This window comes from Balaenoptera physalus, assembly GCF_965194825.1.
Source record: "Balaenoptera physalus genome assembly, chromosome: 4".
Lineage (NCBI taxonomy): Eukaryota > Metazoa > Chordata > Mammalia > Artiodactyla > Balaenopteridae > Balaenoptera > Balaenoptera physalus.
The window spans coordinates 132,302,839-132,374,927 of record NC_138891.1 but is presented as its reverse complement, the minus strand read 5'-3'; the positions used below and the strand labels follow the sequence as shown (position 1 = coordinate 132,374,927).

The following is a 72,089-nucleotide window of genomic DNA, read 5'->3' as shown; positions in this document are numbered from 1 at the left end:
AGAATGGGTTTCTGGTTCAGGAAATGTGGCAAAGTAAATGACCTAAAATTCTGCACACTCAGAAATGTGGAGTAACATCTAACACACATTATTCTAAATGTATAGCTGAGAAAAGAAAAGAAAATCCCAGGTGTTGGAAAGTAAGCCAGAAATAAACATGAGAGCAGAAAGCATGTGAGTTGATGGCTGGCTGAGCTGGGATGTCAGTCTTGATGTGAGGGCTTGGATTTTAGCATCTACGAAGTGGAAGAGGATAAATCTTGTCCTTGTGAGAGGTGGGTCTCAGAACTTACACATTTGCCTTAAATTGGACGCTTGAAGAGTAGCACCCATCTGTAGATTATAAAATAACTGCTCACTGGAATAGGGAGAACACAAAGCATTTTTCCTTTTCTTGCTGGGCTCTTGGTGAGAAATTGAAACTGTAGGTGTCAGCCTCACATAATTTTGTGGTTTGAAGTTTACAACTGGTATAGTCTGAGACTACAATTCTTTCACTATGAAAGTAAAACAAAACAGAGTTTAGTGGACATCAAAGCAGTCTCTTCCACACTATCCATTTATATTTTAATAATTTCAGAGTGTGAATGGCCCTTTCAGGTATGCTACAAAGCCCTTAGGCCATAACAAGAACTGGTTAAATTTAGTTTCATAAATATGTAAGAGATTATTGCCTGGCAAAGCCACAATGAGCAAAGTCAAAGGATATGATATTATCCAATGCATTGGGAAGTGTTCCCTCCTTTTTTATTATTTGTAAGAATTTGTGAAGGATTGGTGTTAATTCTTAAACATTTGGTAGCATTCACTAGTGAGGCCATCTGAGGCTGGGCTTTCCTGGGAATTATTTTTATTACTAATTAAATTACTTTTTATGTGCTTATTCAGATTTTCTATTTATTTTTGAGTCAGTTTTGATATTTTGTGTCTGTCTAGGCACTTGTCTATTTCATCTAGGTCATCTAATTAGTTGGCAAATAATTGTGATTAGCATCTTATAGATACAGACCGTTGTAAAGTGTTGCTTAAGGTGCAGTACTAAAACTAGAGAAAAATAGTTATGGATTAGGGAAAAATAAAAGAGAACTCACCAGGATTAATTTTCCCAAAAGAGATAGAGGGAAAAGTGGAACTGTAATATTTCAGAGCATTTTGGGATTGACTTGGGGCTCACACTCAGCTGTCATGCACTGCTATAGGCATAAGAATTATTCACAGTCTGTATCTACTGGAATTGAGTTAACTTCTATTCTGATTGGTTGGTGCCTGAGACGTACCAATTTTAAATATTTAGGATATAACTCTTGGGTAAATAATAGAAGTAAATCTAGGATAGTTAGAATAACAAGAGTGTTTGTGTAATAGAATTCTTATTTCTAAAATATGTGATGTGAAGGACTAGACCTTATAAATTTTGTACAGGACAAAATGAGATAATGCAACAAAACATTTGACCATTGATAATTGTAAGTGGGAAAAACCGTAGCTAGAAACCGAGGCAATAAGAGACATTTAGAATATGTAGGCTCGTGAAAGGGGAAAATAAACAGTGACTAGAAAGTTGAAACTTCTAGAACATCAAAGAAATAAATGTCAGAAGATAAATTAGTGCAGAGTAGATGTAATAGAGGTATAGCAGCGTTCCTTCGTATTGTATATGTTGATGAACTTCCCCAAGTAGGCTTGCCCTTGTGTGGGACACTTAGAATCATAGACAGTAAGAGCTGGAGGGGACACTTGAGGTCATACAGTCCCTCCATCTCAGATGAACAATATGTGGTTGTGGTTATAAATGCCTGCCTGTGACTTCCAAACTTTTCCATGCTGTGTGAAGCAACGTGCTTCTGGTTCTTACCTGTGGTTGAAGATACCACTAGCTTTTTTTAACTTTATTTTCAATATTTCTTATGTCTTTCTAAGGGAAAAGCCATCTTTGCTGTGATTGCTATATCTAAGTACTCTATGGAATATTTAGGATTAAGATAGTGATTGTTTTATTAGAATAAATTTAAGAAAGCTTGGGAAATGATTTCAAAGCAAATCACTTTGTGTTTGGTTCACTTCCCAGGACAGCATTATTTATCCTGCATCTTGAAAAACTGAAGTATTACACATAACTGAATTTTCTCAAGAATCAAACTTGATTTCTTTAATTATCACATCTTTTAATTTTAACCATGTTGAGCAGTGTCTTTGAATGTATTGAACTTCTCAGCTTTGTTGAGGAGAACATATAGAACATGGTTTCAACTTTTTTCAGAATGCTTTTATGATTATCTTTTAAAAATTTCTTTGTTAACACCACTTAAAGACTGTAGAATATTCAATTGCATGGAAATTTATAATTTACCTAATATTTTTCCACTGTTTGATGATAAGTCTATTTCAACATTTTTTCTTTTTATGAATGCTATACGATGAGCACCTTTTCACAGGCTATTATAAAGCACATAAATTATTTGGTATTATATAAAGTCTAGTGCCTCAGGGCCACCAAAGAATATTGGGTTACTTGGCATTAGACTAAAAGGTACAGTGAGTTATGCTTTTGATTCTCATCATCTTTTGTTTTAATTTTTTCCGGTCTCCCGTGATATCGGATTGTTCATTGCTCCAAGTATGCCTGCTTCATTCAGCTTTTACCCCCTCAACCTATTTTTTCATGCTTCTAATCAGCTATAAAATGGGAAACCAGGTGACCAAATGTGGTATCCTTATATATGAAGAAAAGTATGTACAGAGTATGTACCATATGGGAGAAAAGTACCCAAGTTTTATTAAATAGAATTATTCACCCAGATCAAATAATTTTTTTTAAACTAAACCTCAGGTTTCTTGGATGAAGTTGTTACTCTACTAAATTAAAGAAAATACTAACTATAATTAATTAAAAAATTAGTTAATTAAAATTAAAATTAACTAAAATTAGTTAATTAAAAAAAATCTAACTATAATAAGAGAGGGTTTCAGTTGAGGCATATCCCAGGTAACAAAAAAGTCTGTTGAGATTTGTGAGTGAGGGAAAAATATTGGCCTGGCCAAAAAGTTCGTTCGGATTTTTCAGTGAGATGTTACGAAAAACCCAAACGATCTTTTTGGCCAACCCAATACCTTATTTTTATGACTGGGTGAAGTGGTATGAGTTCAAGAAAGTTTAGGAAAAAGGGAAGCATTAGAATTTATGGATTTGAGGAAATGAAATGATCTGCTTGGTTGCACTCGGGCAGAGCTCACTCCCTAGGCATATAAACTGCCACCAGATTTAACGTGTTGTCGAACAGTCATTTCATCCAGGGTTCCATGACATTTGTTCCATGACACAGAGGCCCCTACCTGATCTATCTGGAATGTAATATATTATCAGCCATGGCTGCTAATGCTAACTGCTGTATATCAAAGCTAATGAGCTAATTTCCATCTCCTAGGTGACTAACCCAGCAGTTCACAAGGGAAAGTACAAACATACAAAGCATTTAACGTGACTTGGAACTTGCTTGCAAAAGCCCTAGGGTGGTATTTTTGAAGTAGATTTGGCTTAATACAGGGCACAGAATTGCCAAACGTAAATTTGAAGATAGGATGCCAGGGGGTTCTCAAATGGCTAATGGTACACAGAAAGCTTTTCCAGGAGAAACAAGAAATTGCCTTTTAGAGGAGGGGTGGAAGGCAAGCTGGATGCCAGAGGGTTTATATGAAGACTGCCTCCTGTCTTCAACAGGCCCTGTGTTTGCCAACCAGTGTCTTTACCAGTAGATGACCCTAAGTTCATTTGGGCAGGAATATGAGATACATGATGACATCACTGAGTGGAAATGATATGAGAACTGTTACATAATGTGAGAAGACAGACTTGGGAATGTTTGACTACATGTCCAACACACGCACACACACACACTCACACACACCAAACCAGGAGATCTGAGTTTTAGGCCTGACTATAGCAATTATTGATTCTTTGCTTTTAAGTCATTTAACTTTTCTGCTTCTCATCTATGATGTAAATTGAAATGCATTATCTCTAAGAGTTAATCCACAATTGATTAGAAGCTGTATATTGGCTAGTGTGTAGGTGAAGTCTCTATAGCAAACAGATTTTATTGGACTTGCTTTAAAATTTATGGAAAATCTTTGACTTCTCCAGACTATTACTTGACAAAATTTCATAGTAGATGACTCACTAGGGTGATAGATTGCCAGTCCAACAAAATCCAGTAATCAAATATTCATTATTGACCTTATAGTCATCCTTTTCTTTTTTTGCTCTTGTATAAAATAATCATATGCACAGATTCACTTATCTTAGTACCTACACATTTAAATTCCATATTGATGTTAAGGTCTGTTTACATTTACATTATTTTGAATTCTACCATTCATGTTACTTTAAAAATATTTGCTTTTAAACTTAAAGGAAATTCCTTTGGGCCAATGATTCACATTCATTAATTTAGGGAAAAATGCAACCGAGTGGTAACAACAACAAAAAGAAAACTTACCCAAGAGTAAAACACAAGGATAGGAACCTCAGCTGAGATAAACTGCATCCTGTTAACTAAATCTAATCTGAGGCAAAACGATCTTGCAGTGCATACTCAACCTTGGAAAAGTTGGACAATTAAGAAATTAATGGGATGTTTGCAGAAATCATAACTGAATTTACATTACAAATTCGTAAAACATATTTGAGCAAAATTGTTTCATTGTCTTTTCCTCTGAAAACTTCCTTCCATCCATCACAGGTAGCTTAATAGACACTAGTGTTCACACGATACGTTGAGACAAACAGGAAATTGCACTGAAGGTACTGCTAAAGCTCATGCGGTCAAGTTCCTCTCATGTAAACCAGAGGTTCCCAAACCTGGCTGCATGGCAGAACCCTGGGAGAGCATTCAAAAACACGGATTCCTGGACCTTAGTCCCATCTACCGAGTTTGAATCTTGGGTAGTTGGATCTAGAAATCTGTGTTTTTTTAAGAAGCTAGAGAGCTAGCCTAACCCCTGTCTACATGTCTATATTCAGGGACCACCAACCTAAAACCTTCTGGAAAGATGAGTATTTCTTTGAAAAAATCTGTAGGAAACTGCTATAGATTTCTCAGATACCGTTGGAGGCATGGTTTCAAGCTTAAAACTCCTGCAGTTTGGAAATTCTCTTTCAGATGTAACCCAAATCCTTCCTGTTCAGATTAAATCTATTTTGTTTCAGGGACTGAAGAACAACTGATGACATCAGGCATCATTTGCACATCGGAGCCTGGCGAGCTGCATAATTTCTTTTGTTTAGATAACTAGTTTTATTTCCTTTACTGCACTTTTTGCCTCTCATCTCTATTTTCTAACTTTTGAATTCTTTAATATTCTCTTTTAAGCCTTCTCATTCTTCTCCAGCTTGAGAGAAACATGAGGAGTCAAACAAGCAAGAGACAAAGATTCAGAAAATCTTCCAAGTGTGAATTGCTAGCTATCTGATCTTAGTCAAGTCATTCATTCATTCTTTTAAGAAATATATACTGGCTAGCTATTGGTGGAAGAACAAGAGAGCAAGTGGAAATATACACTGCCATTTAACATCTGGAACTCATAGAGCATCATTTCTGTCTTAGCCAAAGAAAGTTACAAAGTTGACCTAAAGCCAGGGGTTGGGAAATAAAGTGGGTTGGGGGATGGGGTAAATACCTCTGAACAATAATTTATCACAAACATCTACGATCTTTTAGGCTCATCCTTTTATCTACTTGAGCCCATATTTTCTCTTTTGTAAAACTGAGATGATAATACTCGCTTTGGGGATTTTATAGGTTTGTTACAAGGCTTGAAGGTGATGATGTTAAGGGTCTTCATGGGCTTTCAGTGTGGAATCTTTGGGCTTTCCTATCCTGGTTTCTAGTGGAGACTATTGAGGAGAGTAGAGGGAAGCTGGGAGTCACCCCAGGATAGGGAGGAGAATGAGGTGAGATATTTTCATTCACATAGTGAAGACACATTAACCCACATTGCTCCATCTTCTTCCTCAAGAAAAAGACCTGGAATAATGGACCCACAGGTGTTAACTGCACCCCTACAGAATGTAAGGCTTTGAAGTAGTCGCCTTTTGTTCAAGAAAGTTGCTAAGTTTTTTGAGGACCGGAGGTTGCATAAGATCAGGGTATAGCATGCAGGTAGAATGGGTGTTCTGAGAAGCCCATCATCAACGTGAACCATGTTGTCTTGAGGGGCTACACAGATGGAATAGGATTTAAACCAAACCTTAAAAGTTGGGTATGATTGGGATAGGTGGTCAAAGAAAGGGAAAGGCATTATTGTTGCATATGTGAGTAAAAGTCTAGAAGAAGTAATGATCATCAAAGCACTTGAGGAGGCTGATTGTGCAGGGAAGTGGAGATTCCTTCATTCATTCATTCAACAATGATGCTTTGTATATCTATTGTTGGACTCATGACTAGAGCTGCTGGATCCTTCGTTGGTAATGGTTGTGATGGAGTCCCTGACCTCACGGAGCTTTCAGACAGACACGAGTCAGAGAGTTATTAACGAAACACACACACATGCAAATTTAAGGTGGCAGGAGGGCATGTGATGATAGCGATTGACCAGTCATGGAGGTTCTCCAGGAAATTGCTGGTGGAGCTGATGAATTCGGGTTAAGCAAGCCTCACTTAATCAAAAGATTGGCTGGATGGAATGGGGAGAGTCTTTCAGGTGGAAGGTGGTGTGTATGAGGAGCCTTAGGAAATGTCTGAACCTGAGAGGGTGAGGGGGAGCCGAAAAGCATGAGGCCAGGCAGGTGAGTGGGGGAGAATTTGCAGAACATACATGGCTACTGTAAGGCCTGTAGTGTGAATTCCAGTGGGCTAAGTTTCCCATACTGCGTTCTGAGGGTGCCCCGCGGTGCCAAGGTAAGCTGATGGGGGCATCATGCAATGTTTTAAATTTAGGGAAATAGCACCATCTGTTGGACACCATGGGAACTGCTACTACTATTAAGTTATTTGTACCTAATTACTTAGTAAATGGGACACCTAGGTATTCTTTTTTTTAAAAATTGGGGTCTAGTTGCTTTACAATGTTGTGTTAGTTTCTGCTGTACGACGAAGTGGATCAGCTATATGTATACATATATCCCCTCCCTCTTGGATCTCCCGCCGCCCCCATCCCCCCCATCTAGATCATCACAGAGCACTGAACTGAGCTCCCTGCGCTATACAGCAGGTTCCCACTGGGGCACTGGGAAGAAATTACTGAGACGCACAGTCACTGTGAGCTGAGAAATTTGGGAACCTCTGTCCTAAGAGTAATGCGAAGTCACAGGTATATCCTAAAGAGAGTGATGATCAGATTTGCATACGGAAAAGATGACTGAACAACAAGGTGGGGAGTAAATTAGTAGGAGGACGTCAGCAAAGTAGGTGTGGAGGCACACGAGACAAAGAGAAATGAGGAAGGATGGGTCTAGCCTAGGAAGCCCTGAAAGCCAGGTAGAGGGTAACCACTGCTCCTCTTCTTATGGTCCAGCATGAGCCCCAATTATTATCAGACCGGCACAGAACTTGTGTTTCCACCAATTAGACTAATCCTTATTTTTTTTTTAATGGAAAACTTTTTCATGGGCATTTTTTTCTTAGATATAATGTGAAGTTAGATCTCACTTGCCTGAAATACACTTGCTGGAAGTACTGACTGAGCCGTTGCAAGTTTCTGTACCATGCACACTCCTCTTTCACCCAGGAAGGAGTATGATGTAAGGGGTCCAGAACCAGGTAATCTGAACTGAAATCTCAGCTCTGCTACTTACATGCTCTGTCACCCTGGAAATGTTATGATCCTCTTCTGGTCTCAGTTTCCTTATCATGTGCTTCATAGGGCTGTTGGCAAAGATTAAATGACAGATGCATGAGGAGCTGAGTGCAGAGTGTGACATACTGTTAAGGTGTCGTGAACATTAGCTACTCTCACTGCTGTGATTATGCTCGCCTCCTTTGTCTCATGTTCCATAAAAATTCCAGATGCAGATAATGCCATATAGAACCTTACCCATAAGTGTGAAGTCAGAGTTGGGATGCATGGGATGCTACAGGTTTTGATAACGATGGTCTGGGATGCTTTCCTTCTGGGCCAGATCCCGGATGGGAAGATGCTTCCACAGGTTTGTGGCGCTCACAAACTGCACTGTGGCAGGGGCGGCATCAAGATTCCAGGTTCATTGCAAGTGGGCTGCAGGTGTTTTCATTTGGACAGGCAGTGCGCTCAGCTTTATAAGTATGATTCCATGAAAAAGGATGGGTTGTTGGTTATTTGAGATGAACGTATTTTTTTTGGCTTTTGATCTGTGAGATTACAAAGGATGCTGTAATATGTTCATGTGGTTAAATTAAATAATTATAATGGCTGGAAGAAACTAGTCACCTCATATTCCCTATAAGCATGATTGGAGGTTGGTTGATTTTCATTTTACCTGAGCATTTTAATCTCTATCAATCCTCCCCCGAGTCTCCTTAAAATAAAGGAAAAATAAAGTTCCTGATAGGAAAAGGATCATAAATACACTAAGAATAAATCCTTATGATCTTTCTTAATAGATACATAAGGGATGTGAGAGAAGACAGAGTCTCAATATATTCCATTCACAGCTGCTGGGTTGAAGACTTGCTTTTCATTATTGTTCTTTGTTCATGACCTTGTGACCAAGATTAAATAGGTTAGAAATCTGCAAATGCCAAGGGTGATATCTGAGAGGGTTCTGCCAATGAAGTATGGTAACACTTCTCTTCACGCTGGTGCAGCCCTTCTTGGCCTTTGCTCGCTGCTTTGCTGATGTATGTTTTTCTTGTGAAAAAAACAAACAAGCTTGACTCTTAAAATAATAAATATGAATATGCAATCACTGATAGCTCAGTTATGAAAGAGAAATTATTTGAAAAAAATCCCAGAAGAACAAATAGACTTGGATATATTCTAATCACATATGGAACAAAGAGAACTGCATTTTAAGAGTAATGATTCTTAACCCTGAGTGCACATTAGAATCACGCAGGAACTAGGAGTGCATACAAAATGCCAGTCCTGGGGCCACATCCTGGTGCAATAAGATTAGATTATCTGGGGTCAGGGGGTGGGGATGGAGGAAGAGGAGGAAGAACAGGGCCTTCAGCCTTTCATTAAAAGCTCCCTCGGTCTTTCTAATGTAACAAGTGTTGAGTACCCCTTCTATATAGGAATCTTTATGGACGTAATGAAGACATGGTAATAGAGTGCTGAGAACCCTGAAATCTCCAAAATATAGGAGGAGCCAGTGCTGGGCATCCTTATTCAGCTGATTATTAGCTGAATTACTTTTAAAAAATTGCCCAACATCTGTTAGCGTCAACGTCCTCATCCATAAAAATGATAATAATTGGCATAATAATGCCTATGCCAACAGGGTTTTGGAGACTTCTATGAGATGTGGTCGGGGAAGGTCTCTGTTCTCACCCTCATTCTCATGACAAAGAAGGACTCTGGCATTTTCAGTACTTTGTTACACACCCAAAAGCAAATCTAACTTCACACAGTGTTAGCAAGGAGGAAAGAATTTGCTGAAAACATCACAGGGGTTAAGAAAATGTGCTTCATTGTACCTCGCACAGCAAAGCTTAATACTAACTCCTGTATGACCTCTCTGACCTCTTCCAGATCCCACAGCTGCCTCATCTCCTTGAATATCGCCCCTCCAGGAGATTCCAGTCTTTTGCAGAGCCCCCTGGATACCTGCTCCCCTCTCCCACACTCCATGTGCATCGTTATATGGTTTGCTAGCTTGGAATAAAATAAAATGTGGGGTACAACCTGAGAAAGTGAAATGCCTGCACGTTTCCTCCTTCTATTCCTTAGGAATTTGGGGGGGAAAGAGGTATGGAGAACATATTTTTCCTGTAGGGCGTGGTTTCTCAGTAGTGGCACCGGTGACGTTTTGGACTGGACGTATTCTTTGTTTTGTGGAGGCTGTCCTGTGTATCTGTGTTAGTTTTCTATTGCTGCATAACAAGTTAGCATAAACCTAGTGGCTTAAAACCACATGCATTTCTTACCTCACAGTTTCCGTGGGTCAGAAGATTGCATGAAGCATAGCTGGGTTCTCTGCTCAGGGTCTCACAGGCTGAAATCAAGGTGTTGTTTTTGCTTGCTGCTCATCTGAGGCTTGGGGTCCTCTTCCTTACTGTTGTAGGACAGGCCTCTCCGTTTTCTTCCTGGCCCTGAATGGGGGTTGCTCTCAGCTCCTAGAGGCCCCTCCCATAGGCAGTTCTTAACATGGCTGTTTGCTTCTTCAAGGCCAATAGAAACGTGTCTGCTGGGGCTCCTTGTCTCTTTTAAGGCTCACCTAATTAGGTGAGTCCCACACAGGATATTCTCCCTTTTGCTTAATTAAAAGTCAAGTGATTAGGGGTCTTAGTCACAGCTGCAAAATTCCTTTTGCTACATAAAGTAGTATAATTGCAGGATCAATATCCCATCATATTCACAGATTGTCTCCATACTTAAGGGGAGGGGATTATGCAGGGCAGATGGGAACCTTGGGTGCTGCCTGCCGCAATATTACGGAATGTTTAGTAGCGTCCCCAGCCTCTACCCTGTAGGTATCAGTAGCAACGATTACCACTCCCCAAGTTGTGATGCCAAAAATGTTTTCAGGGACTTCCCTGGCGGTCCAGTGGTTAAGACTCTGCTCTCCCAATGCAGGGGGCATGGGTTCGATCCCTGGTCAGGGAACTAAGATCCTACATGCTGTGCGGTGTGGCCAAAGAAAAAAATGTTTCTGGACATTGCCAAATGTCCCCTAGGAAACAAAATCACCCTGGGTTTGGAACCACTGATGTAGGGTCTTTGGCCAGTTAGATAAGTGAAGAACTCTAAAAACTCTAGAATGAGATTATTTCAAAGTTTTCTCCTTCACCAACCCTGGAATAGACCAGCAAAGTGAATTTTATAGCTCAGAACAAGATGCAGATAGAATTTCACTTTCTTGAAGCATTCATGGCATGAACAAGACACAGAATCTCTTGTATGTCAGCCAGGTGGGGTGGAGTGATGTCACACTACAAGCAAGGCCAGACACTATATGGAGGGCACGGCAGACACTCCAGGATCTCAGGAAGTCAGTACCACAAGGCACTGGACACAGCAAGAGGAATAAGATCTTGGGTCTCACCAGACACCAAATCCAGCCACAGATGCCAGGAAGAGGAGCATAACCAGTGGACAAGGGACATTGGCCCAGAGACCATAGGAGCCAAAAGACTCCTTCAGCCCATTGTCAGAACATCACACGAGCCACCCACCTTCAGGAGAGGAATGCCGAGAAACTAGGCACCACAGCTAAAGAGGTTGAGCAATCCAGATGATGCTATTTAAACCAAAGCTTTGATAGGGATTTGACCTTGAATGGACTAAACTGAAAAGAGAACATTTCAACCAGGAAAGATCAAAATGCAGATTGGCTGTTCTGATTTGTGCACATCAACACCATTTAGCAGTAAGGGATATAGAACTATTAGTAAAGAAATAGTTAATGCATTTTCTCTGAAGTTTTACATTCAATGTGAGTAAATTGTGACCCTGCAACAGTGTGATAAGCATTGTTAGAATAAAAATTCTGTAAATAATAATTCTGTAAATATTACAGAAGAAAACTTTTGCAAATGAGTCACAGAGAGGTAACACACTGAGATTTGATACAATTGCTTATATTAATCAGGAATGCTTTTGGCTACAAATAACAGAAAACATACTAACAATGACTTAAACTAGTGGTTTCCAACTTTCCTTGCATCAGAATCACCTGGAGGACTTGTTAAACGGAGCTTGCTGGGCTCTATCCTAGGAATCTCTCATTCCGTAGGTCTGGGGTGGTGCCCAAGGATTTGCATTTCTAATAAGTTCCCAGGTGATGCTGATGCTGACCCAGGTGCCTGACTTTCAGAACTACTGGCTTAAATCACAAGACATTCATTGTCTAATTAACAAGAAGTCTGGAGACAAGTGATTCTCAGGGTTGTTTTATCTGCTCAGCAACACATCAGGGACCCAGCTTCTTTCTAGCTTTGAATCCATCAGGCTTAACCTGGTAGCTTTTTATTTCGAACATATCCTGTGATGGTTACAACACAGCTGCTGCTGTGCCGGTCATCACGTCCCCACACAGCCTTCAAAGGTAGGAAGTGGGGAAGGGAAAGGAGAAAAGCCCATAAATATTTTTCAGACTAGTTCCCTGGGTACAGGTGTAACTTGAGATGACTGATGAGACCATTTGGGGACTGGCAAATTATCACACACTGGATACGTTTTCCTTGGCAGTGTTGGGGAGGAAGAAAACTTTACCCTTCTAGGCTCTTCTGGCTGGTCGAAGAATTGAATTGACATGAGACAGATGACTAGGAGAAAATCAAATTTCATTTCATATGTACTAGAATCCCACATACATGAGAGGTTCATAGATCCCCCATATATGAAAAGTTCATAGACAGAAAGGTTAAACGAGGTATATATGCCATCCTGAGCTAAGGAACGGAATGGGGTCTGGGGAGCCCAAGGACAGGAGGTTCATTCACAGGATGATAAAAGAAGAGAAGATGTTTGGTAATTGCATATTTGCCACATCATATAGATGGGACCACTTAGATAAAACTTATCTCTGGTAATAATACTCTTGCTGGGGAAAATCCCCAATTTAAATTCTTCTGGTTTAGGGGAAGGTAGTAGTTTCTCCTGAGCCCACAGGGTCTCCCTTGCCTTTAACTTGAAATAATCCACATGCCAAAGTGACACATCTTGGGGAGGTCAGTTCTGAACCCCTACGGCCAAAAGAGTAACACTGGTTATTCCTGCTATTGTCTTGGATTTATAAACTATTGATATCCTTGAAGTAGGTTCCTTCTCCTATTGAGCTGGCCCTGTCAATGGCTTCCCATAAGTTGGAGTCTCTGGATATTTTGCATCTAGCTTTGAGAACATCCTTGAAATGCTGTTTCCCTCCCTATCTTGAACAGACGTTGATTGAATTGGGAAAAGGAAACCTCTTTGAGAAAACTTCTTGATAAACATGCTAAATTTTATCATGCACCACATCTTCATATCTCATTTTCTAAAACATCTTTATTGGAGTATAATTGTTTTACAATGGTGTGTTACTTTCTGCTGTATAACAAAGTAAATCAGCTATACATATACATATATCCCCATATCTCTTCCCTCTTGAATCTCCCTCCCACCCTCCCTATCCCACCCCTCTAGGTGGACACAAAGCACCGAGCTGATCTCCCTGTGCTATGCATCTGCTTCCCACTAGCTATCTATTTTACATTTGGTAGTGTATATATGTCATTGCCACTCTCTCACTTCGTGCCAGCTTACCCTTCCCCCTCCCTGTGTCCTCAAGTCCATTCTCTATGTCTGCATCTTTATTCCTGTCCTGCCCCTAGGTTCTTCAGAACCATTTTTTTTTTTTTTTTTAGATTCCATATATATGTGTTAGCATACGGTATTTGTTTTTCTCTTTCTGACTTACTTCACTCTGTATGACAGTCTCTGGGTCCATCCACCTCACTACAAATAACTCAATTTCATTTCTTTTTATGGCTGAGTAATATTCCATTGTATATATGTGCCACATCTTCTTCATCCATTCATCTGTCGATGGACACTTAGGTTGCTTCCATGTCCTGGCTATTGTAAATAGAGCTGCAATGAACATTGTGGTACATGACTCTTTTTGAGTTATAGTTTTCTCAGGGTATATGCCCAGTAGTGGGATTGCTGGATCATATTGTAGTTCTATTTTTAGTTTTTTAAGGAAATTCCATACTGTTCTCCATAGAAGCTGTATCAATTTACATTCCCACCAACAGTGCAAGAGGGTTCCTTTTCTCCACACCCTCTCCAGTATTTATTGTTTGTAGATTTTTTGATGATGGCCATTCTGACAGGTGTGAGGTGATACCTCATTGTAGTTTTGATTTGTATTTCTCTAATGATTAGTCATATTGGGCATCCTTTCATGTGTTTGTTGGCAATCTGTATATCTTCTTTGGAGAAATGTCTATTTAGGTCTTGTGCCCATTTTTGGATTGGGTTGTGTCTTTGATATTGAGTTGAATGAGCTGTTTGTATATTTTGCAGATTAATCCTTTGTCCGTTGCTTTGTTTGTAAATATTTTGTGCCATTTTGAGGGTTGTCTTTTTGTCTTATTTATGGTTTCCTTTGCTGTGCAAAAGCTTTTAAGTTTCATTAGGTCCCATTTGTTTATTTGTGTTCTTATTTCCATTTCTCTGGGAGCTGGGTCAAAAAGGATCTTGCTGTGATGTATGTCATAGAGTGTTCTGCCTATGTTTTCCTCTAAGAGTTTGGTGGTGTCTGGCCTTACATTTAGGTCTTTAATCCATTTTGAGTTTACTTTTGTGTATGGTGTTAGGGAGTGTTCTAATTTCATTCTTTTACATGTAACTGTCCAGTTTTCCCAGCACTACTGATTGAAGAGGCTGTCTTTTCTCCACTGTATATTCTTGTCTCCTTTGTCAAAGATAAGGTGACCATATGTGCGTGGGTTTATCTCTGGGCTTTCTATCTTGTTCCATTGATCTATATTTCTGTTTTTGTGCCAGTACCATACTGTCTTGATTACTGTAGCTTTGTAGTATAGTCTGAAGCTGGGGTGCCTGATTCCTCCAGCTCCATTTTTCTTTCTCAAGATTGCTTTGGCTGTTCAGGGTCTTCTGTGTTTCCACACAAATTGTGAAATTTTTTGTTCTAGTTCTGTGAAAACTGCCATTGGTAGTTGGCTGGGACTGCATTGAATGTGTAGATTGCTTTGGGTAGTACAGTCATTTTCACAATGTTGATTCTTCCAGTCCAAGAACATGGTATATCTCTCCATCTCTTTAATTTCTTTCATCAGTGTCTTATAGTTTTCTGCATACAGGTCTTTTGTCTCCATAGGTAGGTTTATTCCTAGGTATTTTATTCTTTTTGTTGCAATGGTAAATGGGAGTGTTTCCTTAATTTTGCTTTCAGATTTTTCATCATTAGTGTATAGGAATGCAAGAGATTTCTGTGCATTAATTTTGTATCCTGCTACTTTACCAAATTCATTGATTAGCTCTAGTAGTTTTCTGGTAGCATCTTTAGGATTCTTTATGTATAGTATCATGTTATCTGCAAACAGTGACAGCTTTACTTCATCTTTTCTGATTTGGATTCCTTTTATTTCTCTTTCTTCTCTGATATTTGTGGCTAAAACTTCCAAAACCTTGTTGAATAATAGTGGTAAGAGTGGGCAACCTTGTCTTGTTCCTGATCTTAGAGGAAATGGTTTCAGTTTTTCACCATTGAGAATGATGTTGGCTGTGGGTTTGTCATATATGGCCTTTATTATGTTGAGGTAGGTTCCCTCTATGCCTACTTTCTGGAGAGTTTTTATCGTAAATGGGTGTTGAATTTCGTCAAAAGCTTTTTCGGCATCTATTGAGATTATCATATGGTTTTTATCCTTCAATTTGTTAATGTGGTGTATCACATTGATTGATTTGCGTATATTGAATAATCCTTGCATTCCTGGGATAAACCCCACTTGATCATGGTGTATGATCCTTTTAATGTGTTGTTGGATTCTGTTTGCTAGTATTTTGCTGAGGATTTTTACATCTATGTTCATCAGTGATATTGGCCTGTAGTTTTCTTTTTTTGTGACATCTTTGTCTGGTTTTGATATCACAGTGATAGTGGCCTCGTAGAATAAGTTTGGGAGTGTTCCTCCCACTGCTATATTTTGGAAAAGTTTGAGAAGGATAAATGTTATCTCTTCTCTAAATGTTTTATAGAATTCGCCTGTGAAGCCATCTGGTCCTGGGCTTTTGTTTGTTGGAAGATTTTTAATCAGTCTCAGTTTCAGTGCTTGTGATTCATCTGTTTATATTTGCTATTTCTTCCTGGTTCAGTCTCGGCAGGTTGTGCTTTTCTAAGAATTTGTCCATTTCTTCCAGGTTGTCCATTTTATTGGCATATAGTTGCTTGTAGTAATCTCTCATGATCCAACTGCAGTGTCAGTTGTTACTTCTTTTTCATTTCTAATTCTATTGATTTGACTCTTCTCCCTTTTTTTCTTGATGAGTCTGGCTAATGGTTTATCAATTTTGTTTATCTTCTCAAAGAACCAGCTTTTAGTTTTATTGATCTTTGCTATGTTTTCTTTGTTTCTATTTCATTTATTTCTGCTCTGATATTTATGATTTCTTTCCTTCTGCTAACTTTGGGAATTTTTTGTTCTTTTTTCTCTAATTGCTTTCAGTGTAAGGTTAGGTTGTTTATTTGAGATTTTTCTTGTTTCTTGAGGTAGGATTGTATTGCTATAAACTTCCCTCTTAGAACTGTTTTTGCAGCATCCCATAGGGTTTGGGCTGTCGTGTTTTCATTGTCATTTGTTTCTAAGTATTTTTTGATTTCCTCTTTGATTTCTTCTTTGATTTCTTCAGTGATCTCTTGGTTATTTTGTAGTGTATTGTTTAGTCTCCATGTGTTTGTATTTTTTACAGTTTTTTTCCTGTAATTGATATCTACTCTCATAGCGTTGTGGTCGGAAAAGATACTTGATACAATTTCAGTTTTCTTAAATTTATCAAGGCTTGATTTGTGACCCAAGATATGATCTATCCTGGAGAATGTCCCAGGAGCACTTGAGAAGAAAGTGTATTCTGTTGCTTTTGGATGGAATGTCCTATGAATATCAATTAAGTCCATCTTGTTTAATGTATCATTTAAAGCTTGTGTTTCCTTATTTATTTTCATTTTGGATGATCTGTCCATTGGTGAAAGTGGGGTGTTAAAGTCCCCTACTATGGTTGTGTTACTGTCGATTTCCCCTTTTATGGATGTTAGCATGTGCCTTATGTATTGAGTTGCTCCTATGTTGGGTGCATAAATATTTACAGTTGTATCTTCTTGGATTGATCTCTTGATCATTATGTAGTGTCCTTTTTCTCTTGTAATAGTTTTTATTTTAAAGTCTATTTTGTCTGATATGAGAATTGCTACTTCAGCTTTCTTTTGATTTCCATTTGCATGGAATATCTTTTTCCATCCCCTCACTTTTAGTCTGTATGTGTCCCTAGGTCTGAAGTGGGTCTCTTGTAGACAGCATATATACAGGTCTTGTTTTTGTATCCATTCAGCCAATCTATGTCATTTGGTGGGAGCATTTAATCCATTTACGTTTAAGGTAGTTATCGATATGTATGTTCCTATTACCATTTTCTTAATTGTTTTGGGTTTGTTTTTGTAGGTCTTTTCCTTCTCTCGTGTTTCCTGCCTAGAGAAGTTCCTTTAGCATTTGTTGTAAAGCTGGTTTGGTGGTGCTGAATTCTCTTTGCTTTTGCTTGTCTGTAAAAGTTTTAATTTCTCCGTTGAATCTGAATTAGATCCTTGCTGGTTAGAGTAATCTTGGTTGTAGGTTTTTCCATTTCATCACTTTAAATATGTCCTGCCACTCCCTTCTGGCTTGCAGAGTTTCTTCTGAAAGCTCAGCTGTTAACCTTATGGGGATTCTCTTGTATGTTATTTGTTGCTTTTCCCTTGCTGCTTTTAATATTTTTTCTTTGTATTTAATTTTTGATAGTTTGTTTAATATGTGCCTTGGCATGTTTCTCCTTGGTTTTATCGTGTATGGGACTCTCTGTGCTTCCTGGACTTGATTGACTATTTCCTTTCCCATATTAGGGAAGTTTTCAACTATATAATCTCTTCAAATATTTTCTCAGTCCCTTTTGTTTTCTCTTCTTCTCCTGGGACCCCTATAATTCGAATGTTGGTGTGTTTCGTGTTGTCCCAGAGGTCTCTGAGACTATCCTCAATTCTTTTCATTCTTTTTTCTTTACTCTGCTCTGCAGTAGTTATTTCCACTATTTTATGTTCCAGGTCACTTATCTGTTCTTCTGCCTCATTTATTCTGCTATTGATTCCTTCTAGAGAATTTTTAATTTCATTTATTGTGGTGTTCATCATTGTTTGTTTGCTCTTTAGTTCTTCTAGGTCCTTGTTAAACGTTTCTTGTATCTTCTCCATTCTATTTCCAAGATTTTGGATCATCTTTACTATCATTATTCTGAATTCTTTTTCTGGTACACTGCTTATTGCCTCTTCATATGTTTGGTCTGGTGGGTTTTTACCTTGCTCCTTCACCTGCTGTGTGTTTCTCTGTCTTCTCATTTTGTTTAACTTACTGTGTTTGGGGTCTCCTTTTCACAGGCTGCAGGTTCATAGTTCCCATTGTTTTTGGTGTCTGCCCCCAGTGGGTAAGGTTGGCTCAGTGGGTTGTGTAAGCTTCCTGGTGGAGGGGACTGGTGCCTGTGTTCTGGTGGATGAGGCTGGATCTTGTCTTTCTGGTGGGTAGGGCCACGTCTGTGGTGTGTTTTGGGGTATCTGTGAACTTACTATGATTTTAGGCAGCCTCTTTGCTAATGGTTGGGGTTGTGTTCCTGTCTTGCTAGTTGTTTGGCATAGGGTGTCCAGCAGGGTAGCTTGCCAGTCATTGAGTGGAGCTGGGTCTTAGCGTTGAGATGGAGATCTCTGGGAGAGCTTTTGCCGTTTGTTACTATGTGGGACTGGGAAGTCTCTGGTGGACCAATGTCCTGAACTCAGCCCTCCCACCTCAGAGGCTCAGGCCTGACACCCGGCTGGAGCACCAAGACCCTGTCAGCCACATGGCTGAGAAGAAAAGGGAGAAAAAAATAATAAATAAAATAAAAAGTAAAAAAATTATTAAAAATAATAAAAGAATAAAAAAAAAAGAAAGGAAGAAGAGAGCAAACAAACCAAAAAAACAAATCCACCAATGATAACAAGAACTAAAAACTATACTAAAAAAAAAAGAAAAAAAAGCAGACAGAGAGAACTCTAAGACAAATGGTAAAAGCAAAGCTATACAGACAAAATCACAGAAAGAAGCATACAAATACACACTCACAAAAAGAGAAAAAGGATGAAAAATATATATATAAAAGAAAACAAAGGAAGTGAGCAACCAAATCAATAAACAAATCTACCAATGATAGTAAGTTCTAAATAGTAATCTAAGGTAAACATAAAACCAGAAACAAATTAGTTGCAGAAAGCAAACCCTAAGTCTACAGTTGCTCCCAAAGTCCACCGCTTCAATTTTGGGATGATTCATTGTCTATTCAGGTATGCCAGATATGCAGAGTACATCAAGTTGATTGTGGAGATTTAATCTGCTGGTCCTGAGGCTGCTGGGAGAAATTTCCCTTTCTCTTCTTTGTTTGCACAGCTCCTGGGGTTCAGCTTTGGTTCAGTCTTTCCTCTGCATGTAGGTCGCCCTCTGGCATCTCTTCACCACCCAGGCAGGAGGGGGTTAAAGTAGCAGCTGATTAGGGGCCTCTGGGTCACTCAGGCCTGTGGGAGGGAGGGGTACAAAATGTGGAGTGAGCCTGCAGCCGCAGAGGCCAGCATGACATTGCACCAGCCTGAGGTGTGCTGTGTGTTCTCCTGGGGTAGTTGTCCCTGGATCACGGGACCCTGGCAGTGGTGGGCTGCACAGACTCCCAGGAGGGAGGTGTGGATAGTGACCTGTGTTGGCACACAGGCTTCTTGGTGGCTGCAGCAGCAGCCTTAACATTTCATGCCTGTCTCTGGTGTCCACCCTGATAGCTGCAGCTCGTGCCTTTCTCTGGAGCTCATTTACATAGTGCTCTGAATTCCCTCTCCTCTCGCACCCCAAAACAATGGTCTCTTGCCTCAGGCAGGTCCAGTCTTTTTCCCGGACTCCCTCCTGGCTAGCTGTGGCACACTAGCCCCTTCAGGCTGTGTTCACACAGCCAACCCCAGTCTTCTCTCTGGGATCTGACCTCCGAAGCCTGAGCCTCAGCTCCCAGCTCCTACCCGCCCCAGAGGGTGAGCAGACAAGTCTCTCAAGCTGGTGAGTGCTGGTCAGCACTGAGCCTCTGTACGGGAATCTCTCTGCTTTGCCCTCTGCACCCCTGTTGCTGTGTTCTCCTCCGTGGCTCTGAAGCTTCCCCCCTGCCCACACCCCGTCTCCACCAGTGAAGGGGCTCCCTAGTGTGTGGAAACTTTTCCTCATTCACAGCTCCTTCCCAGAAGTGCAGGTCCCATCCCTATTCTTTTGTCTCTGTTTTTTCTTTTTTCTTTTGCCCTACCCAGGTACGTGGGGAGTTTCTTGCCTTTTGGGAGGTGTGAGGTCTTCTGCCAGCGTTCAGTAGGTGTTCTGTAGGAGTTGTTCCACATGTAGATGTATTTCTGATGTATTTGTGGGGAGGAAGATGATCTCCATGTCTTACTTCTCCACCATCTTGAAGGTCCCCCATATCTCATGTTTTTAAATCAGAAAGATTCTTTGACTTGTTTTTGGCTTTGCTTCTGATTTTCCTTATCAAAACACTGTAAACATTTTTCTTTTAATCTGATCAAAACAGACTAAGTCTGAAATCATAAGTGATTCTTGTTTTTATATTTTTGGAATTCCATAGAAAATGCTTTCATTTGAGTAAACTGTGTTGTAGGCAGAACACTATGGTCTGAGGAGGTAAGTATGATTGGGAAGGAAGGAAATATTAAGCCTCTAGACTCTATCATTTTATTAAAAGACAAACTGAACTGTTCCTTTAAGATTCTGATTATTTCACAGGCTTCTGTTCAAACATTTCAAGGGGGAAATGTGGTTTGGGGTTGGGTGTTTTGCTTCCTAGTTTGGGTTACTGCCAGCTGGAGAAAATGCTGCTCTGGCAGTTTGCAGCCAAACTGGAAGCACAGGATCTGTGGAATCTCCTGGAAAGTGTTCTCTTGAAATTCCCAGTAGTCAGTGTGCATTGAATCTGAAGGAGGCACAGGTACATCTGGCTGGAACTGGTGTGTGTTTCATTGCTGGCAGTGTCCCATTAGCCCAGAGACAAGTACTGTGAGCTCCTTGGTGGTTCATGTGGGACTCCTGAGTGGTGGGCACTGGCATTGTCTGTGGGCTTCCGAGGCAGGGACTGTACTTAGTCCCATGGAGATTTCTGTTCTCTCAGGAACCTTGATGGCAACTTTTCTCTATAGGACCCATAGCATCTCCTATATGAGGGCAGAGGAGGCTGGTTCTGAAGGTAGATTGGGAACTTGGCTTCTTATTTCTTGTTGAAGTTTTTCTCATACTGATTCTTCTTCTCAGCCACTGAGTTGCAGACTCAAAGCCAAATTGTGTTTTTCCTTTTGATGAAATTTTGTTTCGTTAGCTCCTGTGTACTTTGAAAGAGTGGCTAAAGACATTAGCTATAGATGGAAACTACAGGGAAGGGAACAAAAAGCCCCAATCTTATAGATTGGTGGAGAAACTGAGCATGGGAAACTCATGAAAAGAAGTAGAAATGGAACTGGGGAGAGTTGTCCAAGGGAATTCAGGAGAAATGGGCCTAAAGCAGTATCCCCTTCAAGTTCTATTTTGTGAAATCAGAATCACAGGGGTGCTTGTTTTAAACAAAACAATAAAACAAAATAACAAAACAAAACAAAACCACAAAAATAAACTTTGGCCCCGTCTCAGATTTACTGGATCAAAATGTGGAGGGGTAGATTTGGGTGGTGTTATGGACTGAATTGTGTCCTCCCCAAATTTATATGTTGAAGCTCTGACCCCCAGGACCTTAGAATAATCTGACCATATTTGGACATAGGGTCTTCCAACAAGTCACTAAATTAAAATGAAGCCTTAAGGTTGGATCTAATCCAATCTGACTGGTATCCTTATAAGAGGAGGGAATTTGGACCCAATCCGATGACACCGTGATCTTGGACTTTCAGGCTTCACAACTGTGAAAAAGTACATTTCTATTGCTCAAGCCACCCAGTCTGTGATACTTTGTTATGGGAGCCCTAGCAAACTAACATAAGTGGAATAAGCATTTTTAAGATGTTCCGCAAGTGATTTTAATGCACAATAAAATGAAAGAATCACTGTTTTAGGGTTTGGAAAAATGAATCTGAGTTGAACCCCATTTGTTTTTTAAATTTGCTTGAGCAGCAGATTAAAATGATCATCAGGAGGAATAAAAAGGTGAAGAGGAGTGAGGAAATTCAAGTCCACTAATCCCTATTGAATAAGTACAAAATACAGGGCCAGGTGAGTTTTGTTTGGTCTTCAGGACCAAGAAGATCATGGAATCAGATGCCAGGTCCTGGCACAACATCAAGGGGCTCAGCTTCCAGGGACATGGTGTCTCTGCCACCCTCCTCGACTCAGCTAGGTGTACTCAATGCTGCCTTCTTTATCCTCAAAAATAAACAATTGGTGGTGTCCTTAGAAGTAAATGACTAGTTCACATCACAAGCACCAAGTCTGGACAAGGATGAGACAAGCAGGTCACTAGGGCACGAAACTTAAGGAGGCAAGGTTGTGTAAGTGCTGACTCTACCTGTGGATGAACCAGACAGCTAGGGTCCCTGGGCATAGAATTTAAGAAGGCACTCACTTAAATTTTTTGTTTTAATTTTTATATAATTTTTAAAGGTTACTTTCTATTTACAGTTATTACAAAATATTGGCTATATTCTCCGTGTTGTACAATACACCCTTGAGCCTATATTACACCCAATAGTTTGTAACTCACACTCTCCCACCTCTATGTTTCCTACCCCCCAACTCCCACTAGTAACCACTAGTTTGTTCTCTATATCTGTGAATCTGCTTCTTTTTTGTTATATTCACTAGTTTGTTGTAGTTTTTAAGATTCACATATAAGTGATTTCACAGTATTTGTCTTTCTCTGACTTACTTGACTTAGCATAATGCCCTTCAAGTCCATCCATGTTGCAAATGGCAACATTTCATTCTTTTTTATGACTGAGTAGGATTCCATTGTATGTATATACCATATCTTCTTTATCCATTCACCTGTTGGTGGACACTTAGGTTGCTTCCATATCTTGGCAGTTGTAAATAGTGCTGCTATGAACATTGGGGTGCACGTATCTTTTCAAATCCGTGTTTTTGTTTATTTCAGATATATACCCAGGAATGGAATTGCTGGGTCATATGGTAGTTCTATTTTTAGTTTTTTGAGAAACCTCCTTACTGTTTCCACAGTGGCTGCACCAATTTTCATTCCTACCAACAGTGCACAAGGGTTCCCTTTTCTCCACATTCTTTCCAACATTTGTTATTTGTAGACTTTTTGATGATAGCCATTCTGACAGGTGTGAGGTGATAACTCATTATGGTTTTGATTTGCATTTCCCTGGTGATTAGTAATATTGAGCATCTTTTCATGAAGCCTGTGAGCAGCCTTTCATGAAGGCTCTCACTTTTGGATCTTGGCAGTGCAAGGTGAGCACTAGCAAACAAACTTGCTTCCTTAAATTTCAGGCCTTAGGCACCTGCTTGTCTCATCCTGGTTCAGGCCCTGGCACTATGTGATGTGAACTAGTCCATTTCCCTCTAAGCCCATCCCCTACCACTTGTATATTTTTGCAAATGAGGAAGGCAATGTTGCATGGATCTGACTGAGTCTAGGAGGGTTGCAGGGACATCGTGTCCATGGAAGCTGAGCCCCTCAGTGTTGTGCCAGGCCTGATGTCTGCTTGATTCCTGGTTCTTCTTGGAACTGAAGGCCAAACAAAACTTTGCCTGCTTATTGACTGTGGTCAGGTTGAGTGAGGGTTTGGGGACAGGTGGGGATTTTTCCTCACCCTTTCTACATGCTTTGTCCTAACAGCACTTTTGTCATCCTGTCTGGTGCATTTAAGGGAGTGCAAACAAAAGCTGGCAATTGTTTTTGTTGAGTTTCCTGTTGGCTGAAGTTTGCTTCTCCTGCAGGGTGAGGTCTAGTCTAAGGATTATCCAGTCTTAGCACCAACCCCAAGGAGTCTTTCAAGTTGATCTCATCAGTTCTCGACATCAGATCCAACAGTAAATGATCATAGAGTGTTTAGGGACTTTGGGATAATTGAGCAGAACCCCTTATTCTGCTGATGAGAAAATTGAGACCTACAGAAGGGAACTGACTAAGCAAGATATCAGAGCAACATACTGGAAAAAGAGGAGCTAGCAACTACGTTTAGATACTTAGGCCAAGTTCTCTCTCCCACACTAGGCTGAGTCAGACCACGCAGACGGCCAGGTGGTTTCTTAAGGGATCTATTTAGCTTCCTTAAATGCTGAGGCCCATACAAAAGGACCTGCTCAATGCCTCCTTGATAGGTCCCAGATCCACACGGGAGGCACTTCTGAAATACAGTTGAGCAAGTTGATGTTCAGCTTCTCCCTCCAGCTGTCACTGAGCAGGTGATTTCTTCTCAAGAACAAGTGAATGTGATTTTTCATTAAAAAATGAAAGAATTGCCCTAGAGTATTGCCTTAGAGGACTGCAGCTAGAAACTCAGCATTGTGTTAGAGCCTGGGGTTCATACCCTGCTGTAGACAAGGAATCTATAAACCTGCTGAAATTATATGAACTGTTTTGTGTGTTTTGCATGTTGGTTAAATTTATATGTTGACTTGACCGGGCTAAAGCGTGTCCAGACAGCTGGCAAAACATTATTTCTGAGTGTGTTTGTGAGGGAGTCTCTGGAAGAGATTAGCATTTGAATCTGCAGACTGAGAGAAGGTGGGTGGGCGTCATCCAATGCATTGGGGGTCTGAATAGAGCAAAACTACAAATTGTGGGATTCTCAGCCTCCGTGATTGCATGAGCTAATCCCTCCTAATAAATTTCTTTCTCCATATCTATATATGTCCTACTGGTTTTGTTTCTCTGGAGAACCCTGACTACTACAGTTTCTTTATTTCATCATCGCCATTTCTTTTCTCTTCACCAGTATCTGGTGGGAAGTGTGCCTTCACATGACAACACAGCAAAATCATGCCACGAGTGGCAGTTAGAAGTAAATTAGGTTTACTTGTCTTGTAGATGCTACAGCGTGAGGAAGGTAAGATTTCTCCCCACGCTCCCAGTGTGGGGACTCAAGTAAGAACCCCCGGACTTGGAATGACTCTCAAGCAGCATCCTGAGCTTCAGCCGTGAAGGACTGTGGGAGGATGGTACCAGGAGCGCAGTGGAGTGGAAAAAAGAGGACAATTTGACCAGGGGACAAGGGCTTCCTGGTGCCCATCCAAGGTGACTTTGGCTCTGATAAATTTAGAGCCAACCAGTTGGGAAGAGTAAGGAAAATTCTACAGTATTCTGTGAAAACTGAGTGTGTTTGTGACCAGCTTTGAGCACGACTGAATTATTTGTGCCCAGGAGAACAGTATTTTATAGCAGTTTAGGAGTGTGGAGCAGAGAACTGGACTGATCACATCTAAATGCAGTTCTGCCACTCATTAGAGAGGTAGCTTTGAGCAACTTATCTAATATCTGTGTACCTTTGATTTCTTATCAGTTGAAGGATAACAATCGTAGCACCTACACCTCATTCAGTACTTCTGAGGCTTAAATGAATCAAAGCAGTGTCTGGCACATAGTAAGCTAACAAATACTAGCTATTAAATTGCCAGGGACAGTGACATATATGCACTGGTCCTGGAAAGAATAGTCATCAGCTCTCTAAAAATACCCAGTCTTGTCAAATACAGTAATGTCTTTAGGGTTGGCACCTCAAGATTTTCAGTTAAATTTTGTCATTTTGTGCTTCAGTAAGGAAGCGCCATTTGCTGTACTTAAAAATTCTCGTTCTGAGTAGCAAAAGCATTAGAAAAGAGGCCCATGGTATGAGTCAAATGCATTGCTTTGTTTTTATAACCTGGATTCTCCTGAAAGAAGGAAGTTGGTTGGCAAATTTAAGTGCTTATTTCTAAGATGGGTGAAGTGTTATTTCTCAATCAAACTCTGGCAGCTTGCCACAACCACATAACTGGCAGGGACAGTTGTAATTCTTGCTCTGGTTTTGGCCAGCACTGATGCCCTGTGGGCAGCCATCACTGTAGTGCTGCCTTCCTAATTCTCCAGAGAACCTCTCTGTTCCCCTTCTCCCCTCCCACCCCCAATCAACGACTGGGGATTACGTGAGTTTACCCTTTGGAAAACTTCAGAGGTCAGAAAACTTAACCTGCTCTTTCTCCCCTTTATTCAGGAATGGGGCCCAAGCTGCCAGGTTTTAGAAAGCTGGAGCATTTCAAATCAGACCACCTGCTTCTTAAATGTCAAAACCAGCAGCAGTGTTTACAATTCTATATAACAGATATTCTCTAGTAACACCAAAAGCAAATTTCAGCGCATTATGTATCCACTACCAGGTGAGAAGTTTCAAAGACTAAGAACCAGGCAAGTAAATATTTGGCTCTCTATGTACAAATAACGTAAAAGTCCTCTTTTTCTCACACTTTAAAAAAAACTGTTTCGTTAATGCTGATAAAAACATGGTATGTTTCCTTTGGTGCTTACTTTAATTTCAAGACATATACAATGAATCTAGTGTTTGTTTTTATATAATAGTCTTATTCATTTCTCCCCTTTGCTTTAGGCCTGGGGAGAGTGCAGATATTTCTGAAATTCAAGGAAATACATGTCTTTTCCAATGCTGCCTCTGGTTTATTGATAGCATTTGTGTACTGAGTAATTCTTGTGCCATCTTGTTCATCATTATTTGACCTTTGAGAACATTCAAATTTTATTTAGTGATTCTGTGCATCAGATGTGTTGTCAAGCAGGAGAACACTTAGGGCCAGAAATAGGACATATATCCAGGACATACTTCCAGTCTGCCATCTGTTTGCATGGATGTTTTTTATTCTTCCTTTCAGAAGTGAGTTTCAGTTTTCAACCACACCTATATATAGGTTGTTAGGTAGTTGGGTATGTCTCTTTAATTTTCACATCTGTTATTTTACTTGGAATTCCATTTTTTTCCCATAATGTAATTGACTTTTCACCTGAATGTCTGAGCATTTGGTCAAAGGTTGCTGTTGGGCTGCACTCCCCAGGCCTGCAAGCCCTGTGCTTGCCCAGCCTCAAGACTGAAGAAAGAACCTGGAGTCAGTGATGGAGACATCAATGGTTTAATTGATAGGAAGAGCTTACATGTCTGAAGCAATGTCATGGAAATAGTCTTTGCTCCCAGAGGAAGAGGGAGAATACCAGTTTAGGGGGAACTGATGTCAGGTTGGCTCATCAGTTGCCAGGGAAACCAGCGGAGGGGTGTGTCCCTTTGATAAACTATCAGAGTGGAGGTAGTTCTGATCTAAAGATTAGAACATCCCCTAGCTGGGGCCAAGGGCAAGTACATAGGCATTTACTGATTCGGATCTATGATTTAGAGGGAAGGTCAGTCAGGTGAGTAGGGTGTAGGTAAGGCAGGGACTTGTCGAGCAGGGGATGCACAGAGAGCGAGAAAACAGCCATCTTGGGTGGGCTGATCATAGTTTCCAACACCAGAATCTGTGGCAGAAGTAGTGATGTTTGTAAACTAGCAGTTAGGTAACATTCCAGGAAATCTGACTTCTACAAGCTTAGACAATCAGGAAGTTTACTGGGTTATGAGCAGTCCACAGGCAGGGCAGGATTTAGGTTAGAGGATCCTGTGTTCAACAGTGTCACAAACACAGGGCTCTCTGTCTGTCCTTGCTGCCATTTAAAGAATTGGCATCCTTCTAAGCTTTGCTTCCTCTCTTGCTGAGGCAATTGGGGCTAAATGCTACATCGTTCACTTCCTCAGGGGACACACGGAGAAAAATCTCTTCAGTTGGCTGAGATCAGATCAGACCAGGGACCCAAGCCTGACCACAAAATTATTGCTAAGAGAATGCTGTGTGCTGCTTGTTTGGGCTGTTTCACATTCCACAGACACTGGATTTCCATGATTGGTTTAAACCATTGTTTGAGGTTTGAGGGTGCATCAGAATCACCTGAAGGGCTTGTTCAAACAATCTGTTGGAATCCACTCCTAGAGTCTACGATTCAGTAAGACTGGGTGGGAGCCAGTTAATAATTTGCATTTCTCACCACTTTCTGGTTATGCTGATACTGCTGGCCTTGGCTCACCTTTTGAGAACAATTGGTTTAAATACTTAGAATCCATCTCTGAAGTTTATTTCAATACCTCAAACAAACTTTGCTGCAACAAAACAGTCAGGCTTGGAACGGACTTTAGACAGTCATAGTTTTCCCTCTGCCATCTTTTCAGCTATTTTTCTTCTGCCACTGATACTGAGCAGAACCCTGTGGGTCTCCTGGGCACAAAAGACTTTCTGTGTCTCCCATTTCTTTATTACAGGAAGTAGGCTTCATTCAGCCTCCAAGACCTCCCCTGAGTTCCAATGGGCAGGTTCAAACAGTTGCTAATTAGGGAAGGGAGGAGATCCAGAGACAAGGGAGGAACAGTCAAAAGAAACAATAATGTAGCCTTGGGGCAGTGTCCTGGTTCCCCATCAAGAGATATACATAACAATATCTTTGAAGCTGTTTTGCAGATACTGAAATCCCCACCAGGTGGGAGAAGTTAAGGGTATGGTGTCCGCAAGCATGTAGACCCCAGACCGGTTGGAACCAGAAGGTTGATGATGCTGATTCCTACTCCACCACCAACCAGTCAGAAGAATGTCCGTGAACTGATCGTGCCCTCTTTGACTCATTGCTATAAAACTTCTCACTACCCTCTCCAAGGGGGCACACACAGTTTTGAGGGCATTAGCCTGCTGTGGCCTCCTTTGCCTGGAAAGGCAATAAAGCTATTCTTTCCTACTTCACCCAACACTCTTGTCTCTGAGAATAATTCGGTGTCGGGGTACAGAGGCTGGATTCAGCTTAACTATCTCCTGTTCCCCAGCAACTTTTCTGTCCTCATTCCCGAACTCTGGATCCACAGCGCCCTCCTCTTGGGAGTTTCTCATTGGAATACCACTTCTTGTCATTCCCTCCCCATTCCACGCCAGCCTTTTCTGACGGTGTTCAATGCTCCAAAATGGTCCTCTTTTCTTTTATTCTCGGCCACTCTCCAACGTAAAATTTTACTCCTTCCATTGCAGATTTCAGTTATTAGGTTGTTATGTGACTAACTAATATGACTGTCCTTCCCATGATATAGTTACATTTTATAAGAAAATAATGTTAATTCAAATGACTCTCTAGTTTTTGACATGTATGAGGGAAAGCAGTCCTTCCAGATATCCTTGACCATTTCTGGGCACCCTGTTTACTCCACTTCAAATGAGGCAGAATAATGATACCTAGAATCTAGAAGGTGAAAGACTCCGCTTATAGCAATATTTTAGTGTCTAAAATCTAGATTTAATAACCCATTTTCTAGTCTTCTGGATTGTAAGCCTAAAACCACTGAGAAGGCCAGCCAGGGAGTCAAGACTTCTGCGACACATACTGCTAAATTGTGATCTAGTAATTTACTTATTTTGGCTTTTTTCTTTTTAAGAGAGAAATTCATTTTGAGAGTAAGTAAAACACATGCTATGTAATGTGATACTCTAAATCTTACTGAACCTCACCTTTATAGGAAGTAGTTTAAGTTATGATGAATTCTAACAGCCCATATGCACATACGGCCTTCAAAATAAGCATTTCTATGGACTATAGTTTAGTAAACAAACTTTTATATACTTCTTATGCTTTCTAAAGTAAAATTCATACGCTTTGCTATGCTAAACCTAGTTTGAAATAATGTTGAGAACAGATGGCAGGGTGAAAATTTTGATGAATAGCATAATTCTTTTAAATGAAAATCTCACAAGCAAATTTTCTTATCTTCTAGGAAGAAACATGCTATTTATGATGAATCAGTCAATGCTGAATTTACTGAAAATTTAATGTGTAGATCTCAACACTGTATTAGGTGCTATAGAGGAAATGAAAAAGGGTAAATACACATCTTACACTCAGTTGTTCCAAACTGGAATGAATGTTAGGATTGCATGTTGTTTCCTACTATAAATGCAATTAGCTTTCTTTTTTAAATAAGCAGTAAAAATTTTAAGCTATCTGGATTTACTTTAGATCTTCAAAAAGTGTGAGATAAGAAAACAACCTTCTTGTTCTAAATTGCTTGTCAGTTAAGCCAAAACCATTTTTTTGAGTAGTCCATCCTTTTTATCCTATTTGAACTGTCCCTTTGATCATTTCCTAAATTTTTATGTACCTGGCATCTGTTACTGGATTCTAATATGTTTTATTGTTCTGACATTATATTTTTATGCCAGACTGTTGTCAACTGAAAAAAAAAATGCACAAACTAAAAGTTGAGAGTTATGTTTTATTCAGTGGACAAAACTGAGGACTTAACCCTGGGATATCATCTCAGATAACTCTGAGAGACTGCTGTGAAGGGGTAAGGTGGGAAGCCAGGAGACATAGGAGTTTTTGCAGCAAAAGACCAGGTAGTCGGAACATCAGAAGATTACTGTTAATTAAAGAAAACCGGATATCTCAAGTAAAGGAATTTAGTGCTTTTCCATGTATGGATTTGCTCTTTTTTGTTTCTTTCTCCATGTATGGAAAGATGCAAAGTCTGGGCTCATTGAAGTCATTTATTTGATATGCACCTCAGCTATCTCGGGCCAGCATCCTGTGCTTTCTCATCCTGAGTCTCCTCAGGGTGCACCACTGGGGGTGGCTGCAGTGGCTAACTGTTAGATGGGGGGCAAATCCTACTTCAATCCTGAGTTTCCTCAGGGCTCACCACTGGGGAGGCTGCAGTGTGATGGTTTGATGGCTGCAAAATCCTTTGTTTACTGATACGGCAGGTGGCATTTTTAGTTCACACTGTTTTCACCACTCTTCTTATTTTGATTTAAGTTGAAATTTGATTAGGATTGTGTTACAGTTACAAATCAATCGGGAGGAAATTAATATTATTACTGACTTTTTCTGATCAGGTGTAAAGTGCATGGCTCTAGGGAGACCTTTATAAGTTATATAGGCTACTTATATTTCACATTAAATGTATTAATATGCTTTTATGGGTGTTTTCTAAATGCTTATTTTTGGTTTATGAGAAAACACTTGATTTTTGTATTTTTACTTGTAAACAATCATTTTACCAAAGTATTATATTTCTAATAGTTTTTCAATATAGTCTCTTTGTTTTCCAGGGAAAGAATGACCTCTTCTGAATATAGCAATAATTTTGCCTCCAAGATTACAAAAATGTTACAATTTCTCTTTTGTATTGTTGAAAACACTCAGCTGGGTTCCAGTTTCCCCCATATTGGGCAGCAACTAATTCCTTTGCAGGATAGGTGACCCTCTGCTTTCAGATTAGTCCAATTACTGGTTAAGCTTGCCACACTGATGGAAACTGAGGTTTCACATGGAATTTCTGTTCTGTGATTTTTCCATCAGCTCCTGTAGCTTTTCTGCTGCTGCCATTCTTTAAAGGCAAACAGGTTCTAAGCAGATGTTTGCCTTTGCTTCCATTTTCTACTTTCACCTGAAGATGTTGCTCTTTCAGAAAAAGCACCCCTTCCTGCTCTCCATGCCATCCTTAGACTATGTCATGATGAGGAATCAGGGTCAGAGGAAACAGCCAGGTATCATGTCTTCTGTACTGTTGCTGATTTTTCCCATAGTCTTCATTTTTTCCTTTAGTGTGAAGAACTTCCTTTGTTACTTTTTATATCCATGAATTTTTTGAGATTTTGTTGGACTGAAAGTATCTTTATTTCACCTTCATTTTTGAAACAGACACTTGCTGTTTATAGAGTTATTTCAACACTTTAAGATTATTCCATTGTTTTCTGTTTTCTATTGTTTCTGATGAGAAATGAGTGATCATTCTTACTGTGATTTCCTTGAATAGAATGAGGCTTTTGTTTTCTGGCTGCTTTTAAGATTTCATCTTTGTTTTTGGTATTCAGCAGTTTGACTATAGTGTGTCTTTGTTTGTTTGTTTTTAAAATTCACTTTGTTGTTTGTCACATTCTTGGATCTGCATGTTGGTGACTTTCATCAGTTTTGGAACATCCTTGGCTATTAGGTCTTCAAAATTTTCTTGCATCTCATTTTCTCTCTTTTCTTCTGTAAGACCAATTACGTGAATGTTAGTTCATTCAATATTTTTGTCTCAGATCTATGATTTTTTTGTTTTTATGGGCTTTTTATTCTGTTTTGTTTTCATTCTATTTCCTCTTGTGTTTCGGTTTGGAAAATTTCTATTGATTTGTTGTTAAGTTCACTGACCCTTTCTTTTGCTTTGTCCAGTTTTCTATTAAGCCCATCTAACGAAGTTCTGTTTGGTCCTTTTTTTTTTTTTTTTTTTGCTTAACGTCCCCATTGTTCCTTTAAATTATTTAATATATTTAAAATTTAATATAATTATTTAATACAATGTTTTAAAAGTTACTCCATCATCTGGGTCACCCTTGGATCTGACTCTATTGATTATTTTTTTTATTTTTAAAAATTATTAATAGGCTTTATTATTTTAGAACAGTTTTAGGTTCACAGAAAAATTGAGTTGAAAGTGCAGAGTTCCCATGCACTCCCTGTCTTCACCCTCCACACACATACAGCCTCCCCAGCTATCAACATCCCATGCCACAGTGGTACATTTGTTACAGTTAATGAACTTAAACACATTACTATCACCCAAAGTCCATAGTTTACATTAGGGTTCACTATTGGTGTTGTACATTGTATAGGTTTTGACAAATGTACAATGACATTTATCCACGGTTGTAGTATCACATACAGAATAGTTTCACTGTCCTAAAAATCCCCAGTGCTCTGCCTATTCATCCCTCCTTCTTCCCAGCCCCTGGTAACCACTGATATTTTATTGTTTTATTTGCCTTTTCTAGAATGTCATATACTTGGAATCATACAGTATGTAGCCTTTACAATTTGGCTTCTTTCATTTAGTAATATGAATTTAAGTTTCATCCAGGTATTTTCATGACTTGATAGTTCATTTCTTTTTTAGCACTGAATAGTATTCTGTTGCCTGGATGTACCACATTTTATTTATCCATTCACCCATTGAAAGACATCTTGGTTACGTCTACATTTTGGAAATTTTGAACAAAGTTACTATAAAAATCTGTGTGCAGGTTTTTGTGTGGACATAAGTTTTTAGTTCATTTGGGTAAATGCCAAGAAGCACAATTGCTGGATCGTTTAATAAGAGTATGTTTAGTTTTGTAAGAAACCACCAAACTGTCTAATAAAGTGGCTGTATGATTTTGCATTTCCACCAACCAGCAATAAATTAGGGTTCCTGTTGCTCTACATCCTTGTCAACACTTGGTGTTGTCACTATCTTTGATTTTGGGCCTTCTAATAGGTGTTTAGTGGTATCACACTGTTGTTTTAATTCACAATTCTCTAATGATGTGATATTGAACATCCTTTCATATGCTTATTTGCCATCTGTGTATCTTCTTTGGTGAGGTGTCTCCTCAGGTCTTTTGCCCATGTTTTAATTGGGTAGTTCATTTTCTTTTCATTGAGTTTTAAAAGTATTTTGTATATTTAGGATAACTGTGTTTTATCAGATGTATCTTTTGCAAATATTTTCTCCCAGTCTTTGGAATCTTTTGGGACTCTCCCACTTTTCTCATTCTCTTGATGTTGTCTTTCAGAGAACAGAAGTTTTTAATTTTAATGGAGTCCAACTTATCAATTTCATTCCTTTCATGAATTGTGCTTATGATGCTACATCTAAAAAGTCATTGTCATAGCCAAGGTCATCAAGATTTTCTCCTATGTTATCTTCTAGGAGTCTTATAGTTTTGTGTTTATATTGAGATCAGTGATCCATTTTGAGATAATTTTTGTGAAGGGTGTCAGGTATCAGGTTTATGTTTAGAATTTTTTTGCACATGGATGTCCAGTTGTTCCAGCACTGTTTGTTGAAGAGACTATTTTTGCTTCATTATACTGTCTCTGCTCTTTTGTCAAAGATCAGTTGACACCTGGGGTGGTCTTGCAGTCTGGGTAGGGGGCCAGTCCATTTCTGACTGGGAACCTCGTTTTGAGGGAGCCATCCTAGACATTGGGGCCATTGGGACCAGCCTGAAGCCTGGGGCCATGGGAGTGGGCTTAGAGGTTGGGGCCACAGGGAGGGCCTGATGCTGGAATGAGTCGAAAGCCTCACTCCACAGTAGCTGGCTTGGTCCTGGGCCCAGACTGAAGCCTGGGTTTGTGGGTGCCCACCTGAAGTGCAGGTTTGCAGGGGCTGATTGGGAGCCTGGTGCCCCAGGAGCTGCTTGGGGCCATGGGAGCCAGCTGGCACTGGGGTATATCAGGGATTGGTCTGGGTTTGAGGGAGCCTGCAGGGAGTCACCCAGGGCTGCAGGAGTAAGCCTGATGATGGGGTCAGCAGGCTCTGGGGTTTGAGGTGAAGGCTGACGTTCCTTTCACTCTCCTTCTCTCTGTTCATGTTGGGCTGTCCGGTCTTGGGGGAGGTGTAATGGGGGTCATGTGAATCTATCCCTCCTACCCTCCTCAATGAGTCCTTTCTTATTTCTGTGCTTCACTCAGGTGCTGTAATCCCTCACCTAGAATCCTTGGCTCTTGTGAAGGTATTTTCTGGCATGGGAATAGTTGTTCAATTTGATGTGTTTGGGGTGGACAAGAAATAGAAATTCTTATGCCTTCATTTTGCTGATGTTATCTCCATGGAACAGGTTTTTGAGAGAATGCTGGGAGCAGCATGAGCTGATATAGTTTCAGAGGGCTTTGTGGCAGAGGTAGGGCTTGAATTGAACCTTGAAAAACTATTAAGACTAATAAGAGTCTAAGGAAGCAGAGAAAACCTTTCAGACTTGAGATCAGCATAAAGGACAATTGGAAAGTAGGAAGGAAAATTAAATATTTTGCAGAAGTTTATTGATTGGAGCAGAGATTGCATTATGAGAAACAATGGCTAGGTAGAATAAAAACACTATAAACAGCTTTGGAAATTAGGCAGAGGTGCTTGGAGTTGGCACAGAAGATAACAGATGACACTCTTGATTCCTAATATTTGGAGTGATGTGAGAAATATTGTGTTTTAGGAAGAATACTATGAAAACATTATTCAGAATATATTTCTAATGGAGGTGGTGGTGAAGGTGTGGGATGGGAGTGGGAGATGAGTGAAAAGAAAACAAGCATAGCACCTATCTCCCCCAAACAGCTTTTTCCCAGTCAACTAATTAATATCAAATGGAGGTACTTTTATATATCTTCCAGGCAAGAAAACTTTGAATCATCTTTACTTCTCTAACATTTATTTTCTGAATTCATGAAATCAACATATAGTTGAATGTGGCTCTCTTGGTATGTATATTTCTTTCTGCTCTTTTTTTTCTTCTTCCTGGTATCCCAGACTCTTTCAAAATAGTTAGCTGGGAGGGAGGTGACAGCCATGTTTAATGAGACGTGAAGACTGGACATCTAAATGGAGATGTCCTCTATGTAGTTAAAAATATGAGACAGAAGCATAAATTATATTTTAGGACTGGAGAGGATGATGTGAAATCATCCAGCTAGCTGCAACTGTAAGAATAGATAAACTTACTGAAGGGGTATTTGTCCTGACAGACACATATAGAAAAGAATGTGTATAAACGGAAAACAAAGTCCTGGAAGATAAATGAGGAAGGAGTATAGAGTATGTGTAGAAATATAAGGGTTATATAGATAAGTTAGAAATGCACAGTTTGATGAAGGTGCAAAGAAAATCATAAGAAATTAAGCAATAGATTTGAATGCTTCAGAGGGTTAGAGGAGAGTGATGATTCAAGAAGGGATATTGAATTTTTTTTTTAAATTTTATTTATTTATTTATTTAATTTTTATTTATTTATGGCTGTGTTGGGTCTTTGTTTCTGTGTGAGGGCTTTCTCTAGTTGTGGCAAGTGGGGGCCACTCTTCATCGCGGTGCACGGGCCTCTCACTACCGCGGCCTCTCTTGTTGTGGAGCACAGGCTCCAGACACGCAGGCTCAGTAATTGTGGCTCACGGGCTCAGTTGCTCCACGGCATGTGGGATCTTCCCAGACCAGGGCTCGAACCCGTGTACCCTGCATTGGCAGGCAGATTCTCAGCCACTGCGCCACCAGGAAAGCCCGGGATATTGAATTTTAAGACAAATAAGTTATTGTTCTCCAGTAATGATGAACAGGGTAAGTTGGATTAAGCTTCCCACTAAGAACAAATAGAAAATATGAACAAAATGTTTAAAAAATGGTTTATCTGTTTAAAATCATTAGAGAAACAACTGGGTTGACTCACTCAGAAAGGTGAGCCTGGCATTTACGGCTGTTTTTTTGGCATCTGCTAAATCTGGAAAAGATCATTGAGAAGTTGAGATACTGGGCAGAAATTAAAAAAAAATCTGCAGCTAGGGACAAGAAGATTAAAGTCCAGGACTTTCTGGTGGGACAGGGTAACTTTTCTTATTTTAGGTTGAGAACCCAAATGATTAAACCCGTGGAGCTGGGGTGGATTGGAAGTCAGCCAGTCCTTGAAGGGACTGAAGTCACACTCTGAATTTTCTCAATTCCTAAAATTGAATTACAAGCAATTCCATATGGAAATAAATCACATAAAAATTTTACCACTGCAAAACACAAAGTGTAGTATGGAAAGTTAAAATTAGGAAATACAGAGTGTAAATAACACTGTGAAAAAAATGATTTGGAGCTCCTGGGGCACTGAAGAGAGATAATGGGCCAGAAGCAGTGTGTGATAGGGAGCGAATCTGAGCATTTTCTAAAGTTAGCAAAACATATTGTCACATAGTCTATCATCTTTATGGACCCCAAGCAGGAGAATAACAAACAAACCAATGTAGTCTTGTCATAATATAACATCTGAAAACCAAAAAGAAAGAAAAAATATTAAAAGCATCCAGAGGAGAAAAAGGCAAACTACTTTCAAGGGAACAACTATTAGAGTGACAAGCTGACTTTAGAAGAGAAACAATGAAAGCTAGAAGGTAATGAAATGTTATCTTTAAAGCATTCATAGTAAATAACTGCTGCAGAGAATTCTATCCTCAGTGAAAATACCTTCCAAAAATAGATAAACAGCATTTTCAGATAAGTAAAAGCTAGGAGAATTTATCACTTGTAATCTACACCAAAGACAGAAGGAACATTATTCAAGCTCAAAAGTTGAGCTACAGGAAGAAATAAAGTACAATGAAAATGAGGAACAGATGAACAGATTTAAATGAATAATGACTATGTTAAAAATAATAGTAGAGCCCCATGAGAAAATAGGACCATCTCATACAAGTGGGAGGGGAATGAGTGAAGTTAAAATCTTCCAAGTTTTCTGCACTGATCTGGAAAAGAGAAAAAGTGCCAAGTAACATTAGACCTTGAGAGCTGGAGGATGAGTATTGTCACCTTTAAGGAAGCTGCCAAAAGAATTGTAAAGGCAGATATTACTATGAAGATAACAGTGAGAAAAATAATGGAATATAAAAATACTTTATCTAAAAAATGAAGAAAAAAATGAAGAATTAATGAGACAAATAGAAGGGGCTGAGTATGATAGTAGATATAAACCCAAATATGTCACTTATTATAGGAACTGTAAATGAACTAATTCTCTATTTAGAACACAAAGTTTGTCAAATGTGTTAAAAAAGTTACTTATATGTAGCTTATAAGAGATGCATCAAAAGTATAAGATTAAAAGTGAAAAAAAGATGAGAGAAGGCATATCATGCAAACTCTAACAAAAAGAAAGCTTGCATACATACTCGATTACATACCAGGCAATACGCATTTGTGGGCAAAAACAAGATAAAGAATAAAGATGGAGTGTTCAAAACAATAAATATTCAATTCCCCAAACTGGAAAAATTCCAAATCTTAACAGAAAATTGTAAAATGCCTCTCTCAAAAAAAAATATTTGAGCAAGCAGACAAGAAAACCAGTAAAGAAATATAAGATCATGAAAAACATGAATACTACCTAATTAGAGATATAGAAACTGTAGCCAACAACTACAAAATATACATTATTTTTAAGCACACATGAAACATTTACATAAATTGTTCATATGCAAGGCCATAAAGCAAATTTCAACAAATTTCAAAAGATTAAAATTATGTGGAAAATTTCACTGAATACAGAAAAATTAAGCTATGAATCTATAACAAAATGTTAACTGGAAAATCTTAACTTTTGGAAATGAATACACTCCAATTGACCTATGGGTCAAAGAAGATTTCATAATGGAAAATAATAGATATTTTGAGGTGAATGAAGTAAAAATACTACTTATACAATATTGTGGGATTCAGCTAAAGCTGTGTCTAAAGGTTAATATAGATCCTTAAATATACATATTATATCAAAAGAAATTTAAAAGTCAACAGCATAAATATTTCCAAAACATGTATCTGACAAAGAGTGTGTATCTTACAATCCAATAGTTAGAAAGCAGTCTAATTTAAAAGTGTACAAAGATTTGAACAGAAACTTCACAAATGAAGAGAGCCAATAAGTACATGAAAAAAAGGCATAACATCCTTGGTTATCAGGGAAATACAATATGAAACACCAAATGAGATATTATCACACATTATTAGAATGACTGAAGTTAAAACAACTGATAATACCAAGGGTTGGGGAGAATGTGGGATAATGTTGTTAGTGGGAATGCAAAACTGTCACAACTACTTTGGAAAACAATATGGCAATATCTTATAAAGTGAAATATTCACTTAACATATGACCCAGAAATCCCACTACTAGTTATTTAACCAAGAGAAAGGGAACATTTGTGCACATTTTATGTCACGAATGTACAGAGCAGTACTGTTCATAGATGCTTAAAAGTGGAAAACACCCAAATGGCCATCAAGTGGTGAATGCATAAACAAACAATAAACAAATTGTGGTATTTCTGTACTATGGAATATTATTTAGAAATAAAAAGTAGTAAAATATTAATGTTAATGCATGCAACATGAATAGATCTCAAAAATATTATGTTAAGTGAAAGAAGTCAACACAACTGACTACACAATCTATTATTTCATTTACTTGAGACTCTAGGAAAGGAAAGACTATAGTGATATCAAAATTAAGATATTTCACAGAGAAACTAAAAAAGCAAGAGTGGCGGACTTCCCTGGTGGCTCAGTGTTAAGAATCCGCCTGCCAATGCAGAGGACACGGGTTCGAGCCCTGGTCCGGGAAGATCCCACATGCTGCGGAGCAACTAAGCCTGTGTGCCACAACTACTGAGCCTGTGCTCTAGAGCCCGTGAGTCACAACTACTGAGGCCACGTGCCACAAATACTGAAGACCGCACGCCTAGAGTCCGAGCTCTGCAACAAGAGAAGCCACCGCAATGAGAAGCCCGCGCACTGCAACGAAGAGCAGCCCCCGCTTGCTGCAAGTAGAGAAAGCCCATGTGCAGCAACGAAGACCCAGTGCAGCCAAAAATAAATAAACAAATAAAATTTTTTTAAAAATTAAGAAAAAAACAACAAGAAAAAAGAGTGGCAGAAGATATTTGCCTAACAAGTAACTGACAAAAAGCTTGTATTAAATTATATAAAGAACCATCAGAAATCAATAAAGAAAACACGACTTAATAGAAAAAAATCAAGAGGGTTGAACAGGCATTTTACGAAAGAAGATATCCAATGGCCAATAAAAATATACAAAAAAGTGCTTTGCTTTATTATTTATCAGGAAATTGCAAATTAAGCATACAGTGAGATATAATGTGTACACCAAAGTGGCTAAAGCTACAGTGACTGACAATACCAAATATTGGAGAGGCCCTGGAACAAAAAAGAACTTTCATCTACTGCTGGTGAAAGTAGACATTAGTACAATTGCTGATTATCTATTAGTGTTAATATATGTATACTCCATGCTCTTGAAATTTTACTTCTAGTTATCCAACAGACGTGTGTGCATGTGTGCATTAAGAGACTATAAGAATGTTTATAGCAACTTATTTACAAAACAGAAACAGGCTCACAGACATAGAAAACAAACTTATGGTTACCAAAGGGGAAAGGGGTGGGGAGGGATAAATTAGAGTTTGGGATTAACATATACACATTATTATATATAAAATAGATAAACAACAAGGTCCTACTGTATAGCACAGGGAACTACATTCAGTATCTTGTAATAAACTATAATGGAAAAGAAAAAAAAATAAGAATGCTCACAACCACAATATTTGTTATAGTTAAAATTGGAAACAACATAAACATACATCAATAGTAATATGGGTAAATAAAATTGTGGAATAGTCAGTCATACAAAGCAAACAGCTGTACAACAAAAATAAATGAACTGCTGTTGCATGCAGCGGCATGGGTGAATCTCACCATCAGAATGTTGAATGATGTAAGTCAGACACAATTCCGTAATAAGGCAGAAACATGATTCCATTGATAAAAACGTGAAAAACAGGGAAAACTAAACTCCAGTGTTAGGCATAAGGATAAAGAGCATCTTTGGGGAGAGGGGAGACTTCGTGATTGAGAAAAAGCAGGAGGGGATGCTTCTGGGTTGTTGGCAATGTTCAATTTCCGGCTCTGGAAAGTGGTACACAAGTGTTTTCTTTGTGATAACTTATTGATGCTTGTTTTTGTTTCATGCATTTTTCTGTTTGTGTGCTATACTTTATAATAAAATAAGGAAAAAGTGTAAAGCAGTCATGGTGATCTTCAAGAGAGCAATTTCAGCAGCATTACTGAGACAGGTTAATATAGAGAAGCCTTGGCAAGATGTAGAAACAACAGTTAACAAATCACTTTCACTGGTGTTTGGCAGTGGAAGCAAAGGTCAGAAAATAAAATTTTCTATTTTCATTATTCTGGTACATTTTAGCTATTAGTTGAATCTTTTTTTTGTTCAAGAATCGGAAGACATAAATCTGCCTTTTTATTTCCTGATACTTTTCCATAAAATTCTAATGGCATTGGTTCCTTATCTTTATTTGAATGCCTCTTCAAATTGCACTAATATTAGGTTTTGGAAGAAATAGACCTTCTCTTATAAAACGCTACTTTTGTAATTTTGTTCATTCCATATGACTGCTGGGACTGTAAATCGAGGGAAGGCAGGGGATGTCTCAGCTATACAAAAGAAAGATACTTGGTTGAATTTTTCCATTTTCCCTTTGAGGACTGCTGAAAAGACTTTATGCTCCTAGTGTTGCATAAGATTCTCTGTGGATGAGGAGACTTTGCCCCTATGGCCCCTGAAAGCACCTCAGCCGAACCGAATGTCTAAAACAACCCATGTGCCGATAACAAGAGAAATTGGATGAAAGGGTGCCTACTGCTGTTAGGACTCTTATCACACCATATTATGTGATCTGCTTCCCTATTTAAGTCTCAAAAAATAAAATAAAATGAGAGTTAAAATTGGTAGTGCAGCAGTTTCTTACAGAAAGAGTTCTATTCTGGCTCAGAGATACAAAAAAAAAAAAAAAAAAAAAAGTGGATTAAGAAAAAGAAGAGAAACTGCACAGATAACTAGCCAGAAAAGGCTAAGGCCAGGAATGGGGTATAATTCTGCTGCCTTAATAGAAGAACTGTTTTATTCAAAGTCCTTTTGGTTGGAAGTGACTATCATTATCATGACTTTACTTTTTGGATCATAGAGGAAAGAAATATTAAGAGATATACAAATCTAATCAATTTTCATTTTAGCTATCTCTATGAGTTGTGGTCCTACCAGCCAGAATTTCATCTGACCAAACGTCCAAATCAGATGATTAGATTAAGAATTATGCCAATGATCAAGAAAAGTTGCTTCTGAATTTATTGCAAGAACATTAATGTTAAGAATTTGTTTTATTCCATTATTTTCTACTTAAAAAACACTGAAGCCATCTCAAGCAATTTGGGGTTCCCATTTCAGCAGGTGGAAGTGGGAAATTCACTCTAACTTATAACTCAAAAATTCACTTAATATTTAATTCATATTCAACTTTCCAAAGTTTGATCTCAAACAAATCTATGCAACAACAAAGCACCTAGAGCTAAGTGTTCTGCTTCAAACGTCAAGCATCTTGAAGGTAGGGTTAGAATTTCCTTCAAAAGCACTCAGTGCAGATATAATAATGAGAATTCTTGATGCCCTTATCTTAAATGAATGGGTGATACATTTCTAATGACTAATTTGAGGAAATATATCTTTGATTTCCAATTTATTTTTGCACACTATTATTTAGAACACTGATGATTTTTGTACTGCACTTCTAAGGATTGATTTTATATTGTAATTTTAGGGAATCTCATTTCTTTACTTACATCTAGATTGTATATGTCTGCCTTAAGGCACAATCATGATTTTAACCATTCTCCAGGATGTGCTGTTTTGTTAGAGAATAATCTTGTATCGTCTTGCATTGTGAAAAATATTGCATTGCATTGCACATTAGAACAAAGATGGACTTACCATAGTTTCATGTGTTACTGAGATATGAGCCAATTTTGTTTACATATTAGTAATTAAATTTCATCTGTTTATAATCATAATTATTCAGTGACTCAATTTCAACTGTTTTGAGGTTAGTTGCCTAGATACTCTTATTTGAGTGAGTAGTTCTAGATTTGGGGGCCCTAAACGAAGGATTAGGCATGTTATAAAGTAACCAGCCTACTCAGGATTCCCTTGGTTCAAACAGTAGACAAACTGGCATTAAAGGAGTCCAGTGGAGTGAATGCATTAATGGTTGTTTTCCATTCCACATCCCTCCCTGTACCCACTCCCTTTGCTTTGCTCTGGGTTGGGTGTTTGTTCTATTCCACCCTTATGCTCTGGGCTCAGCATGTGATTTGCCTTGGACAACAGCATGTTAACAAATGTGACCCCCCCAAGCAGAGGTTAAGTGCTTGCATGTTTTTGCTTGTTCTCTTGCTCCTCTGTGATCACCCTGAGAAGATGCCTGGCTGGCCTGCTGTAATATGAGATGTATAGAGCAGAGTCGAGTTGTTCCAGACATCCCAGCTGAGGCCATCCTAGATCAGCCAACAACCATCTACTCCCAAACTTGAGAGTACACCCAGCTGAGGCCAAAATTTCTCAGCTGAACCCAACCTGAACCAACAACACAAACTCCTAAGCAAAATAAGTGCTTATTATTACTGGGTTTGAGTGGTTTGTTACATACCATTACTGTAGATAACTCAAGGTGATAAAGTTAATGTCTATATTTTTGGCTAAATTGGCAATGAAGCACTTCCCAAACTCATTCATTTTGCTTATTTGATGGTCAGAGCTGGTGAGTAGGAACCTTCAACACATTTGAAACTTGATCACTTGGAAGTACAGGAATACAAGGCAGAGGAGTTTGTTTTGCCCCTTCTCAATTGCAGCTGAGTCCTGAGTTTTGGGGGAAAGCAAGTGTAAAGTCAGGTGATGAAGGAATCATCACCAAAGCTATAGCTGGGTGGCAGCAGGTCCCTCTACTCCAATACAGGTTCCCTCATCAGCCCAGGGGCAGGTAGAAATTGAGAGTGGTTGTTGTTTCTTTGTGTTCTACATGCTCTATTTTTCATCAACTGGTCAGATACATCCTCACTTAATGGGAAGAGAAAACCACCAGGGAATATTTCTCACCCTAAGAAGCATTTGAAATGTGTAGATCATGTCTTTCTAATTGCTAAATAATTATTTCATCTTCTTCAGTGAATTATGCGGAGCCTCAGATTACATACATTTTGAGATTTCTGACTTTAAGAATGATGTATAATTCCATCCTGATGTTTTTACAGTGTAATATGGAACCCAGTGCAAATGTATTTCTGTAAGTAGATTCTTATTTAATAATAATATTACCTTTCTCATTTTTCTAGATTAGCACTGTAAAGCTCCATGTACTCATCTGAGTTAACGTTATCAGGGAGAAAGGAAAAGCAAAAAATAACCCTGAGAAAAATTGTTTGGGTGATTCTGCTCACAAATCATGTTATTTCACAAGATTCTGGGACGCGTCATTGCTCCCTGCTGCAACTGGGCCATTTTGCAGCTTGAAGTTTTGAGGTGACTCACCTGAAAATTGAGCTAAAAGCAGACTGAATGAGATAGTTCACCCAAATGACGAATATGAGATTGGAGACTCACCAAGACTGAGATTCCTAAAGGTGTTCTCTTTATCTCTCTCTCACTGCTTTTCTTTCCTCAAGGCTGACCCACTTGGAAAATTTTGGAATTTCTAGCTCATTCTAAATTTAAAAATATTTATATCATGACCTTCAGATAATAATGGCTGTGTTAATTTGTATAACACACCACTTCTATCTCAAATTGCCTTAGTGATAACTGAAAAAAAATTTAAAAATATCAGGAAGCAGACACCACCATTGCAAATTATGGAAAGGGGCCACTAAAAAGTTGGGAACATTGAATAATATCTTTTATATTTAATGCAGATTTTTCCAAAATGAAGCAAGGCAAGGCGGATACAGGGCTGACTGATACTTTCAGAAATGCTCCTCTGGTGGCTAGTCTGGAGGGTGAGCCCTGCAGCCTATGGTGAATTTTGGAGAAAGTCCAGGACATCCACTTGATGCCTGTTCAGGGATGTGGATCCGTAGCAGATGAAAGCACTGTATTAGGAGACTTTAGAGTTCACGCAAGATTCACATAAAGAAGAAAACTGCCTGTCAGGTGAGATTTCTTCCAGACACATTGAGTTTTCTATTTGATGTGGTAAGCAGCAGCCTGGGGAAGCAGATCTTCTATGAACTTGGCATTATGGGTGAACCAAAGAGAATAAAAGACCCAAAGCTGATCTTTAGTAGAGTGGACCACCAGAAAGAGTTCCTCCTCCATTTCCTCAGCCTCTGGAACAGCCAGCTACACATGTAAGTTATAGAAAGTAACCTTGCTGTTTAAAGTCTACAAAGAACATTTTAAGAGAAATGTAAAAGTCAGTGAGGGGGATCCAAAGAGCATAAGCCATCCTCATTAAATATGGATGTACCACATCAGAACAGCTCAGTGTGGTACCAAATCAAACGTTCTAAGTCCTGAAAGGAAAAGGATGGCAAAGAAGTTTCATTTCTTTTTAAAAATTTATTTATTTTATTTATTTATTTTTGGCTGCGTTGTGTCTTTGTTGCTGCGCGTGGGATTTTCTCTAGTTGCGGCGAGCGGGGGCTACTCTTTATTTCGGAGTGTGGGCTTCTCATTGCGGTGGCTTCTCTTGTTGCAGAGCACGGGCTCTAGGCGTGTGGGCTTCAGTAGTTGTGGCTCAAGGGCTCTAGAGCACAGGCTCAGTAGTTGTGGCGCACAGGTTTAGTTGTCTGCAGCATGTGGGATCTTCCTGGACCAGAGCTCAAACCCGTGTACCCTGCATTGGCAGGCAGATTCTTAACCACTGCGCCACCAGGGAAGCCCAGAAGTTTTATTTCTAAAACAAGTAATTTCCATAGGAAAGAGAACAAATTTAGAATACGCTCTTTGTGCTTTCAATAAAACTCTAGAAAATATGAAGCAGAACACGAGATAATAAAATAAGAGACAGAGGTTAAAAAGGGAGTTAGTTAGGAGACAGAGAACATAGAAACTCAACATGAGTTGGATGTGGTAGAAAAAGAAGAAAGGGAACTAAAATGTTATAACCCATTTAAAATCTGCATGAGAAGGACTAAAATTTGCATTACAAGGATTAAAATGGAAAAGCTTTTTCTATGATGCAAGGAATCATAATGTGGAAGACAAATTTGAGATGCTTTTCCAAAATTCAGGTGAAGAGGATAAAGGGGTGAAATTGATGAGAAAGAAGATATGGTCCATGTACTCTGGAGATGTAACAAAAGGACTGTGGTGTTTTGAATGATCTCATTCTCAGAGTCTTCTTCTGAAACATTGAATTCAAGAAGAAATGGGTCTCCATAGTGGTTGTATCAATTTACATTCCCACCAATAGTGCAGGAGGGTTCCCTTTTCACCACACTCTTTCCAGCATTTATTGTTTCTAGATTTTTTGATAATGGCCATTCTCACCAGTGTGAAGTGATACCTCATTGTAGTTTTGATTTGCATTTCTCTAATAATTAGTGATGTTGAGTATATTTTCACGTGCCTCTTGGCCATCTGTATGTCTTTGGTGAAATGTCTATTTAGGTCTTCCGCCCATTTTTTAATTGGATTGTTTGCCTAAATGTCCATCGACAGATGAATGCATAAAGATGTGGCACATATATATAATGGAATATTACTCAGCCATAAAAAGAAACGAAATTGAGTTATTTGTGATGAGGTAGATGGACCTAGAGTCTGTCATACAGAGTGAAGTAAGTCAGAAAGAGAAAAACAAATACCATATGCTAATGCATATATATGGAATCTAAAAAAAAAAAGGTACTGATGAACCTAGTAGCAGGGCAGGAATAAAGATGTAGACATAGAGAATGGACTTGAGGACACAGTGAGGGGGAAGGGAAAGCTGGGGCAAAGTGAGAGTAGCAGTGACATATATACACTACCAAATGTAAGATAGCTAGTGGGAAGCAGCAGCATAGCACAGGGAGATCAGCCTTGTGCTTTGCGACGACCTAGAGGGGTGGGAGGGAGGCTCAAGAGGGAGGGGATATGGGGATATATGTATGCATAAGGCTGATTCACTTTGTTGTACAACAGAAACTAACACAGTATTGTGAAGCAATAAAAAATAAAGAAAGAAAGAAAAGGAAGAAATGGGTCAAGACTTCCAGAATTTTGAGGAAAAAGATATCTGTCCTTAGAATTTTTTAACATATTGAGTTTTCATTTACAGGAAAATGCAGTTGAAGTACATTTTCAGATATAAATTGGCTAAAAAAGGTATATCACCAATAATATACTCACTTTAAGCCGTTAGAGATTTTTAAAAACATAAAAAAGGAAGGAAAACCCAGATTTAGAATGGGACTATTTTTGCAGAAAATGACTAATGGTAAATATTGAAAAAAATCTGATAGAATGGAACTTAAATGATTATTCTGTTTATAGTGTAAAATCAATTAAATAGGTCATAAATAGTTATTGAAAAGTGATAAAAATTTAAAAATATAAAAACAAGGTCATACTAACAAAAATAGAAAGTAGGAAGTGAGGGTGGGGTACAGGGAAAAATAGAAGTGTTTTAAAGTTACATGGAAGAGTATAAATGGATAAGTATTTTCTGACATAATTTTCTAAAAAAATTACAGTTATGTGTGAGATTATTTTTTTCATTGTGAGATATAACATTCTATACAGAATCCTGCACACAACAGATGTGTAGGGTTTGGCATGTAATTACAATGTGCACACCAGTGTAACTACCACTCAAGTGAAGAAAGGGCCCTATCCAAGGTCCCCAGAAACTTTCTTTGTTCATCTCTGATCATAATTCCATTCCTCCCCACTAACTTCCCCTCATCCCAACTTCCGTTGCTTTAGGATAACAATATGGTTTGCTTTTACCTGCTTTTAAATTTTATATAAATGTAATATATGAATTATTTTATGTTTTGCTTTTTTGGTTCAACAATTTGTGTCATCCATGTTGTTGATACAGCTTAGTGTGTTTGCTTTTATTATTTTATAGGATTTCATTGTCTATTCATGAAATTAACTAATGTCTTCCACTGTTGGTGAACTTTTGCGTTACTTGCAGTTCTTGGCTTTTATGAGAGGTATGTCTAAATATTTTAAAAGGAGATGACATACAGAATTGAAAATAAAATGTATGGTTGAAAAAATAAATTAAAATATAATTTACTCCTCAAAATAATAGTAAAAAGAAAACAGCAAGGAAGCGTAAAACAGGAGCTCTAAAATGGGATGATAAAAGTAAATACAAATATATGGAATAACTGCAAATATATTATCTTTTACTAAAAGGTAAATACTAGACTGGGTCAAAACAATGTCTGAGGGAGAGCCTCTTATCATGGATACTCATAATATGAAACAATTCCGAAAGGTTAAGAATAAAAGGGTAGGAAAATCTCCATAATCAAAAAACGAAACAACTGGAGTTACAGTTATAACATTAAACAATTAGGATTTACCATTGTTAAAATCAAAAACAAGTGGAGGTCAGCCTTGAAAATTCCCTGAGCAGACCAGTTTGGTCATACAAATAAAGCCTAATTTAGCTTACTTTGAAAGACTGACTTGACCTGGGTCACTTCTTGCTTATGCTTCTGGAAATCGTAAGTGACACTTGAACTGTTTTCCAAGGTTGATATGAGGTAACCATTAGCCAAATTCCTATCATTTAAGAAAATTCTAATATTATAACCAATCACTGTGAAGAATATAAGCTTACTATAGAAGGTGTTTTATAACAATATACACCTGGGCCTCACTTTATGTTTTGGTTTGAGTGCTCCTGGTTTGCAAATTATTTGGTGTGTGCACAATAAAATTTTACTAATTACTACTTTGGTGATGCACTGGTTTTACTTCTGTTATTTCTGAACTTTTGACACTGTGAAATCGTTAAATAGGACAAAGAAGGTCCATAATATTTTTTAAAAGTGTAATAAATCTTATGCTCCAAACTGAAAAAAACACCAAATTATATAAAAACACAAATTGTTAGAAATTCAAAAACAATTTATAAATACAGTAGAAATGGAAGACTTTAATATGCCTTTCTCAGTATTTCACAGCTGAAGTAGGAAATAAATAAATGTTAAAAACTGATCTGAATTATATAATAAACTAGATGATTTATTCCGTATATATTGAGCTATTTTTTCTATAACAAAGGATAAAAATAAAAAATAGTATATAGGTAAAAATTAGGTAAAGAATAACAAAATATAACTTTAAAGGAGAATGGAGAAATTATGTAGATAGCAAAAATTAATGAAGTTAGAAAACACAAAAATAAAATACTTGATGCCTAGGTAAAAAAGGGAATGGCAGATATTGAGAAAATAAAAATTATAAGCAAATATTATTTATAACTCTATCCAAAATAATTTTAAAATCTCAAAAAATGAATAGGAGGGAGTATAAATTATAAAAAGTTATTCAAGAAGAAAAAAAACTGAACATATGAACAAATAATTGAGCTAAATATTGAAAATGTTTGTCAAAAATTACTTTCTGAAAATGCTTTGGGCTCAGAATACTAAGCTAATAAACTCTCTCACTTTGTTAAGGACATGTAACAACACAGGTCCGTGTTGTGGTCTATGAATTGTGTTATGGCACACAAAGAGCTGACACTATTTTACAAACTAGTTTTACCAAAATCTGATTATGAAAGTACAAAAAAATTTGATTATGAAAGTACAAAATAGAAAGCCAAAAAACTAATCTCATTTATAAATATAATCTCAACATTCTAAAGAAATTTATAGGAAGTTACATTCCAGAAAAATTATAGAATTACATGTTTAAAATAAATTTATTACAAAACTAGTAGAAAATATGGATAAACCTTTTGGAGTGTGAAAGGTCTGTTTAAACATAATAACAAAGGAAGAAACTATAAAAAATAGTTCATAAATGTTTATCAACAATGCAATGATCTAAATGAAATATAAGAGCCAAAGAGGGAAAAAAATTGCAAAGCTCTAAGTGCTTGTATGCTTAATACATAAAGGGCTGATATAAATTAAAAAAATGAACGCCTTGATATAAAATTGGGCAGAGATGCAAGCAGACAATTCACCAAAAAGTTAATGAACATTACCAATAAACAAACAAACAAACAAACTCAGCTTCTTCAGTAATCAAAGCATTAGAAATTCAAACAACTGCTTACTGTCAAGCTATGATCACTTCATTTTGACCTTGTGGAAGTCCAAAGATATTTAGAAGATCTTGATGTATTCCTAGAGCTTATATTCTCATGCCACCGCTGACTCTGGGTCCCCAGGAATTGTTTGGGGAATTATTCAATGTGTGCTAATTTTGTCAGCCTTGAGCTGACCAAATGTAAAAGTCAGGCCCTTTCCAACACACACACACACACACACACACACACACACACACACACACACACACACCCCTCCACCCTGCCACCACACACGGTATTAAGCATTGATGGATATCAGGGGGAGGAAGTGAGTAGAGGTCTTTATAAAGCAACAGTTTGGACAATTTCAAATTGGAAAGGAGATACTTCCTGAAATTTCCTTCACGTTCTTTGGAGGAATTTTTGTTGTCTTGTTCAGTGAGATGCCTCAGCCTTGCCATACTGGATTGGCTCATTTGTTTCTCTCCCACCCGGGTTCTCCTTGGTTTTCCTCTCCTTTTTCTCTTCCCCTCCCCAGCAATTCCTCTAGTGTAGGTGGCAGAGAAGTTTAGCAGTCTGTTGCCTTGGCTTCTGGTGACAAGTGTGCTCTGAAAGTCTCAACTTCTATCCCCAAGAGCCTATCAAAGCAGTTTCCCAAACAGGACAGTTTTTTATGAAGAACTGGCTGCTGGCTGTTAGGATAATAATGGTTCTGCCACTGTAGTAAGACCAAACATGAGTCTTTAACAAAAAGTTTGTGTTGGCTGTAGGCTACTTTAGATTATTCCCTAATGGTCTCTACCAATATTTCCTAGGGACATTTGTTTATTCTCCATTGTTGTTAGAATGACTGTGGACAAGTTTGAAAATCCCCAAGGATTATTTTTTACCACTTAAGGAATCCTCCTTCAGAACTTTAGGTTCTAAAGTTTAGAAGGACTATCTTTACCCCCGTCACCGTGGTGACTAGTGATGAACCAGTGAGCTGTTCTTGGCCATAGCTATGAAGATTATCAATAGATATAATGCACTTTAATTATAGCCAGTATGGAATTTGAGGATTTGTGTTAGAATCTTGAGTCTTATTTCTGATCTAAAATATGGAACTATAAATGTTACATATACCAAGTCATATGGGCTCTATATTTCATTAATTGCATGCTATATACATATAGGTAAAAAGTTATATGTGGTTAAGAATTTACTATGATTTTAAGTAAATTGAAATTTTTATTTTGGAAAAACCAGACCCCTACAAAGCCTTGACTTAAATAAAAGAGAAAGGGGAATAGAAAACAATTATTTAGTGAGCATCAAAATGTTGCCTCACCAGACTCTATATGGTATGTCCCATTATCATTTCCATTTACAGGCAAGGAAAGAGACTTCAGGAGGTTAATGCTCAAGGTCGCACAGCTAGTTGACCCTAGTTTTCATAGTAATCTTCACAGAAAACTGAGATAATACATGTTTTTTGTTTGCTGAATCTAAATTATGCAAATTACCTGGATAATTGGGTTTTCTATAATGGAAATCCGGAAAGACTTTTGAGAAACTGGAATTTTTAGCATTTTTCCAGGAGAAGCTCCTTGGTCTTCTTGAGTCTACTGGCCTACCCTTCCTTGATTTGAAAGTTTTTTTTAAAAATCATTTCCGTGGTTGTTAAAAAAAATTCTTTTTTCACTCTTTACTTGTTGCTAACTTCTATTCCCAGTATGTCTGTTAATAGCTAAGACCTTGACATTCACCACTGGATCAGTGCAGTTACGGCACTCTCTTAACTGGAAGAGGGTGAATGTTAATCATTTGAATTATTATTATGATATTTTCAGGCCAAGAGTGCCCGGGAGGCTTTTTAATATGGAAATCCACCGAATGATAACAGGAAAAAATTTACTCCTTCCCAGTGTGGTTATAATTTAAAGGTGAAAATAAGTACAATGCAGCTAAATGGAATTATTAGTTGGTCAAACATTGTAACTTTACAAGCTATGAATAATGTCTTTCCCCAGAGTCTCCTCCTAAGATGTTTGCAGGAAATTTAAAGTACAGCATAGATACCTCACCATCACTTTGTACAATTTGGAATTTAGTTTTTCAGTTTTAATATTCTCTGGTATAAGAACAAACCTAATAGGATTAACTCTTAATTTATTGACCCCTAAGACATGAAAATCATTGCTCCAACTTTAGGAAGTATAAACTCAATATCAAATCTGAGTAGGTGGCTGAAGCCTAGGAAGATTTTTTATCTATAATTCTCTTAAGCCGGATTCCAGCAGGTAATTTGAAAGTGGCAAACTCCCTTATTACTAAATCCCAGAGCCAAGAATTTCCTTTACGTCTCTCTTTTTTTTTGCTCCTCCTTGCACTTATCTGTGAATGACATTTCCAATTCCTAGAAAAAAACACTTGAGTCAGCAATTGCCCACCTCCGTTTTGAAAATTCTCTGGAACTGCTACTTTTGGAAGCTAGGATAGTCATCTCTCCTTACTTTAAGATAATTGGGATGAAAACTGTAACACTCAATGACAGTTTGCTTTCTTGTAGAGCCTTTTATGTATGAATCACAAAGCGTTTTGCAAACCATAACTTAGTTCTTGCAGCTCCCTGGGGAGGCAGATCCCATTAACACTGTTTTACAGATGATCATGAAACAGGAGCAGGGAGTTTCAATGAGTAGCCTCTGGTCAGGCAATGAGTCAGTGGGAAAGTCGGGAGAAAAAACTGGTAGAACTTTTGACATGCACCTTGAATGTGATGCCTTAAGAAGGGTGAGGAATTATTAATAAATGAGCAAGATAAATGGAGATCCATTTGAAGAACTGTTTTGCGATGAGCAATCATTGTTCTAATGAATTATTTAAAGTATGTCTTAGCTTAAATGAATCTGAAATTGCACTGTATTTTTTCCTGGCAGCTCACCGTGGCATAAAACTTTTTGGGTCTATTGGTTTTTGAATTTAGCGTTTATGTGTGTATATAAATGGGAGGCTGTGGGACAACTACTAGGGTAATTTTTGGTGGCCCCTAATAGGTGATGTCAATAACTAAAGAGGAAGATATTTAAAATATGCAACAGTAGAAAATACAATGGGAGAAGCAAAAAATAATTTCAATTGATTTAGTGTAATATTTAGGTATGTAACAGTGAACAATTAGAAAACTGGGAGCCACTTTGCATAGAGGTCATTTAGTTAGTCCAACCTCTGCTACACTTAAAACATTCCACTTAAGAGAGAATTCTATTTGCTAAAAGTAACTGAGGAGGCAGGACTTCATTAGACAATGTTAGAAATGACCTGTAATTGAAATGTGTACGTCTATTTGCTGCTGGTGAAACGATTTAGTCATTGAGGGGGGCAGAACAGCTATCCAGGTTGGGCCTGGAGGCTGCACTTTGATTAGAGTTGCCAGAGGACCAGGGTCTCAGCTTTGCCTGCTGAGCCTTTTGGTTTTGTTAGTTTACCTGCAGTTAGCAGACTCTGGAGGACTGAGTCAAGTCAGCCAAACTTGAAAGAGACTGATGTATAAATGAAAGTGAAAATTTAATTCACATTGAAATCAGATTAGTTTATTTGTGCTGGATATTTAGTGCACTGTATTTCTAGTAGGCGAGGCCAGTTGGGAAACCAAATTAATATCAGAATTCTACTTGAAGAGTCTAGTTCGAGGGTTGGATGATCTGAATGACACGTTCATTATGTCTGAAAAAGATGCATTTGCCCAATGGACAATGAGAACATCTGCTTGGCTGATCGGATGCCCTGCAGGCCTCTACTCTTCTGCAAAGATTACATTACCCTTGACATGTTTGCATTAGTTGGACTGCAGGTTCTCTAATGATAATTATTTGCCTGGGTATTGAGATGTAGAAGACAATTTAGTCTGAAAAAAATCCATTTAGAAACCATCTTTTCAAAAGTTGATTATTTCTGAAGCCGGGCACACATTTCATTCTTTTTATCTCTTTCATTTTAGATTGATTCTTATTGATTTCTATTACCATGCCCATCTTCTGATTTATAGCCCCAGAATCTGGATGGCACTAAGTTGGGACTACTGTTATACTTAAATTACATATAACATAATTTCATCTCTCAAATTGCATATTAATCATTCCTTTTAACTCTTCCTAGTTATTTTTTAGTTTTTTCTTTTATGCCCATTTTCTATTTCTTTTTTTTTTCTTGCAACACCTTAGCTATTTTTGTACCTCTCCTAGAATAATATCTAAATCTGAAAGCTTCAGAACCAAAAGTCATTTTTTACTGTGGAGCTTACAGGAGATTTCTGGGCCAATAAAGAGAAATTGGTGGCTGTATTGGTATCAAGAGGGGAAAAAGATACTAAAGCTAAGGGAGGAAATGAAAGATGAAATTGAGTATCAGGCCCAGTTGATTTTTCTCCTGTAGGATCATTTGGTCAACCTTTAGTTCTTTTGTTACTTAGCAAAAGCAATTTCTGTCTTTCGGGTCACCTCATAGTTCAATATCAAAGATAACCATGGTCAGAAAAGCAAGGACAGAGCATTGTTCTAGGATTCCTGTAAGAAGACTGGCCCTTTACCTTGAACTGTGACCTTCCTGACCTGTGGCTAAGTTGCACGCAGGGAGAGACACATCGTCTTAAAACACAAACAATGTTTGTGTTCAGTTTTACCCTCACCCTAAATAAAGAGACATCCCGAGGAAGCCGACTGTTAGACTCTAAAGCTGAAGCAGAAAATGGAAGGCAGTCTAGCAGTTGGGAACAATTCACTCTTAGCCCTACTACTGGTATTGAATATTCTTCCAATTTTAAGTGCACCTTCATGATTTCCAAACCACAACAAATCACAAAACAATTCCATCTAAAATATAAGATTGCATAGTCTTCAAAGGGCTGGTTGAGACTGGTAGAGTTCTCATGGTTTCCAGTGATACCTGAGGCTTCCATACGTCTTACTATTTCATCTGTTATAGAACACACTTATTTTCCATAGAGTCTGGAGTTTCATAGTGTTTAATGAGAAATACAACCAGAGGAAAAGATTACTATTGAATGGCTGAAGCTACTTGAAAGTATGGAGAATTGTCTTTAGCCAGATGCATTGTCTCTGTGCATAGGCCTGCAGGTAAGTGGCTGGTACTCTGAGTCAAGAACTTGTCAAATTGGAGAGTTAGAGGGAGCTGTTGAGGTCATCGCATTGGTACCAATTCTTGTAAGAGTCACCTTCACAGGGAACTCACAGGAGATAATGAACTGTCTGTCTACTTTGAACATACCTTGAACATAATATAGAATGTGAAATTCAGATTTTTCTCTGAGGGTACCCTAAGTCCATGTCAGGGATTTCCGGTTCAGTTCTGGCATCCTGGCAATTCAGGGAATAAGGTAATTTTAGTTTCATGGCCAAAATGATATTTTCAGTCCCACACCTTCATCTAGAATTTTGCCACTCCCCCACCAAGAAGTGACGTCTACTTCACCTTCTCTCAGACGTGGGCCTTTGTGATGCTCTGAGACAGAATGTGGTCAAAGTGATGTTGCATGACTTTGGAGCCTCGGTCAGAAAAAATGAGAAAGCTTCTGCCTAGCTCTTGCTTTGCGGATTCTCACTCTTGGAACCAGCCTCTTTGTTGGAGAACTCCTGGCCACATGAGGAGGCCATGAATAGGTATCCCAGCTGATGGCAATCATCGACTGACAGACACATGAACAAATGATACTTCAGATAACTACAGCCCCCAGCTCCCCCCCATCCCTCTATGACGCCTGAAACAGAGACAAACCAGCCTTGCTGTGCTTTGTCCAAATTCCTGAGCCACAGGATCCATGGGCATAATAAATGGTTGTTTTGTCCACTAAGTTTTGGGGTAATTTGTTGCACAGTAATTGATAAGCAGAAGAAGGGCTTTTGGATTATATATGTATGTGTGAGTGGGGTGTTTTTAAGTGGTAACATTCTCAGAATTAAAATGAGTTAAACTTTTAAAAATATTTATTAAATCATTTAAAATGTTTACTATTTAGATCTCTATTAAACTATCTTATTAAACCATTAAGCCATTTAAACCATTGCCATGATTTCTATCCTGACAATTTTTGCCATAGTTTCATATTAAGTTCATTAGTATTCAACTAACATTTTTATTTATATTAATTCACCTTTTAAACAAAAATAACTTGAGCCCCATCCTATGTAATGATATCCATGAATTTATGGCTTGTATAACCTAGCCATACTTTATTAATACACTTAAAAATAAATATATAACTATTAAGACTAAAAAGTGTTTACTTAGTAACTAAAATTATCTCCCATTGCATAGTTAGTGTATATCTCACTTTGGAAAAAAAAAATCCTTTATTTTGGAAAACAACTGTGACATCAAGCTGACAATGAGATCTTTCAACCTTTTAATGTTTGGGGTGTCAACTCTTAGGGACTAACCTATTTAAGGAAACGACACAGTGTGATTGACATTACTTGGGAGAAATTAAAAATCTGCTTATATTCTAGCTGTGTTTAAGCACTTTTGCAATTTCTCATTTGGTCATTTCAGAAATTGCTCTAAAAATGCAAATGTTACTTGTTTGATGCTCAGTTTGTGTACAAGATATTCCTTAGGCTTGCATGGACAGAGATATGGATGTACCCTGAGGGGCTCTGAACTAAGGATTAGAAGGACCAGTTGTTATTATTATTATTTTTTATTTGCACCACTCAGCTTGTGGAATCTTAGTTCGCGGGTCGGCAGTGAAAGCGTGGAGTCCTAACCACCGGACCGCCACGGAATTCCTTCACCAGTTACTTTTCTTAACTCAAATAGAAAGTGTTTGGAATCTGGTGTCTCAGTCTGAGTTCTCTAACGGCAGAGCTTGAGGCAGTTAGTTTGGGAATCTTATTTTGGGGAATGCAGCAAAGGGGGAGTGAAACAGAGGAGGGGGGAAGGCCACCACAGAAATTGTTATTGAGTCACCACCATCACAAGCAACTCGCGCATGATTTTGAGGGACTTTCTGAAATAGTTTCAGAACCGTCTACCTGGAGGATGAAAGGTGGGAACATTTACCCATTGGTTTGCATTTCCCGTTGCTCAAGCAAGACCCCATTTCTGGGCAGTGCATACAGAAGTGCAGTCATTTAGCATGGACTTCCCTTGTAGCGGCGTCAGAGAAGACCTAGGACCAGAAGCAAGAAGTAGGTGAGTGGCCCTAAAATGAAGGAAGAAGTGTCTGGGTGCACCACCACGAAGTTGGCTTAAGTCTGTGCAAAGAGGATGCAGTAAGAGATGGGATGAAACAATTTAGAACTAGTGCACAAGCATGTCTGATACACTTGGCAATGATGCTTCCTCTCTGAGACTTAGTTTCTCATCAGTCAGATGAGAGAAATAGACTAGAGGACTTTAAGATCCGGTTCTGATAGTCCAATTACTAACCTGAGGTAGTACTGGCCTAATGCTATACTCCTAATCTCCTGGATAGGCCGATCAGACCAAAGAAGGGTTGGGCTGAAAGGGTATAAGCACAGGTCAGACCAAGAAGGATTGGACTGAAAGGGCATAAGCACAGGTCAGCTAGGTGATGCTAAGACAAGACTTATACTTCTCTTGTCTCTTACGTAGCTCCTAGCGTCCTTACCCTTCTGGGTACTAAGTAGGCCCTGAATATTTCTGTATCAGGGAAGGATAATACACCTGTGTGACCTGGGGACTTCTCTCTCAGGCCCTACGCATAAACATTACTCAGGTCTGGTCACAAATGGGTTCACCCCTTATTACTTGAAAGACTGGACATGGAGCACATGCCAACTACAATGGGATGTCCTGCAAGAGAGTTTGCTGTGGTCTCAAAACTTGGGATTCTACCCATTTTTATTGATAGCACCCTGATTCTGATTCCCAATAAAGGCACCCATGAAAAAATACATGAATTTGAAAACTGGCATCAAGAAAAAGAGAATGGTGGTTCAATTTAGGATTTTTCAACCTTGATATTATCCTCTGAGGGTTTATTTGTCTACAAGTCATGTAGCTGGTGATTGCTATTTTCAAGTTCTAAAAGCAGCAACTATTTTGCTGGTCTTTGTTTGCTTCTTTCACTTACCTGCTTTCTGCCTTACATTTCCCTCCAGCCCCAAAGATTCAAGCCATCTTATGATTGATGTTTTTTGAAAAGAGTTTGGAAAATGAATTTCACTTCAGTTTTGGTGCAAATCACTCAGCCTTTGGGGGTTTATAATGTCTTGGTTAATAGGATTCTGGAGATTCAACCCAGAGGTCTGTGTGAAGTTGGGAAAAAAATGGCAGAACAATTCAGCCAAGATGTAGTTAATTTTTAAAGCAGTCTTTATGTTCTGTACTTAAATTTTTGAATTCTCTTTTTATATTTCTTAAGAGACAATGAATAGCTTCAATTTGAGAATGTGAGCATCCTGAAAAAGTGCAGAATGACAAAATCTCATTTTATGGCTTTTAATTTTTCAGCAAGTTCACTATTCCTCCATTTGATGAGACAAAGTGATTTTTTTGAACTGGCATTGGTCAACATTATTACCCCAACTTTGTGATGAAAAGTATCCTTCCAGCATATCAAACCTTCAGCCTCCCACATATGCTTAACTCTTTTTACTCTCAAACACTTGGCCTTGTAAGTGATTGCTGTGATTCAGTTTTGAGTGAAAGAATTGCTCATTTCCAGTCTGTGATAATTATTGTATAAGGCTTAGATTTTTCTAAACAAACGAGAGAAAATTACCCATCAGGGATGAAGATAATGGGTAGTAGCTCTTTAATCTCTCATCTGCTCTCATCACACCCTACTCTCACTTCATGCCCTGCAGACACAAGAATAATCTTCACAAACCTTTTCGCTGAGTTGAAGTTTCATATTGCCTATAACTACGTCATGATAGCTGCCGTCCGCATAATTTTTTCCTCACATTCCAATGAAAGGATGATTTATTGACTTCATTTAACAACATTGTAGACTTAGATTTGTGTAGAGTTTCTTCAAGCTTCACGTGGCTGTCAGTGCATGTTTCTTCACCTTTGCATCTTACAGTCCATCCAGATGAAGAGTCTAGATGCTTGCATTTAAATATTGAATGTACGAGAGTGTAAAGTAGCTTTCCTAACTCTACATAGGATAGTGTAAGACATGAGCCTCTTCTGTTTTCCAGAGAGCCTGCCAGCTGCTAAATAGAAAGCAATCCGTTGAGGAGAGCCCTAGATTTAATTACTTAAAGAATCTATTGGTTTTGCTTCCTTTGTGACTGGAAGAAAACTCTAAAATATCATCTTAAAGTGATTTCAAAGTCTGTGAATCCTGTTTTTCAGAAGGGTCTTGCCACCTACATCTGAAAAATCAATTCACTCCTCTGCTGTTCTCTAATAATTAGTTGTACGTGTTGCCATTTTAAATAATTTTAATTTCAAATCATAGTTCCTAGCTATTAAAGGCTTTTTGTCTCTTCCTGTTTTGTTTGTAGTGACCTTGCATTTTATTCTAATGAAGTAAAATTGTCAAAAGTATATAGAATGAAAAAACACATGAAGTTTAAAGATAGCAGTGCTTGTAACTTACTATTTAAAATTTTATCTATTATTGTTGTTGTCAATTAATGAAACTGGAGTAGAAATAAAGACTACAGTCTTTGTAGTGTCATCAATGGAACATTGATTGATTGATTTTTTAAAATAAATTTTTGCTTGAACTTTAATGAAGACATCTCACCATGTTTAAATATTCCCAGCGTAGGTTGACAGCTCATGGCTCTATTTTATTTGCATCTCAACTTAGGCAAATATAAGCTGTGTGACTTTGACTAGCCATTCAACCTCCTTGAACTTCAGCTTCTTTGTGTGACATGATACCTAGTCCATAGGGTTGCTGGAAGCATTCAGTTGTGATGGTGTATGTGAAACCTCTAACTTAATGCCTGGAAGAGGCTCAAAAAATGTTCATTTCCTTCCTTCTGAAGCTGATGGAAGATATTTTCTAGAATTTTTTTTATTTGTAATTTTCATGCAGTGGAAAAGAAGAATCAAGACAGAGTAATGATTTCAACAAATCTCTTCTATTCCAGAAATGTGGCAATAGGTACTGAAAACTTCTCCTGTGTCACTTTACCACTAACTTCATGTTTTCACTTGGTTGCTTGATTAATTTACATGATGAAGTACTTTTCCACATCAGCCTATGAATCCATGGCTGGTAGAAGCCTGTAAACTACGCATCCATTTTCAAACAAGCAAGCCAGCCCTTGTGACCAGGGACTGGGACCTTCAAACACCAACTGGGATGTTCCCCGTGGTGGGAAGAGCATAGTCCCAACCCTGTGGAAAGTAGTCATCTCGTTAATTTCTCCCCATACCTGAGAACACGCTGCGAGTCACTGAGGGAGTGATGGTCTGATCTCTGGGAATTATAATACCGCCCACAGCACAGCATCGTCTCGTTGAGGTGTGTTATTAGCCTCCAAATTAGAGCCGTGGGGAGCTCCCAACATGGCTTCAGTGGGATGAATAGAGAATGAAGCATTTGGCAAAAGGACTTCTGATGAGTTCTAACATAAAGCTGTTTGCTTTGTGCATGTGTAAAATGCAGTCTACTGTAGCCTTCGAATATACATAAATCCATTGTTGTCCCTCTTTCCTACCCCACATAAGCCAGTTTACACAATGAGTCAGATCTTACAGCTGTTTTGATGTAGAAATATCACCAACCACTGAAGCTGTGTTGAAGTGACTTATTTTGCCAGAGTTGAAAGGGTTGTGTACAGATGGATCAAAAGGATCAATCATTTTGGTGTTGAGGATTGACTCTATTGTAGCAAAATGAAATAAAGGAGAATGATATCCTTCTATGGTTTCCCCAAGAATAAAAAGAATAAATGTTATAGTACACTGTTCACACATCTATTCATCACCAAATATTGATTAAAGGCCTGCTTTCTCCCACTTTCTCCTCCCCTTATCCTTGATGGAGACAGTGACCTTAAAGAGCCTTTGGTTTGTGCATAATAAAAGTGCATCCTATCTATAAGTTTTTGTGTGAAAATAAACATCTTTTGAATATATTGAGCATCTTGGGAGAAAGACACTCTACCCTTTCAAATTAACGTTATAATAATTTAAAAAATTAACTAAGCCTGTTCCACTGGCATATTGATGAGTCTTATGAGTCACTCTTATCCATTGTTACAAGATTAAACATTTTAGGAATAAAGCTCATCCAATTTATTTAGAAAGAAACTTGGCTACAAATGCAGTCCCACATAATTAGCTTCCGATTTGCTTTGCTGCTTGGACATAAAGGGTGAGTCCCACTGCCCTCTAACGTTCCCAGGGGCATCTTGCTCTGATCACCTAATTGATTTTCCAAGCCAGTTTGTACTCTGGATATGTCTTTGTGTCCTTTTTCCTGATAGGTGTTGTCACTGTCATCTTGAAGCATATTCAGGAATGTTCCTTGTTCATTAGAGGCTCCGTTAGCTATGGGAGGGTGACTGATTAAGTTATGCCTAAAACATTAAGTATCAACAACAACCCAAGCTTGGTGTGGGTGTGTAATTAGTCCCAGTCAGAAGGGAGAGAGTGTCATGGTGGAATGGTGGCATGTTTGATGTTACTGTCGGATGGACACTCATTGTATCCAAGCAAAATGAATGAGGGATGAAGTGTGGGCTGGGATGACCAATAGCTCTGAAACTGTCAACCAACCTTCTTAATCCTGGGACTAAGTACAGTCCAGAAGCCTATGATTTAGTTACCAAACTACTAAACTTTCTTTATGAGGATGAAGGCTTCTCAAGAGACAATTAACCTGGAGAGTCACAAGATGTTCTAACGCAAGCCAGTGTGAGCCAAGGAAGCCAGGAAGACCAGGGTGGGAGCCCCACTCACCAGCAAGGATATATAAAAGCTCGGAGCCTGAAGTGGCATTCACAGTTCAGGAGCCAGCTTCAGCAAGTTACTCACATCTCTCCGTCTGGCACCATGTCCTACAACTGCTCCACAAGGAAACTCTCTTCCAGGATGATTGGAGGAAAATACACTGTGCCAGTGGCCCCAGTTGCCACAGTTTCTACCCCGGATGCCGACTGCCTGAGTGGCATCTATTTGCCCAGCTCCGTCCAAACTGGCTCCTGGCTCCTGGACCACTGTCAGAAGACCTGCTGCGAGCCCATTGCTTGCCAGCCAACCTGCTACCAGCCGACTCCTTATGTCTCCAGCCCTGTCCGGGTGACCTGCCCTCGGCAAACCACTTGTGTCTCCAATCCCTGCTCAACTCCCTGCAGCCGGCCACTCACCTTTGTCTCCAGTGGCTGTCAGCCCCTGGGCGGCATCTCTACTGTGTGCCAACCAGTGAAAAGTGTCTCCACTGTCTGCCAGCCGGTGGGAGGAGTCTCCACCACCTGCCAACCATCCTGCGGGGTCTCCAGGATGTACAAGCAGTCCTGCGTGTCCAGCTGGCGAAGAATTTGCTGAGTGTGCAGGGGCCTGTGAGCGAATCAAGACTCCATGACCTGCCAGCTGTGTTTCCAGGATCTTCCAACAAGCTGCCTGTTCCTGAATAACTCTTCATTGCTGACCCCTGTTCTAACTGCCTGACTGCTGGCTGCCAGGCTTGAATAAGCTGACGTTGGCAATCTAACGTTTTTCTGGCCAGCACCAATCTTGTTTTAAGTGTTTGATCACTGGTGGCACATATACCTCTGGATGTTTCCAGAAATTGACCACCCATGCCCCAGTCTCTAATGGTTTTGGCATGTTTTGACCTAGCTGCTTTGTCTTCTGGCTTGTTTTTGTGCCTCGGAAAAAGGGAACTTGTTTCGCTCTGTATTTCTTAATAAACCTTAATTACTTGGCATTACAAATATACGTCTCAGTAGAGTTCTTTATTTGCAAGAATTTTTGCTGTCTGTGAATCATCCTTTGCTGATTAGGGTCTGATTTTCTTTTCTGAGAATGGAGTATGGGTTCAGTCACTGTGTTTAATGGCAAGCAAGGGATTATCTTATATTTTACTCAGTTAGAGAGTCTTTGGACATGTACTCAAGTAGAGTGACTGGTCCTCTATATTTCCCCCAATTTTTTATGGGCTTGCAGAATAATTTCCATGCAGGACAAAGAAATCTTACCTGAGAAACCAAGTAGTTTGGGGAATTGTACAGCAAAGGGGACAATGGTGTCAGTTAGAGGTTCAGAGTCTTACTTCATCAGAGGACCACAGTTGAAAACTTTGCAAAGGATCCCTCCATGATTAGATGGGAGGCAGGGAGAAGGAGGAAGGATGAAGACATCAGTTTCTAGGTCCTGAGATTTATGGCATGAAAAAGGTGGCTGTAGCTTTCTAGTTCCCTCACTTGCTGCTGTGTATTGGTAGACCCCCAAACATGTTCGGAGTAACCTAAAGTTCTGTGTCTTAGTTAATCTGGGCAGGGAAGATTTAAAAACAAATTTTCAAACACATGTTGGTTTATTTTAATACTTAGAGCCTTATTTTGTGCTTGCTTTCCATTGGAGCCCACATGCAGATAAATCAAGCCATCTGCACTGGTGGTCAACACACTAACTCCTTCTGCCTTTTTTAGGAAGTGAGAACTGACCGCCAGTTGGTTTCCTTTTGTCCTCATTCTCTGTTACGTCCAGAAACACATCTCTATATTTCTTTTTCAGAGTTGCTCAAGGACAAACAGTAGAGAAATTTTTTTTTTTTTTTTTTTTTTACAGAAAATGGAGGCACATGCGGTGTGCCTGCCAGGAGCAATGGGTGCCTTTTCTCATAACAGAGGTGCTTAGTGCCTTATGGAGAATCTGACCATCCACTTCTTTTGTCAGCACAAAATGGTTTTCTTATTTCACTAACAGTTTTTCAGAGAGGCAAAACGTATGGACAATTTCTGGAGGGAAAATTTTCCTTTCTTCCTATCACTGACTCTACTCTTAGAAGACATGTTCTCTCTAATCAAAGAAATGTTAGTATGTATGACTCACTGTACTATCTCATTAAAGTAAGTCATAGTTTTTACTATACATTGGTTTCATGACTCTTCTTTTTAAAAATAACACCCTGGCTTTCAGAAATGCTCTGGTTTACTCTATAATGGAGATCACTATGAGAACACTAGATGGCCCATTCAAAGCTGTCATTTACTGAACTCTCACATTGTTTATTTCAGTCACTTCACATATGATTTGGAAAATATGGAGTTTTTCAGAGGCTTACACATTATTAATAATTCTTTTGTTCATGTTTTTTTCTTCAGCTTCCCAGTTTTCAATAAAAATTACTAGAACAGAGATGCCTTATTTTTCCTTTTTCTTTAGACAGCTAATCATCTTTAAGATTCATGTAGTAGCAATATTTAATAACATAGATTTTATAGACTGAGATGAGTGAACTTTTGCTTGGGCTATTTATTATGATGGTGTGACTATCCAAGGATATTGTAGCTATCCTGCCAAGCTATTTCCTTGCTTTTATTTCTGTTTGGGGAATCATCTATTTTGCTATTAGAGCTATTCTATTTGTACTTGAACTTAGAAAGTTCTCTCCATTCTTTGCTTTATTTCATAATAAATTGTAAAATTGCAAAGTTTGTCTTTGAGGACAGTCTTTTAAAAGATAGAGCAGTGATGATTTCTTTCTCTTCTTGGTCTAGGACCCAGAAATATGTCTTGTATGTAATAGTCTGTAGCTGTGGGGAAGCAGTTCGAGGGACTTTGGTTCAAATCCTGGTTTCTGCCCCTTGGCTGCAGGCTTGTTAAGCTCCCTAAACCTTAGCTCATCTATAAAACAAAGATAACGATACCATCACATGCCTCTGTTTCAGGAATAAACTGAGACAATAAGTGTGCATCCCAGGTATCACTGAGGCATCCTGTCATTTGATATTGAAGTGAAATTGGCTTTCACCATCTTTTCTTCTTTGGTGGGAATCCTGGCTACTCCTAGCATCGCTGAGGAATCCAAGAGTGGAGAGGTTGGAGGATGGTGACTTACTGTTTTATTTTCTAATCTTCTCTGGCTCTGAACTTTTACTTTAGAAGAATTAGTTCATTTTATTGATCTTCTTCCTAGTCAATACTCTGTTTCTGTTCAGACTGTAATGATTCAGACACCATAGCACTGTTTCCTTTCCTTGATTTCCACAAAATCTACTCACACAGGCATTTGTGTATCGAACAGACTTTACTGAAAATCTGGGGGTATAGATGATACTTGTACTTTTGTGATGAAAACAACTCAAAATTAAATTTTAGACATAAAGAAGTTCCTTGGCCATTGTCCCTGGGACATTATCACATTCAACTCAAAACCAAATTGCTCCCTCCTTTCCTTCCTCCCTTCCTCCCTCCCTTCCTTCCACAAATGTTAGGGTACCTCTAATGTTCCAGCTTCTTTGCTGGGTGCTGGTTATATGGTTGTGACTTCTGCTCCTCATGGAGTTCATAGCTTAGTTATGTAGAGCAATATCTCTAGACCTTTTATATTTTCCTCTGTGTCTTCCACTTAGGGATTCCATGTGCTTTGCCTTTTCCCTACAAATGCTTGTAAGTGCTTACCAAAGTACTATATCCATAAATTCTCTAAAAACGTAAATTTTTCCACCCTTTTCTCTTATATGATGCTTCTTAAAATAATACAACTACAGTAAAAGCTGGAAATTCATATAACCAACCTCTGGAATATTTGACTTTAAAAATGGTACAAATGAACTTATTTACAAAACAGAAATAGAGTTACACATGTAGAAAACAATCTTATGGTTACCAGGGGGGAAAGGGGGGAGGGATAGATTGGGAGATTGGGATTGACATATACACACTACTATGTGTAAAATAGGTAACTAATAAGGACCTACTGTATAGCACAGGAAACTCTGCTCAATATTCTGTAATGACCTATATGGGAGAAGAATCTAAAAAAGAGGGATATATGTATATGTATAACTGATTCACTTTGCTGTATAGCAGAAAGTAACACAACATTGTGAATCAACTATACTCCAATAAAAATTTTTTAAAAGTTTTAATCACTTAATCATTTAATCATTGCTGGGTCATAGGGTGTGTTTATGATCAGCTTAGTTGATACCACCAGTTCTCCAAAGTGAGTGCGCCAATTTTACTTCCTTACAAGCAATGTAGGACCATTCCAGTTTCTCCACATCCTCACCAACATTTTTAGCTCATAAGGGTTTTAACTTGCATTGTCCTTTGATCAAAAAGATTGAGCACTTTTTCATGTGTTGGCTGACTTTTAGGATATTCTCTTTGGAGAAGTAACTGTTCCAGTTTTTTACCCATTTTTTCTATTGGTTTTTTTTTTTCTTAGGAGTTCTTGAAAACATTCCAGAACTGTATCCATTTGCTGGCTATAGGTAAAGTAAATATCTTCCCTCAGTCTGTGACTTTCCTTTACATTCTCTTAATGGTGTGCTAATGAAGGGAAGCTCTTGATTTTACTATAGGCCATTTTATCAATATTTTCCCTTATAGTTAGTGTATATGTCTGTTCTATTTAAGAAATCTTTGCCTATCCCAAAATAATTTCTTCTAAAAACTGTATTATTTTACCTTTCACATCTAGACCTATGATTCACTTGGAATTGTTTGTGTGCATGGTATGAAGATGTCCAAATCTATTGTTTTCGGTATGTATATCCAATTGCCCAGCACCATTTATTGAAAGAGCGTTCTTTTTCTACTACTCCGCGTGCTATCATTGTTGTAAATCATGTCTATGTATATGCAGGTCTGCTTCTGGATTCTTTATGCTGTTCAAATACCACCTCTAATTACTGTAACTTTATAACAAGTTTTTTTCTTTTCTAGTATAAGTCCTTCAACTATGTACTATGTTTATCTTGGCTACTCTTGGCCACACTGAATTTCCATATAAATTTTAGAATCATCACATTAATATCCTAAAAAACTCTTTACTGTCATTTTGATTTAGATTGCATTGATTCTAGAAATCAAGTTGGGGATAATTTACATCTTTACAATTTTGAGTTCTCCAATCCATGTGTATCCTTTCTTTTATTTGTCTTCTTAAATTTTTCTCAATAATGTTTTATAGTTTTCTGTGTAGAGGCCTTGCATATCTTCTATATATCTATTCTAGGCATTTGATTTTTATGCTGTTGTAAATGGTACTATTTTAATTTCATTTTCTAATTGTTTGCTGCTGGTATGGAAATAAAATTAATTGATTTTTGTATATTGACATTGCTAAATTCAGTTATTACCTCTAATAGGTTATCTATAGATACTTTTGAAATTTCTCCATATACAATCTTGTCTATGAATGACAGCTTTATTTCCTTCCTTTCTGATCTATGTATTTTTATTTATTTTTCTTGGCCTTTGTACTGGTTAGAGTTCTTCAGTACAATGTTGAACAGAAATATGAAAGCAGTCAACCTGGTTTTGTTCTCTATCTCAAGAGAAAGCTTTCAGTATCACGTTTGGTGTAGGCTTTTGTCATAGATACCTTTTATCAGATTAAGGAAATTTGCTTCTATTTCTAGTTTGCTAGGGTTTTCTTTTAATCATAAAAGAACACTGAATTTTACAAAGTGCTTTCTCCATCTACTAAACAGACACTTCACCAAAAAAGAAAAGATAAACAGATAGCAAATAGCATGTGAAGAGATGCTCAACATCATTAGTCACTAGAGATATGCAAATTAAAGTCACAATGAGATACCACTACACATCTAATGGGATGGCTGGAATTAAAAAGACTGCTCATGGGACTTCCCTGATGGCGCAGTGCTTAAGAATCCACCTGCCAATTCAGGGGACACGGGTTCGATCCCTGGTCTGGGAAGGTCCCACATGCCATGGAGCAACTAAGCCCGTGCGCCACAACTACTGAGCCTGCGCTCTGGAGCCCATGAGGCACAACTACTAAGCCTATGAGCCACAACTACTGAAGCCCACACGCCTAGAGTCTGCACTCTGCAACAAGAGAAGCCACCGCAGTGAGAAGCCCGCACACCCCAACGAAGAGTAGCCCCCGCTAGCCACAACTAGAGAAAGCCCGCGCACAGCAACAAAGACCCAACACAGCCAAAAATAAATAAATTAATTTATTTAAAAAAAAAAAAAAAAAGACTGCCCATTGTTGTTGAGGATGTGAAGTAACAGTAACTCTCATACACTAATAGTGGAGATATACAAAGATACAACAACTTCGGAGAAGGGTTTGGCAGTTTCTCAAAAAAGTTAAAGTATGATCCAGCCATTCCTCTCCTAGGTATTTACCCAAGAGAAATGAAAACTTATGTCCATTTTAAGAGTTGGGATTGAATGTTGTTAACAGCTTTACTTGTAATACTTCTAATCTAGAAACAATTCAAATTTTCATCAACAATGGATAAAAAATTGTCACATTTCTATACAATGGAATACTACTCAGCAATAAAAAACAATGAAGTATTGATACTTGAACAACATGGATGAATCTCAAAATAACTGTGCTAAGTGAAAGAAACCAGACAAAAAAGAGTACATATTGTATGATTCCGTTCTGCCTCTATTGACATGATCATATAGTTTTTCTTTTTTAGTTTGTCAATATGGTGAATTACATTAATTGTCAAATGTTAACCTATCTTTGGATCACTGAGATAAACCTCATTTGATCATGATGTATTATCTTTTTAATATATTGTTGAGTTTCATTTGCTAACATTTTTATAAGAATTTCTGCATGTATATTTATGAGGGTTAATGATCTATAGCAATTCCCTCTCACCTCCTGTAATGACTCTGTCTGGCTTTGGTAACACGGTAGTAACTGGCCTCATAGAATGATTTGGGAAATGTCTTTTTCTCTTCAGTTTTCTAGGATAGATTGTATAGAACTGATAGGTGGAGTGTTCTATAAACGTCAGTTAAGTCAAGTTAGGTAATAGTATTGTTCAAGTCATGTATGTCTATTGATCTTCTATCTACTTGCTTAAATTATTGAGGGAGGGATTTTGAAATCTCTGACAATTATTGTGGAATCTTCTATTTCTTCGTGCAGTTCTATCAGTTTTTATTTCCTGTATTTTGAATTTCTTGTTATTGAGTATATCAGTGCTTAGAACTGTTATAGTCTCTTGAGGAACTGACTGCTTTATCATTATGAAATTATCCTTTTTATTGCAGGTAATATTTTTTGCTCTGCAATCTGCTTTGTCTGATATTAATACCTAGCTTTCTTTTGATAGCATAGTGTATCTTTTCCCTATACTTTTACTTTTAACCTATTCCTGGGTTTATATTGAGTATATTTCTTGTAGACATCATGTAATTAGGTCTTTCTTTTTTATCCAATCCAACCATCTCTGTCTTGTAATTGGGACGTTTAGACTATTTAAATTTAATGTGATTATTGGTGTGTGAGTTTAAGCCTACCATCTATCTATTTGCTTTCTATTTGTCCCATCTGTTCTTTATTTACATTTTCTCGATTCTTTTGTATTGAATATTTTTTTGTTTCTATTTTGTCTACTTTGTTGGCATTTTAGGAATAACTCTTTGCAGTGTTTTCTTCATGGTTGCTTTAGAGCAAGGGTTGGCAAACTTTGGCCCTTGGGCCTAATCTGACCTGTTGCCTGTTTCTATAAATAAAATTTTATTGGAACATAATAAAAAAAAATTATTGTGAAATGTTAAAACTATCATAAAAATCTTAATAAAACACCCATGAGTTTTATTTAAAAAAAAAAGTTTTAATCATTAAAAAAAATCTGGGAGTCAGAAAGCTTGTGAGACTCAAGGGAATGTACTGATAACCAACTGAATGGCAAGAATGAATGGTTGGCACATTGGGGTAGAGACCCAGACTGGTACCCTCTACAGCTGTCCTCTGCCTTCAGTAAAGGTGGGCCCTGCAATTTGACCTTAGTCTTGGTAAATATTCACTCCGCCTCTTTTTATTTTTAGGAAGCTACAGCTTGTGCTTAGGAATTTATAAATGGCCCCATATCTAGAGGGCATCATGTAGATTTTATGAAAATGAGGTCTTCACTGATTAAGATCCAACTTCTTTCATATAATCCACTTTCCTATATTTAACTGCTTCATGGACATTTCCAAAAAGATGTCTTATAATCAAATTCAAAGAAATTTTCAAAACTCAAATTGGCCATAGTGTAATTTATTAATCAGGGATGTGATTTATTAATCAGGGTATGTATTGCACACTTCAGATTATAAAACAATTAGGATTGGGAACCAGCTCCCATCAGCACAGGCGAGAATCTATTATAAGCAAACACAATTGCTTTGTATAAGTTGTTCTGTACTTTATTATAAAAATGGATGATCAAAGTGACAATCTAGTATAAAAATTGTGATAATGATAGTCTTAATGCCTGTAAGAAAGACAAGTGATTACTCTGGAGCAGAGCTGGGTGTGGTCAAGGGTAGGATTTGTTTAGAAATGTGTAGGTTTCATAGCCATATACTTACAACCATCATTTATCTTTGTATAAATTTATTTTGGAATTTATTATTGAAATTCCTACATAAAAAAGTGTATCATTTTGGGCCTGAAAGTCAAGCCCCTAAACTCTCTTTTCCCTCCATTAAGCATTTTAATGCAAGTGTTCTTAGGAACACATCAATTGCATAATCGTAGAGAAGGCTGTTTCACTAAAATGAAATATTCTTTTGCTAAAACTTCTCGTCATATTGATTTTTACCTCTTGATTAATGCTGCCACCATCTTCCAAGTCACCTAGGATTGAAATCTTGTCATTGTTTTTCACTCTTCTTCCCCCTAACTTCACACATTTAATTCCTTCTACCATAACAATTCTTTATGTCTTTTTCTTAGCATTTCCTCTAGTCTTACCTACTGTGGGAACTCATTGCCTTTCACTAGAGTATTGTGATTAGCTCCTATGTGATCTAAGTGTCATTCTTCCCTTTCTGTACAGCACTCTCAGATCTATCTGTATTAGTTTGCTAGGGCTGCCGTAACAAAGGATCACAAACTGGGTGGCTTAAACAACAGAAATTTATTGTCTCAAATTTCTGGAGGATGGAAGTCTGAGATCAAGGTGTTAGTGAGGTCCATTCCTTCTGAAGACTGTGAGAAAGAAACTGTCCAATGCCTCACCCCGAGCTTCTGGTGGCTGCTGGCAATCTTTGGCATTCCTTGGCTTGTAGAAGCATCACCCTGAACTCTGCCTTCATCTTCACGTGCCAGTCTCCCTGTGTGTGTGTTCATGTCGTGTCCAAATTTTCTCTTTTTATAAGGACGTCAGTCATATTGAACTAGTGACATACCCAACTCAAGAATGACCTCATCTTAACTAATTCTATCTGCAGAAAACCTTACTTCCCAGCAAGGTCACATTATGAGATACTGGGTCTTAGGACTTCAACATATGAATTTGTAGGAGGCACAACTTAACCCATAAATCTGATAATGTCACTTTTCCACTCAAAAATATCAAAACATGTTCATTACCTGATGAATGCTGTTAAGACTTGCTGGTGTGACATTCATAATTCCCAGAAGAGTATTTAATAAATGTTAATAAATATAAGACTATAATTTTTGAATTTTTAAGTTCTTATTTATTTCTATAATTGAAAGTCTAATTAATAATAGTACAGAGAAACAGAACCAATAGGATGTATGTGTGTAGAAATAAAGAGACAGAGAGAGAGAAAGGGAGAAGGGAGAGAGAGAGAGAGATTATTTTAAGGCATTGGCTTATTGGATTATGGAGGCTGGTAAGTCCAATCTCTGCAGGGTGGGCCATCAGGATGGATACACAGAGAAGAACAGATAATACAGTTGAAGTCCAAAGGCTGTCTGCTGGCAGAATTCCTTCTTGCTTGGGGGAGGTCAATCTTTTATTCTATTCAGCCTTCAACTGATTGGATGAGGCCCACCCATGTTAAGGAGAGTAATCTGCTTTGCTCAATGCCCACTGATTTAAATCCTAATCTCATCCAAAACACCCTCACAGAAGTACCAGAATAATGTTTGACCAAATATCTAGGCACTGTGGTCCAGCCAAGTTGACACATAAAATTAACCATTACATGCATCTTAAAATTTCTTGGAAGAAATACATGTGGGTAATAATCCTAAAGAGAAGAAATAGTTTTTCAAAAAAGATTGTAGTGTTTTTCTCACAGAAAAGTTGTCACCAAACTGTTCTGGGTTTTCATAGAGGTAGGTATGGAAACATATTACATTTTATGGATTTGGGGAGCTTAACTGGGTTAATTACAAGAACAACTCTTTTTGTTCATCTCTATATTTTCCCAGAATTCTTCTTTTGATTAAAGTAGACTTGGTAAACAGGTATAGTCATGGTCTATGTTGCTGTGTCTTTTTACCAATCAGATTCATGCAACTATACATTTATGAAAAGGTAAAAGATTGCTGAGAGACCAGAAATCATATTAAAAAATAATGTGTTCAATAATCTTTGCATTCTTCTTTTTTC

General features: G+C 38.3%; 1 protein-coding gene across 1 annotated transcript; it reads left to right on the top strand.

Moving 5' to 3' along the window:
* Window positions 1-30,454: 30,454 nt before the first annotated feature.
* KRTAP11-1 (keratin associated protein 11-1) lies at window positions 30,455-63,968 on the top strand. The gene has a single exon (XM_082460645.1). It carries the CDS (start codon window positions 61,609-61,611, stop codon window positions 62,098-62,100), a length of 492 nt encoding a protein of 163 aa, XP_082316771.1. The 5' UTR covers window positions 30,455-61,608; the 3' UTR covers window positions 62,101-63,968.
* Window positions 63,969-72,089: the final 8,121 nt, after the last annotated feature.

Bases quoted from the DNA above. Each gene is read 5' to 3' on its own strand.
- KRTAP11-1 (XM_082460645.1), top strand. From the start codon at position 61,609: ATGTCCTACAACTGCTCCACAAGGAAACTCTCTTCCAGGATGATTGGA.